The sequence below is a fragment of the Juglans microcarpa x Juglans regia genome, chromosome 4D (genome assembly GCF_004785595.1).
Source record: "Juglans microcarpa x Juglans regia isolate MS1-56 chromosome 4D, Jm3101_v1.0, whole genome shotgun sequence".
Classification (NCBI taxonomy): domain Eukaryota; kingdom Viridiplantae; phylum Streptophyta; class Magnoliopsida; order Fagales; family Juglandaceae; genus Juglans; species Juglans microcarpa x Juglans regia.
Genome location: NC_054600.1, coordinates 24650182 through 24714055, shown reverse-complemented (window position 1 = coordinate 24714055; position 63874 = coordinate 24650182). Strand labels below are relative to the sequence as shown.

At 35.6% G+C, this 63874-nt stretch overlaps 4 protein-coding genes, 1 long non-coding RNA gene and 1 pseudogene across 7 annotated transcripts in view; 3 read left to right on the top strand and 3 right to left on the bottom strand.

Moving 5' to 3' along the window:
* LOC121260518 overlaps positions 1-7795 on the bottom strand; it is a 10004-nt gene extending 2209 nt beyond the window's left edge. Inside the window, exons 1-2 of the long non-coding RNA XR_005939731.1 lie at positions 7786-7795; positions 1016-1019 (exon numbers count right to left, since the gene is read on the bottom strand). This is a non-coding gene — a long non-coding RNA (uncharacterized LOC121260518). The remainder of the gene's footprint in view (positions 1-1015; positions 1020-7785) is intronic.
* Positions 7796-9816: 2021 nt separating this feature from the next.
* Positions 9817-14221, bottom strand: LOC121260235 (protein FAR-RED IMPAIRED RESPONSE 1-like). The gene is made up of 6 exons (XM_041162072.1): positions 14109-14221; positions 13923-14014; positions 11287-11326; positions 10992-11180; positions 10718-10894; positions 9817-10629 (listed from the first exon to the last, which is right to left on the bottom strand). The coding sequence occupies exons 4-6, from the start codon at positions 11037-11039 to the stop codon at positions 9817-9819; spliced, it is 1038 nt and encodes a 345-aa protein (XP_041018006.1). The 5' UTR covers positions 11040-11180; positions 11287-11326; positions 13923-14014; positions 14109-14221.
* Positions 14222-25115: 10894 nt separating this feature from the next.
* LOC121260517 (transcription factor MYB108-like) lies at positions 25116-26705 on the top strand. Its single transcript, XM_041162428.1, has 3 exons — positions 25116-25394; positions 25652-25781; positions 25915-26705. The coding sequence occupies exons 1-3, from the start codon at positions 25226-25228 to the stop codon at positions 26507-26509; spliced, it is 894 nt and encodes a 297-aa protein (XP_041018362.1). The 5' UTR covers positions 25116-25225; the 3' UTR covers positions 26510-26705.
* Positions 26706-37273: 10568 nt separating this feature from the next.
* Positions 37274-42053, top strand: LOC121260516 (probable pectinesterase 53). Of its 3 annotated transcripts, none has more exons than XM_041162426.1 (6): positions 37274-37783; positions 37866-38076; positions 39755-39958; positions 40092-40233; positions 40449-40602; positions 41939-42053. In XM_041162426.1, the coding sequence occupies exons 1-5, from the start codon at positions 37392-37394 to the stop codon at positions 40589-40591; spliced, it is 1092 nt and encodes a 363-aa protein (XP_041018360.1). In that variant the 5' UTR covers positions 37274-37391; the 3' UTR covers positions 40592-40602; positions 41939-42053. The 3 variants fall into 3 exon arrangements, with proteins under 3 accessions (XP_041018360.1, XP_041018358.1, XP_041018359.1); XM_041162424.1 differs by having other exon boundaries at positions 37343-37783; positions 40092-40327; XM_041162425.1 differs by having other exon boundaries at positions 37346-37783; positions 37887-38076; positions 40092-40327.
* Positions 42054-44254: 2201 nt separating this feature from the next.
* Positions 44255-47195, bottom strand: LOC121260515 (gibberellin 2-beta-dioxygenase 2-like). Its single transcript, XM_041162423.1, has 3 exons — positions 46747-47195; positions 44772-45144; positions 44255-44584 (listed from the first exon to the last, which is right to left on the bottom strand). The coding sequence occupies exons 1-3, from the start codon at positions 47124-47126 to the stop codon at positions 44306-44308; spliced, it is 1032 nt and encodes a 343-aa protein (XP_041018357.1). The 5' UTR covers positions 47127-47195; the 3' UTR covers positions 44255-44305.
* Positions 47196-57851: 10656 nt separating this feature from the next.
* The window catches only part of LOC121260514, a 9806-nt pseudogene continuing 3783 nt past the window's right edge, over positions 57852-63874 (top strand).

Genomic DNA, 63874 nt, shown 5'->3' with positions numbered 1-63874 from the left:
GTTGTTACTTCCATGTGTTTTCCAATTTAAGAAAATGAAAAAGAGAAAAACTAAAGGCCGATTGGGTAGAAATATGATTTTTACACCAACCAATAAACATTGGCCATGTAAGAGGTGCAGCTCCAAACAGCTACACCCGCATGCAAGAATCAAAGCCCCCTTCCCTCTTTGTCTCTCTCACGTATAGGCGCACATTCAATCGAAAAGCAATGAAACCTTTACCAATATTGAGTTTCCTATTAGTACTATTGGTACAAGAAGCCTTAGGTTCCAGTATTGAGCAAGCACTGTTTCAGTTTAGAGAAAAAATTGATGAAAATTCAGCCTATTGTCATAGTCCTACCGAACTAAATTTTTCATCCCCAGAGACTTCAACCAAGAAAAGGGTACACTTTTTTGTGCATGTTCATTTATTTACTTTCTTCGTCATGTTTTGCGAGTTTCTTTATTTCTTATCCTTATTAATTATGTAGTGTTTATTAATTAGTTCTTCAACATCTCTATTTTTTACGAAATGTATGTTTAAGCTTTGAATGTACTCATGTGAAAGGATGAGAGAATTTTTGTTCCAATTGTGTATGGAGCAGACCCAAGCGGGGAACAAGACAACAGTGATGCCATATTGCAAGCCTTGGGAGATGCCGTCTAAATGCAAAGTGGGCTAGAGTTGCTTCTTGACATTAGCGACTTTGGAGGTGTGATGATTCATTTGCAAGGTGGAGACTATCAACAAACCGCCCTTCATCTAACGATGACGATTTTTCTGGGGGCGAAAGCAGATGGCCGATTTAATTTTCTGGATGTGTTTGGTGCAGGGACATCGATTCAGTGCAGATGGGGAGAGGGTTAGGGAGAGGGAGAGAGATCGATTGCTTTCATTACCTGTATGAGGGTGCAATGCCCACTTTGTTGAGACGCCTATGTGGCAGCACCTAATTGGAGGGTGTAAAGATTTAATTTCCACCCGACCGACTGGGGGCGCTACAAGAGCCTTTCTTGTCTGTCCTGGCTTTACCGGCCTAGATTATAATTGTTGGCCAATTTTATCTCAGCCTGGGTCCTCCCAGAGATCATAACATGCATGTCTTGGCAAAACCGTGGATTGAAAGCCCAAAACCAACCTTCCATCGAGCTTACAATTAAGCTACATCTAAGCCCAAAACCAAGGTTAAAAAAAAAAAACCCATTATCAAGAAAACAATAGCACTACAAGTGTACGTACAAAAGAGTTCGTTTCTCATTATAACTTGTTTCTAGTTAGTTTGAAAATATAAAAGGACATATTTCCCTCATTTTATATCGTTATTAATGAATTAAAATTTCTTATAGTTTCTAGAGGCTATAGTAGAGAGATATAAACATATAAAGTAGGTCTTACAACATTAATTATTGAGTATTTATTAATGCACGAGAAATTAATCAAGTATATATAAATGATAAATATTGTAAGACTCACATAATATGTCTATTTCTCTCTCACTCTTAACTATCCGAACTCTAAAAATCTGAACCCATTCTTTAGTAAAGGAAAATGCAATTTCATATTTTTCATCGCCAGCTTCCCCATAACTTGTTTAGCTTGTTTTTGTATAAACGAGTTAGAATCTCTAAACTGTAAAAACATCATCCAAAATGTACTAAAAGTTAATCACCATTGCATGATAAAGTACTTTTAATATTGCTGTTCTCAGTACTTTTGGCTGTGCTTGTGGAGCTAGGAAACCAAGTGGAAATTTCTATAGCATAATTATTGAAAAATAAAAATAGAATAAAAAAAGTAGCCGTCTTCCTTTCTTCGAGATGTAATTCGGAGTTCTATTATACGCGAAGTCGGCAAGAAACAGAGTCGTGAATAATATTCCATGTTCCATTCTGAATCCATTTTGAATAGTTTCTAGAATTCCCCAGCTTTTTTTTACTTCATGATAATCCGAACCCAGCTAGCTGCTTTAATCTTTAGTTTAATTCCTTGTTTCCATCACTTTCTGATATATGCAGCTGATCTTTGTCGGTGGGGCATCATATCATATGGCTGGCAGGCATGCCTTTGGGTCGAGTTATCTGCAACAATTGAAATGCCGCATGCACCATGGTATAAAATAAAAATCAAAAGCTAGCTGAGAATCGTACGACTAAATTGTACGTGTTTTCAAACTGATGGACGACCTGTATCTATAATGTCAAAATTCCCAACATTATGAACATTATTACAACATCCATTATTGATTTTGTGACCAACTTAAAAAAGGGTGATTAAAGGGCAGATCATAGAAAATTACGTAGTGGGAGAAGCTTCCATTCTGACTTGGAAATTTTTTCAGAGTTGTCAGCTGGAAGAAGCGTGCGTATGAGAGGATCACGTACGACGTCATGGACGTGCTTCGACAATGTTGTTTTTAAATCCGTGTTTATAACGGAAAAAGAAGGCAACTCGCTAGGAACAGTAGTACGTCCTTAATTCCACTCTAAACAGACTTTAATTGTTTTAACAAATAAAATGAGATAAATTGAGATAAAAATTAAAAATTAAGTAATATATTATTTTAATATTAATTTTATTTTAAAATTTAAAAAAATTAAATTTTTTATTTTATTTTGTATGAGAATTTATAAAAATTGTAATAATTAAATGAGATGAAAATGATTGTAAAAACAAACGAGGTCTAAAGACACAAGATTTTAGGCTTCTTTTATTTTCGCAGATGAGATGAGTTGAGATAAAAGTTAAAAATTAAACAAAATATTATTAGAATTTTTTTTAATATTATTATTATTTTGAGATTTAAAAAAGTTGAATTGTTTATTTTATTTTTTATAGAAATTTGATAAAATTATAATGATTATATAAAATGAGATAAGATATATTGTAAAAACAAACGAGACTTAAGACTGTTTACTACTTGTTATATGTTTTTTTCCCTCTTTCTCCGCAAAGGCATGTTTGAATTTTTGACAACTTTTGAAAATAAATTTTAAAATGTGTTTTATACTGGACTTTGTTACATTGAATTTAAAATGAATTTTCTATCGAGCTTTGTCAACGTGAGTAGGCAATATCGAATAGTTATTTTAATAGAGTTCTTGTAGATTTTTTTTTTTTTTTTATCTATTGTGAAAATATTTTTTTAATTCTTGTGACTATTTTTTTCATGGAAACTGATCATTAAATGTTTTTTTTTAAATATAATTTTTTCTTTTATGTTTAAGGAGTTTTTTTTTTTTTAAAAAATACCCAATTATACTAAAATATGCAGAAACTTAGATAGCTATTTTTTAGAATAATAGTAGTATATAATAATATAATACTAACATTAATAAACAATTATGAAAGCCATGTTGCTACAAGAATCTTGTACCATTGCTTTATTTGTCTAGTAAATCAAAACTAAAGGGAATTTTTCCAAGTCGGTATAGAAAGCAATCGAGATGAAAGATGATCAAAGGAGTATAGACCTATATTAAAATAATAATTGATAAATCTTATAATAGGAAACTCACCTAATCGATGGTAGGAACTAGGAAGTGGACTGTTTTATCTATTTTTTTTTTTTTTTTTTAAAGAGAATATGTTGGACTTGACTTGCACATCCTAGCTAGCAGTACTATGTCAAATATCATATTTTTTATCCATAGCTAAAGCCAGCGCACAATGTTTAGGTATATATTATAAAATCTTAATATAATTTTTTTTTTTAAATCTTGATGTAAGTAAATTATGAGTGTGTTCATACATTAATATTTATTGTGAAATCTATTAAAAGAATAAAATAATTGAAATAATAATATCACGTTACTCATGCTTGAACTTTACGTTCTTTCTGCGAACGATATTTCTAAAATATCGTGAAAGATTAAGGGTGAGTTTGGATGTTGAAGTGAGTTGAGTTGAGTTTAGTTGAGTTGAGATAATAAAATATTGTTAGAATATTATTTTTTAATATTATTATTGTTTTAAAATTTGAAAAAGTTGAATTATTTATTATATTTTATATTAGAATTTGAAAAAGTTATAATGATGAGTTGAGATGAGTTGAGAGTAATTCATATTCCAAACAAAGCCTAAGTTTCAGCAACAGAGAAATAGAGTAGTGAAATATGAAGAGAGAAGGTTAAAAAAGAGGAGCCTTATGCTCATTTGGACAGTGAGATGAGATGAGATGAGATGAAATGAAATAAGATAGTTTTAGATGAGTTGAATAAAATATTATTAGAAATTTAGAATATTATTTTTTAAATATTATTATTATTTTAGAATTTGAAAATTTTAAATTATTTATTATATTTTATATATAAATTTAAAAAAATTATAATAATAAAATAAAATGACTTAAAAAATATTTCTATATCCAAACGAAAATTTTGAAACTAGAAAATATACACATGACATTTGGAAGATGATCATCGGTTAATGCATGTGCATTTTTTTCTTAAGAAAGATAAGACTCAAGCTAGTTAAAATATTCTTTAAAAGAGTTGCCAGAAAGGAAGTTTGGGCCTCATTCTTTTACAAAACTTTTTATTTCGTATCATTTAATTATTATAATTTTTTAAAATTTTTATATAAAATATAATAAATAATTTAATTCTTTAAAAATTTAAAATAAAAATAATATTAAAAAAATATTTTATAAAAATATTTTATTTAATTTTTAATTTTTATCTTAATTTTTTTTTATTTCATTTTATCTTATCTGTAAAAATAAAAAATAAAGTAAAATTTTTTTTAAAAAATAGAACAGTCCGTACATTAAAGAAGTAGCCAGCTGATTGACCCCTAAATTGGATGACATATAGAGAAGAAAAATGCTAAAGCGAGGCATGAACCGGGCCTCCCTGCGGATGACTTCCTACGTGGACTCAAAACGCACCGTTTTGGAATAAATAAAACGGTGCGTTTTGAGTCCACAGATATGCCAGCCTTCGACCCAAAAAATGCACCGTTTTACACTTTTGATCAAATTTGGTTCTCCCTCCCAAGAGCTCTCTGCTCCTTCGTTTCTTCTCGGATTCACTCGATCTGTAGCGGATTCACTCGATCTGCAGCGGATTCACTCGATCTGCAGGTTCGTTTCTCTTCCTTTCTCTTGGTTTCTATTGGTTTCTCGCTTTCTTCTTTGTTTCTCCTTCCAGGAATCTCTCCCTTGCCCGATCTCTCTCCCAAACCTAAACCTAACCCTAAGAGAGCCGAGGAAGAAAATTCCTTAATCCTGGTATGGGTTTTTGATATATTTTCTGTTTTGGTTTGTTTTTTTGTTGATTTTGCTTCTGATAGCACTATCTTTGTGTGGGAGTGCATAATTTGAAATAATACTCATACTCAATGTTGCAAAGATTGATTTACTTTTCCAGAATTAAGGAATTTTCTTCCTCAGCGTCGCACATTGGGGGTGGCTTGTAAGGCATGCCTAAATGTCATCTAAATGGTTGTGGCATTATGCAATAGAGAAAGGCTTTATGCTGTTGGTGGTAATTGGTAATGGAAAAAAGTACAGGGTCTTGCAAGCTGGATGGTATACTAAGTTTGTCAATGGGTCCTTCAGAGTAGGGGTGTGGGAAAACATTCATTGAAGATGATGAGATTTTTCTAGATCCATTAGATATAAGGTGAGAACCATACTTAAGAATTGATGAAATTATTAATGGGTGTGAAAACTGTTGACTATAAAATGGTTTTGAACTTTTCATAGCTGCATATGCTACATTCAAGACATGTTTAACTGTAAAAGGTTTTAGTAAAAAAGAGAGTGAAAACTTCAATGAGGTTTTCACACGTGTTTTGAGTCAATGCTATAAGTGAGTAGTCTTGACTGCTATTTTTGGCTTAGAATGCAAGCAAATTGATGGAAAAACTGTGTTTCAATGCCATAAGCTTGAAGATACCTTCCATATGCATCAACCAGAAAGGTTGACAGGAAAAACATATCATCACCCTTCTAGACTGAAATATGTTAATTTTTTAATTTATACTTCTATATTTGATAGGGCTATAGATATTAATTTGGTTTATGACATCAGCTACAATGTTACTGATCATGTTGATTCAAAGATGTTGGTGATTTGGACAAATTAAAATCCATGACAGGTTATGGTTTTACTCTCTATAATCATGCTATTCCTTGAAGAGCTATATCAAAATCGATAGTTTGCTTTGCTTATCACAGAGGCACACCATATTAACATAGCAAGAGCAAAGGACTTAACATGAGATATCATTTCCTTAGAGAGATTATGAAACAAAGTGCCATCTCAGTGAATAGGGCAGTGCCATCTCAGGGCTTGGACGAATTATGAAAGCCTTCTTGTTGGGTTGAATTGTTAATTATCCTGCTGTTGTGTACAGACTTTCTGGTGTGGTTCTGCTAAATCTTAGTGGCTGGTGTAGCCTCTTGAGTCAATTTGTTTGTCTTGGCCTCTAATCCGATGGCTTATTTTGTTTGAGTCAGAATGTATATATCTATTTGATGATTAGGTAGCAGCTGGTTGGTTGTTATGCTGCTACCTTGATGATGCATTTTGTACAGATCTCTTGGGTTCAATACTAATTGTTGGATGTGCTATGTAACAACCTTATATGTATCTTTCTTAGAAAACAAAGTGGCTTTTATGTATCTTGCTATGTTGGAGAGGATGTCATGGATGTTCTGGAGGTGCTGTTGTACTTAGAATATATTATTGGAGGGGAGGTGTTGTTGTACTTAGAATATATTGTTGGACTTGCTATGTAATAGCCTTATACAAACTCACTGACTATATTGTTGGAGGTGCTATTTATTCCAAGAACAGATTTAAAATGTCGTCATCAGTTGCTTCAACATCATTGCTTAATCCCGAGACTTTGAGCAACGTCCCAATGTGCAGCTGTGAGAAACAAGCTGTACTTAGAATATCAAATACTCAAAGAAATCCGGGGCGAGCATTCTTTGGGTGTCCACTATACAACAAAGATGTAGACGCAATTAATGGTACTTCCGTGTGTCTATTTTCTTCTTAATGTTTTATTCAAAATTTTGAGTTGTAAACATATTATCTACATTTATTTATGTATAATCAGGAGTTACCGCACTGCAAGTTTTTCAAGTGGCCAAATAGTAGTGAATACAAAGAGCAAGCCCTTTTAAAGAGAGAAACAGAAGTATTAAGGAAAAAGGAAGAACTAAAAAAGAGAGAAGCATAATTAAGGAAAGATGAAGAACTTAAAAACAGAGAACCAGAAGTATGGAGAAAAAACCAAGAACTTAAAAAGAGAGAAGCAGAAGTATTAAGAAAAGACGAAGAAGTTAAAAAGAGAGAAGAAGAGATCGGGAAGAGGGAGTTGGCACTCCATAACGATCAAGTCCAGTTTCGCAGTCAAGAAGCCGACATGCGGCATGTACGCAAACTGTTTCGTGTATTTTGGCTAATAACCATAGTTACTTACTTGTATTTGATACTCTCAATGCATTGACAACTTTGTATCTGTATTTTATACAAACTTAGCGTTTGTAAGTCGAGACTTTAAAATTATGTATTTTATCTTCAATCCCAAGACTTTATTTTGTTTTAACGTGCCACTGCTTATTAAAAGAGTATGTATATTGCGTGAAAATAACTTATCAGCCTGATATCATTTTGTCAGAATATTTGACAAGACTAAATTACAGGTTTATTGATTTTTTTTTTCACCTGGACATACGAGGCAATATCAAACACAATGTAATCTCAACTCACTAAATGCCATTCACATTCAATCAAAATCACATAAATTGAGTACTTGGATACAAACTCACTGCCACAGAAATATCGTACTTGGATACAAATTGTGCAAACCATGGGCTCAAATACTAAGATACAATACAAAATGTATGCTTGCACCACTAATACATAACATACTCCAACATACCATACACCAACACGCAAATTCTTACTCAAAATGTCCCTTAACACACAAATGCATACAAACCACATCCAACACTAATTCCAACATAAGTAGGCATAATGAATCTATAAAGTCTTGTTACAAGAAGCTGCTTGGCTGCGTTCGATCTGCCATCTCCGACTGCGTTCCATCTGTCATGGGTGGCTGCGTTCCATCCATTCCTAGTTGTATCTGTGAACATAATAGCAGCCAAAGTAAGACTCACATAAAAAACCATGAACTATACAATAAAATGAATTAAAGTGGTAATTGTACACATTCTGGTGTTCCCATCACATTTTGTTGTCCACTTTCTTGATCCACCATTATGGGAATTTGTACATTTTCTTGCAAAATGAGCATTCTTGATATCCCGAGCTGGTTTCCACTGTTTTCCAATAGTTCGGTATCATCTACATCTCTAACAACATAAAAAATAATTAGAATTCACAAGTAAGTGGAAATAATAGTATATTATCAAATACTCAAGCATTGGATCATCAGGTAACTATGCTCTCACCGGTCTGCTTTTTTCCTTATCTTTTTTCTTATTTGCAGCCTTAGTTTTTATTTTCTTCAATTGTTCCTCCATCGTCGACATCCTCCTCTTACACGAGGGTCTTTTCTTGCCTCTGACAACATGTGGACTTAGCACTTTTTTGGAACTTCCTTCCTTTGCTGCATTCACGGTACTTCCTCCAACATTGGAACCTATGTTGTTAGGCTTCGAGTGCGCCATACCTCATTCATCACATACAATTTCGAAATCATTTCCTCAGTATGCCCATCGCATGAAACTGCATTTGTTATTACCTCATTGAAAGGTTTCAATATACATTTATATCTAACAGTTTCGGGTCTCTGATCAGCAACGTCATAACTTCTTGAAATAATAGTATACTTACGTTTTATGTCTTTTTTCCACCGGTCCAATATGTACTTTTCCGGTAAATCAAGAACTTTCTTAACTGAAAAGATGGCAAGAATATGTCTACATATTATCCCTCGCATCTCAAACAACCCACAAGCACACTTCGCCTCACACTCAGTCTCATTAAAGTAAAGAGTATACGTAACCTCCTTGATGAAATCTTCAGCCTTAACTTGATCATCGACCGAGTAAGTTGCGATTACTCCATCCATTTTCTCGAAACAACAATGACAATATATCATTCCCATTATTTTTTGTTAAACCTCCCTAAATTTTGAATTTGTGTATACATCTTGAAACTTTTTCTCAAGAGCCAAGTGTGATATGCAAGGAATTGTGAAGTTAAATGAATTGAAGTCAGCTTGGTTTTCATTCTCAATTTTTTTCTTCAATGCATTGTCGAACTGATCAACAAACTCTTTAAGGTTTGTCCTGGCATGCACGTAGCCATCGAAGAAAGCATTCATACTCTCACTGCGTTAAGTTGTACTCATTCCAGCCCAAAACGAGTTCTTTAAATATACCGGCATCCAAAACTCTATTTCCACACATAAGCTTTGCAACCATGCATTTTCATGTAAGTTGAAAGTATCTTTGAGGCTGTTCCAAGAATTCTCAAACTCCTCGATTGTAAGAGAGTCATATACACAAGATAGCAACTTAGTTTTTAGGCCACATTTGTATTGAGCATGGGAACCAAGTTTCTCAGGCACCTTTCGCAATATGTACCACAAGCAATATCTATGCCGCGTGTTAGGAAATACAATGGTGATCGCATTTTTCATTGCGCGATCTTGATCTGTAATAATAGCATTCGGCGCTTTTCCATCCATGCAATCAAGCCAAGTTTTAAATAATCAAACAAACGATTCTGTATCCTCACTTGAAATAAGGCCTGCACGCAAAAAGATTGACTGTCCATGATGGTTTACACCTACAAAAGGTGCAAATGACATTCCATACCTATTTGTCAAGTATGTGGTATCGAATGTTACCACATCTCCAAAATAGTTGTAGGCCTCTCTACGACGGCGTCCGCCCAAAACACACTTTTCAACCTATCATCATTGTCCAATTCCATGAGGCTGAAAAAACCATCATTCTTGTATTGCATCATTCTAAAATACTCAAACAACGCTTGAGCACCACCTTTACCAAGACGTAGGTGTCGTGCCTTGTCAATATAGTTACGACAATCTTTTTCTCTAAATGGTACGTTCTCAAACCCACCCGCCTCAATCACAAGAGCATGAAAACTCTTATTCATCCGTATGCCAGCCTCATCATTAGTATCCAACACCCTCCTAACAGACTCATTAACTTCTCTGTTGCATCTGAAAAACCTGAATTTTTTTAGACTGAGCCCATGATTGTGTGTGTTAAATACGGATGTCACACACAGCTTCCCATCCTTTAACATGACATTCATCATTGTCTTGCAATCTGTCTTGCTTGTTGGCTGAGGCTTGGAGACGTTTGACGACCTATTCCATGCCTTGCCACCCCGAGCATATCCCATAGTGACATATTTCACAGTCCCATCTTTCTCTCTTTTACTCCTTTGTGTCATTACTGGAAAACCACATTGCTTTCCGTAATGTTTATAATAATTCATCAACTCAGTCTCTGACTCAAAACACATCCCTGGCTTTGGCTCCTTAGTGATATCACCCCCATCAGTGCCAGTCTCGTTCGTATCAACCATATTACCCACAGAGGCAGTAGACTGCGCTTCAACTTCTATTGAGTCTGATGCGGCCTCACTAATTTCTTCAACAGAGTTACTTTGCTGCACTTTATTTTCCTGTAAATTATTAGAAAAAAGTATGGCATGAAAAAATATGTTCTGAATAATATAAAAGACACTGCATGTGGAGAATCCAAGACATCACCTCACTGGCACATGGATATGGGTTGGTAGAAGTTGGAGGAACGACTGCTGGTAAAGCCGAACAAGAGCTAGCAGCGACACTAGCGCTGGTTTGTACACTAGAACTGGCAGCTACACTAGAGTTGACACTACTTGCGGAACTAGATGTGGGAGCGGAAGTAGAGATCCATGGATGTTGCTGCAGTTTTCCGAAAAGTATGTGGTAAACATAAGTAGTTAGACTAAATATTCAAGTACAACATTAATTACAAAGGCATACTCTACAAAATGATCACCTGGCTGCTCCATGGATATGGGTAGGTAATTGAAGGAGGTCTCATCATTGGTATAACAGAACTATACAAGGCAGCAGTACTTGACGCGGCACCAGAACTACTCAAGGCAGCACTACTTGACGCGACACCCAGGCTACTCAAGGCAGCAATACTTGACGCGGCAGCGGAGGTAGAGTTCTATGGGTGTTGCTGCAGTTTTCTAGAAAAAAATTTAAACATAAATAATTAGACGAAATATTCAAGTTCAGAAAATTAAAGCACACTAACTACAATAAATATTCCAAGAAATGATCACCTGGTTGCTCCATGGATATGGGTAGGCGCTTGGAGGAGGTCTCATCATTGGTACGGGAGAACTATACAAGGTAGCGGTACTACTTAGGGCAGTAGTACTTGAGGTGGCAGCGGCATTAGAGCTCCATGGGTGTTGCTGTAGAATTTCAACAAAAATTAAAAATAAATAATTAGATCAAATATTCATGTGAGATCCCTATTTTTTTATGGGTTTTAAATTATTTATTTAATTATATTATTGTGTTATTTTATTTATGTTATTTTTAAGTGTATTATTTTATTGTTAATTATTTTGGTATGTTGGGTTTTTAATTTCCTTATTATTATTTATTTTTATATATGTGTTAGTATTTTTTTGTGTAATTTTATTGTAGTGATTATTTATTGTGGGCTGTGTGTGAGTGTTTGTTTTTGGGCTTAGTGTTGTGTGAAGCCCGAAGCCCAACTCAGCTTTGTGTGTGTGTGAGTGAGCCGAAACCCAACCCAGCAGGGCCCAGCCCGTGCGGCCCGTGAGAACCCAGCCCTCACTTATCAATACGGCGCCGTTTTGGGTCAAGGAATTAGGGTTTTATTCTTTCCCCTTGCGCCGTGCTCCTTCTTCTTCCTTTCTTCTAGTTTCTTCTGCAGTCTTCTTCCTCTTCCTCCAAGCAGCTGCTGCCGACGCCATTTGGGCCTTCGTTCCACAATTCAGCCGCAAGCCGCCACCTCCACCTTGCCTCTTCCTCTCCGTGTCGTTCGATGGAGGCTCCAAAGCCTTGCTGTCAAGCCGTGGCTTCACACGACCACCACCACCTTCCACCTCCATCTTCCATGGCTTTTCCTGTGTTGATCTGCAGTGCTTTCCGCAACATGCACCATCACACGTCTCCTCCACGGCTTGAACTGCCGTTTTGTTCTTCTTCCGCCCGTGCGACACACGGCTCCTCCCACCGCCATACTTGGCTTATAAACAGGCCACGGGTTCTTCGAATAAAATCCCCCCGAGAATCCTCATCTTCCTCTTGTTTCTCTTGTGTTTATTATTTTGTGTTGTGAATTTTGGTGGTTAGATCCGAGAGATTTAGGAGTTGTGTCGTGCTCTGTTTGTTCTTAAAATTGTGAAAAAAACTCAATCGGTTTGTTTTGGTAATTGTTTGGAATTTCCGTGTGTTGAGTTTCTCAAGTTTTATTTCGTAGATCGATATCTTTTGAGAGAAAACCCACTTGATAAGCCACTGTTTGATTCTTGAAAATTCACTGTTGCCGCCTTTGAGCCGCCACCTTGAGCAACACACTTTCGAGTGATCTTTCAGAATTTCCTAACTTCGTGTGTATGTAATTTCTCAGTTTTAATAATAAAGTTGTTGTAATTATATTTTGTAAACTGTCATTTTGTTGTAACTATTTATTGTAATGATCTGTTGGAATTGGGCCATGGGCCGTTAAAGCGTTTGGTTGTAACTGTTGAAATTGTTAGAATTAGGCCTTGGGCCGGTGTGGAGGACAGGGTATGACGTGTATTGTGGAAATGGTGAAATTGTAAATAAATGATTAATTTTATAAATGAATTATATATTCCTATTAAACGATTGAACTGGATATTTATGGTTTTATTAAAATGTGCTGTGATGTTACGTGGTCTGTTGCATTGGTTATTGAATATGTGGGTGCGTGTGTAACACGACCCCAAGCCGAGATGGGGTATTATCTCGGTGGAGCTCCTCTGGTCACTCAGGAGCGTAACAGACTGATGTGACATCCCCTGAGTTGTTGCAGGGCGACGACGGGAACGGACGAGATGGTAACGCTCTCGTACCGATTCCGTGACCTTTTGGCTGGCGAGGTTAGGGGATGCTTGGCCATGTACGCGCTGGGCGCGGAACTGGGCATCGCTCGTTATGAAGTCTCATGTATGAACGTTACCCGTGATGTGACGAAGAGAGTCAGGGTGTGCGGACGGTTCATAGGGGAGACCGTGGTGCATGCGTAATTTCATAATAAATATGATTGGGACCAAAAATGGGATTTTGGTGTAAGTATAAAAATGGTATTTTTGGAAAAATGAATGTGGGTTGTTATTCTGTCCGTATGGGGACGCGTGTTTATATAAATGTGTTTTAAATCTCTTGGATGTTGTTTTGGTTAATTATTTGCTGAGATGTCATAATCTCATAGTGGTGTTTTACCCTACAGTTCCGTTTTATGGTGCCGTAGAGTTTGACGCAGAGCCCGAGTATGAACTTGAAGGACCAACTCCGCCAGAAGCTTAAGTCGCTGATATGTTGTTCAGCGTTTTGAGACTTGTTTCCCTTATGTTATTTGTTTTCTTTAAATTATCTGTCGGAAGACTGTAAAATTCTTATAAAGTTATTTTACTGTTTTTTGTACAATTCTGGTACTTAATAATGAAAGACCTTTTATTTTCTCCGCTACGAATATTATACTGTACATTTATTGTATGTTGTACACACTTTGAGCACTGGTCGTTGGGGTGCGTGATCCGTGTGGTCATCATCCCGGTGTCACGAACTCCAAAAAATCAACACGTGGGGTTCGAGGGCGCCACAATTCAATTTCATAAAATAAAGCACATGAACTACTTTACCATCCAACGATCACCTGATTGCTCATGGATATGGGCTAGCACTTGGAGGAGACACAAAAGGTGGTAACCACGCATGAGGCACTGGACCGTAGTAACTTGGCATGAAATTTGAAAAAGTTGGATACAGTGGTCTTGATATGTTGTCCTAACATATAGCAACATAATGTTAATCAACTCAAGTCGATAATGACTACACAAAAAATAAACACACCCCAACTGTTGAAAGAGGTTTACAATACCTGGGTTGATGGATTGGTGATAGGAACTGTTATGTGGGATGCATCTTCTTTCTCTTTCTCCATCTATCTCAATAATAAAATCAAGATGCATGCACCTACAATATTATATTGAAATGACTTTCAATATGGCAAAAATATTTTTTTTTCCTATTACACATAGCAACCAGAAGGCAAGATATCCCTTTAGAACTTAGCCTTTAGGACTTAGCTTAGCATCATAATTTATTCTACGCTTTTGAAATTAAAATTTTATTCTATACGAGAAGTCAATCTTTACAAATATTAAAATGAAGAATCTTTACATAAATACTTAATAAGAAAAAATAATTTAGTTCGATACTTTTATATATATACAACTTTTTACTATATTTTTCACTCAGTATTTTTTGACACAAAAAAATTACAATCAATTTGGGTATACTCAAACTGAATGCAAATGTTCATCCCAAATAAAATTCTCTCTTTCAGATGCAAGATGCTGGAAAATGCTAGCCATTTTCTATTAAAACTTATCAACAAGAAAAAATAGACTAAAAAACAAAAAGATCTAAACAAAATAAATTTCTTTTTTCCATTTTTTTCAAATAACAAATCACTTAATAGGTTGCAGTAATTGGATATGTATATTACTAGTTTCAAATGGAAATGGGTTGCAGCAACTGGGCGTTTTCCCCTTCTAGAGACGGTGGAGACTCACGGCAGATGTTCACTCACGGCATTTCCCCTTCCGCTCGAACTGGCGTCGACGGCTTACACGGGTTGTTTCTCCCAACGGCAGATGGAACGCAGATGGTCACTCACAGCGGAGACTCACGGCAGATGGTCACTCACAGCAGATTCACTCACGACGTTTTTCCCTTCCGCTCGAACTGGCGTCGAAGGCTTACACGAAATATTTCTCCCGCTCGTTTACGTTCTCAGCTTCTGTTTCTATCATTTTTTATTTCGATTTTCTTTTTTTTTTAATTAATATGTAATTACTGACGTGTCGTCCGCGGGCAGGCACCTGCCTGTAGCAGTTCTCTACATAGAAAGAGGAAAAAATACAGAAAAAGAAGAGAATAGTTAGGGCGCGGGGGCCTGACTTTGAAGTTTGAGGTGCCACAGCTGAACATAGTCTGTGCTGCAACAAAAATTCTCGTCAAGTCTTTTTCTTTCATTCCATTTTTGGGGGTTCTTACACGTAACAATCCCATCATGCCGTTGTTGCTCATCTCTTTCGCTGCTACTGTTGTGTTTTCCACGTTCGGTCTTCTCACGAGCTTAGCCGCCTCTCGGCTCTTCCACAACATCATCAACAGATATATGGGTGAATCAATAGTAATTATAATACCGAACATGCACAAAAGGGAAGACCCATCAGAGCGCATGAATCACCTACTGAGAATTATTATTATTATTATTTTTTTATTATTATTATTATAATCTGACCGTACCTGTGAGGGAATATGATAGTTCATTTTACCAAAATTAATGTCACTACAATTAAGTCATGATATACCTACAGCCTCTAGAGTTTAATTCTTTTGCTTTTTTTTTTTTTTTTATCCGAGAAAAAAACCTTTCAAATTATTATAATGATCAATACTAATTAATAATCACATGCAACTAAAAGGTAGACGGCTTGCAGTTTGATGGACGCCTCCAATACTTAAGTTAGTCACTAAAAATAGTAATATAATTATCTAGAATCAGATCATTTTTATGTACTTAAGTTCTCCTCTTATATATATAGAGCTTTCTGAACCGTCATTATTCTTTTGGTGATAATGGTTATCCATCATTATTCAAATTTAAATCTGAACATAAAAGTTCATCCCTTAATAAATTTAAATGATAATCGTTTTTATTTTCTATCACTGTTGATTGGTTATTCAATCGGTATTGACAATGAGCTGAGCTCTCTCGGTATTGATTAGACTTTTTCGTAATGGGGGAAAACTTCAAGCATGAGCAAAGATCAGACCTATGTGGCGCTAACCAGTTGGGATGTCCTCTCCATTCATAATAGTAAGCAAGCTGGCAGGAATAATGGCGCTAACCAGTTGGGATGTCCTCTTCATTCATAATAGTAAGCAAGGTGGCAGGAATAATGGAGGGAACGTGTAATTAACAAGAATCACAGAAATGAGCGCAGAGAGAAAATTCAACGAAATAGTACCCCTGCAGGCCAATGGCCAATATTATTATTGCATCAGTTGGACAAGAAATCGTGCATTATTTATATATCTGGCATGCATTATCTCAGCAGCGCAGCTTATAGGTAAGATGTTTTCTGATCTTTCACGTTTTCATAAATGGAAGTCTTCTCATGCCGTGAGTTTCAATGTCAAGTTGAATCAGACATTTCCAAGTGGTGTTTTACAACACGAGAGTTCAGTTAATTTGGTCGAGCTGTTTATACATGAGCAATTGCTATTATATAAATCTCTTTGCAAAGAGATTTTGTTCTTTTACTGTTAAGATTTCCGCTAGCTATTGATTCTATGGTATTTCTGGCTAATAAGATTTGATATTTGTGGCATTATCTCCTTCATAACCCTAAGACCTAAATCCCTATAGTACGTTGCTATTATCGTGATTCAACGATCACCATTAATGCGAATGAGTACTGTTCAAGTCTTTCCCCGATCAAGTATTCTCGAATCTCTATACCTTTTTTTTTTCCCCTGAACAGTCGTTGATATACAGTGCAGATTAGAACAGTAGAAGGTATCGTTTTCATTCATAATCCCGAATCATAATAACATTTTTTGTATTTCTCATTGCAGGTTGAACTGCATGTCAGGAAGATCGATGCTGCATGAAGCCAATTTAATTACCACGTGACCGACACAATATATATATATATATATATATATATATATATATGCTTGATCGATCGAGCTTGCTCTATTATAGTACCCAACAAATTAAAATTGAGAAGTACTGCAAACTGAGTTGACATGATTATATAGTTGTAGTTAGTGTGTGTGACGGCATGCACAAGCATTGAACAGTCAAATCAACAAGGTAGGTACGTATTTGACGAATATTTGTAATATGTAATAATTCTTAGACGCCAAGAAGGAAAAGGAGAGGAGAGAGCCTATGCCATAAGAATGATCACGAAACACGACACATTTGTTTTTGTATTTGGGATTCGGGAACGTCGTGCAATTGATGGTCTTCTACAGTGACGGAGAAAGCTCCAAGCACTCGTCCAGGTCGATCGAAGTTCAAAGGAACGAGGCTAATAGAATAATAAATTATTAAATAGAGTGAAATGACTATAATAAATGAAAATGAATTAAATCATGAGAAATAATGTTTATTTTATTTGGATGTTTTGAAAGAAATGAGTGGAGGGAATACTTTGACAAGATTACGTACGATCGAGAATGAATGAAAATTAATATTTTAATAACAACATTACTCTTATGCCCTTATGTTTAAAATAATTTTCTTTTTCTTTTTGAAGAAGATCAGAAGAGGATCAAATCTAGAAAAAAGTTGGAATATGAAATAACTAAAAAAAAAAAAGACAAAAGGAAACAAATTCAATTCACATGGCTGAGGTTTATGTTTAGATTAAGAGTATTGTTATAACTACAAAGACATTTAAAATAAAAATAATCTTATAAATTGACGTGACTTCATGTGATGATCTGTTAGATCTATTTTACAGTAAAAATAATTTTACAATCTGAAGAACAACATAAAACCACTTTAATTTATAAAATTACTTTTGTATATTCCATTTGTGATTAAAGTGTTTCTCTTAAATTAAAAGATAATCACCAAACAATCCCACAATCAAAATATCTACTACACCAACAAGTGCCTCAAAAGGCATATTCATGCGTCTAACCTCTGATACACGCAATTTCACAAAGTAGTGATGCATATAATAATTGACCACAAAAGTCTCAATCCACGCATGATCCACAGTCCACACCCAATAGATACAATTGCAGAGAAGAAAAATGATCAGAGAAAATGGCAAATAGTGAGACTTGAGAGAGTGATGAACAAGACGAGAGATAGAGATCAGAATATAATTTGGCAGAAAGAGATCAGAGAAAGAGTTTTTAGAATAGATAAGTGTACTATAGCGCTTTTACAAAAGACAACGGGATTTATATAAATTCTGATCAAAGTTTTATTCATATTCATTTCATTCCCTATTTTTTATTCTTCTCAATTTTGAAGGAAATTAAAAAAAAAAAAATGAGGTTTTGAGAGAAATGGAAGGAATATTAGGTAGTATTCCCTAATTTGTATATATCTATTCACTCCCTCCTTTAAACACTTCTGAATAAAGGAATGCTCGCTCTTTTACATTTCCTCATAATTTGACCCTCCAACAAGAGTACTGGATGGAATGTTCTATAAAAATTCTATTTTTTACACACATACGTACACACATGATATAAAGCTAGCGTTTTGACATTGGGGACATATAATTAACATTTGGAGAATAATTAATTAATTAATGCCATCAGTCATGTCTTGTCACCGATCATCTAGCTAGACTCTTGTTAGTAATACTGATTAGTTGGCATGCATGTGTTTAGAATAATGTCTTAGACAAACTCCCTTTTAGTTTTCGATGGAATTCATTTTGAAAAGCTCCCATACGTAGGAACTTAACTTGTAGGGAAAGATATTGTCGATGATTCGAAGATATAAGTCAATTAGAAGTACTGAGAAATAGGGACTGAGCTTTCTCGGTCTCTCCCTCAAGTTAGCTTTCTCTCACCATATATATTCTCTTTTTTATTGGGTTGTTTCGTGTTTATCTGTCGGGTGTTTCAATGCACCATTTCATTATTGTACACGTGGAGGGATGGTACGCAGAAGGTTCCCAACCACGAATGCAAGTAGAGTTTTTGTATCAGTATTAACGTCAGATCAAGAATAATATGGTGGTAGTATTAATACTACTAAACATTTTTCTTCACACGAACATTGGTTATAATAAGTACTGATCCAAAAAAGAAAAACGAGAAATATTCTGTCCAAGAAAATTAAGATAAGATCAATTAAGACGTGACATGATATTCGTTTTAGTCCAAATCTATTAATAATGCAGGTAATTTGAAATAATATAAATTAAAATAAAAGGTCAACTAAATGATATGCCCTTAGGTTTTTTATAATAATAAGAGTACTGTTTCCCACAATTATAAGCTGGCATATATATATATATATATATATATATATATATTGATGTAGTTAATCCTAGAAAAGAAAATTAAAAAATTGACAAGATTGGACTAGCTAGCTAGCTAGGGCGCTTCGGCTTCGGCATGCACTGATTGCAGACTCATGATTTGGCAACTGATCCAGCACTCATCCTTGAATCTGATCAAACCCAATCGGCCAAATTAATTGTGGTACTTTTTGTGGATCATGTATTCCCAAAACGAATTTGTACCTTATTTTTTAAGGGGCAACTTATAATCTTCTAGATCTGATTCTTGATCTTCTTTTTCTTGATCATGTTTTGTTTTGTTTTTTTTTTTTTAATCAGAGTAAATGGACTGCTAGCTCTTTTTTTACTAGCTATCTAGGTAAATAAATTATGCCCCATCTTTATAGTTTCACTTGCATATATATATATATATATATATATATAAATAGCGCCTAAGTAAAGTTCTAATATAAGCTTATATACTCATGAAGCATCGGATCTTGCTGAGCAGAGTGGGTAAGCGAATAAATCATCAGATCTATGAGCAACATTCCAAAAATAAAATGAGTAATTCTAGGTATATATAATTCCCTAGCTCTTCAATGTTCATTAGAAATGTTTTTGTTTTTAAATAGAAAGTGGCCAGTGCTCGGAAACGACAAGTGTGGTCATGAAATGTTGGGTTCGTGTCAAAAGCGGAGAATTTGTGCTATTATTTTGTCGGTCTTTCTTCCTTCTAGTCCCCCTTAAGGGAATAACAAGGAAATATCGAACTTTACATATACATATAATCATTCTGGATGAGACTTCCTTTAATTTACTGTGTATGTTTTTTCTAAAAGTTTCATAAACTTCATTCGCAATTTAATGATGTACGTTTGGGTGTCAAGCACTCATGTCTCACTGGAGGAAGAAAATTAAATTCTAATGTGTCTAATTAAAATGCTTGTACGTGCACGTCCATCGATCCTGATCTCTCACATTTGGAAATTATCTTAATTAGACATGAAGGGGGGTCCGACTTAATTTCCTTTTGGGTAAGCGGATTCCAGCTTCTTAATGTATATATATATATATATATGAGTGATGATGATCAACGTCTTATTAAAAATGAAAAGATCATATTTTGATCTCCTCTCATAATAATTATGGGATTACGTAGTACTATTTTTACTATTTTTCTAAAAAACAACCTATCATTAAGAGAAAATAATAAGCACATATATAGCTAAAAATTATGGTAATATTTAAACTATGAAAAATTATATACGTGCAATTCTTTTTACAACTATATTTTAAATGGGTTGCCTTTATCATGGGGATTCCTTTTGCGATAGTTGCTGAAGTGGCATGACGATTTTGAGTGCTTTGCTAGGGTTTTGTTCTCTGGGGTGAGTGCGAGGTTCCGTGTGTCTCTAGCCCTCCAACGACCTCTGTTGCCGGCAGGATGGGCAAGGGGTCTAAGTCTCCTGTGACGGAGGAGACGAAGAAGGTTGTAGATTCTGTTGTGGGCGATCGACGGACTTTTGCGCAGGCTCTCCAAAGGTCGTTGCCACAATCAAAATTTTGTGTGCCTTTGAGGAAGCCTGAGAGGATAAATGGGGAGTTAGGATTTGTGTTCTCCGATGTTGAGATGGAAAGGGCGGTTGAAGATCTGAAGTTTGCTCTGGTTCTGAAATTCACGACGACAAGGCCTTCCATTGATGTGCTCCAATTGAAGATCATCAAAACGTGGGGGTTTAGCGAGTTACTAATGGTGAGTTTTATGGATGATTAGCATGTTTTATTGTATTTGGCTAATGAGAAAGACTATCTACATGCATGGGCGAGAGAAGGAAGAGTGGTGGCAGGCTGTTAGTTTAGGCTATTTAATTGGACGGTGGACTTTGATGTTACGAAAGAGTCTTCCATTGCCTTGCAATGGATTTTTCTCCCTGGATTGTCGTTGCACTTATATCGGCTGGACTGTCTTCAAAGCTTAGCGACACAATTTGGGTTATTCCTTGGGACGGACAATGCAACTCTGTATCGCACTCGGGCTACATGGGCCAGAATTTGTGTCGAAGTGGATTTAAAGGAAGAGCCGGTGGCAGGATGCTCGATTGTTGTTAGACAAAAATGTCAGATTTGGCAGGAAGTAGTATATGAAAAAAGAGAATTTTATTGTAACAAGTGCTATCGATAGGGACATACAGAGGTGGAGTGTAGGGTGGGTGTTCGGCCTAAAGCCAAAATAGAGACTAAGACTTGGCTAAAGGAGGGAAGGAAAGAAAGTTGACAATCAAGTATGGAAGGAAATAGGTTGTAAGCAGAGTATGAATTGTATGACGATGTCATGGTTTTCTATTATGATGAATGTCACGTTTAAGGCTTTTTCAAGTCAAAACAGGGGCTTAGACAAGGGGATCCGCTCTTCCCTTATTTATTTATAATTTTAGAAGAGATCATGTCTAAGATAATAAAATTAAAGGTGGCGGAAAAAAAGATTAAGTTGTTCTCCCACCCGATAAATGCTCCTGTGGTTTCGCACCTGCTTTATACCGATGATATTGTTTTTTTTGTAAATGCTTCTAAAGGTACAATTACATGCGTGATGGAAGTATTGAAGCAGTATGGAGTTTTGATAGGTCAGAAGGTAAATTTTGATAAGTCAGCTATTTATTTTTCTAAACAGTTGTCAGTTCATCGTTCAAGAGATATTCTGTTGGAGACTGGTTTTTCTCAAGGACAATTTCCATTTTATTATTTGGGTGCCCCGATAGTTGATGCAAGACTTAAAATAAAAAATTTTGATCCGTTAGTGGAGAAAGTGAAAAATAAATTAGCAGGATGGAAAAATAGTCTTTTGTCACAAGGAGGGAGGCTTATTCTTTTGTGGCATGTTCTTTCTAGTATGCCAATACACCTCTTATCAACTCTTTTGATGCCAAAATTGGTGATTAAGAAACTACAGGGTTTGTTTTCAACATCCTTATGAGGAGAAAAAGATGGAAAAGGGACGAGAAAATGGAGAGCGTGGAAAAAAATAGATGTTTTAGTGAAGGAGGGAGGCATTGGGGTTTGGAAATTGGGAGAGGTACAACACTCGTTATTTCTTAAATTCGGGTGGCAACTTTTGACACAGGAGTTCTTATGGGTAAGAATTTTTTGGGCTAAATATGTGAAGAATAAACACTTGAGCTTGTGTTCGGGGGGTTTGGTGGGGTCCTTGATCTGGAAGAAAATTGTTGAGGGGATTTCTTATCTCCTGGAAAATTCTAAATGGAAGGTGAATGAGGGTGATCTTTCTCTTTGGTATGATAAGTTTTTGGAGGGTGGTCCTCTTCATGGCCTAGTTGAGTAGGTTGTTAGTCCGGATGTTCGTATAAGAGACTTATTCATTAGCAATGCTTGGGATGTTTTCTGGTTGAAGGATATGTTAGGTGATCAGTTGGCAACAAATGTAATGGCAATAGTGGGGGCTTTGAAGGATAATCAAGATGTATTGATATGGCTGCTGGATAGAAATGGGGTCTTCTCAACTAAATCAGCTTGGGATCTACTTCGCATCAGAATGCCGAGATATGAGTGGTCTTCATGGGTGTAGAATAAGATGCTCTCAAAGAAGATTTCTTTATGCATGTGAAAGGCAGTTTTTGGATGCTTAAGTGTTGATGATTAGGTTAAAAAACTTGGCATTCCATTAGTTTCTTGCTACAATTGTTGTGATAGGGGCATGGTGGAAGATTTAGAACATGTGTTGAATAGTGGGCAGTTTGCAAGAACTTTGTGGTGTAAAGTTTCAGCTGAAATGTCCATCTCGTTTCTGGCCCAGCAGCCATGGCGAGAAAGAATTCAAGCCTGGTTCAATAGAGCATCGCGACAGTCACAAGTTGGTATTCTTTTTGGTATTATTCCTATTATTGTGGTTTGGAGGTTGTGGAAGAGGCGATGTGTAACCCAAATGGAAGGTAGATATGAGAGTTTGGATGTGGTTTGGAACTCAATTAAATGATGGGTTCGTGTAGCAGCTGAAAATGTTACTAAGGTGAATCGCCTATCTAATTCTGATTTTGCTATATTAAATCGTTTAGACATTCGGGTTGTGGAAGAACGTCGAGTTAATACTCGAATTATTTGTTAGACTAAGCCTAGCCTTGGTATATTTAAATTAAATTTAGATGGTAGTAGTTTGGGAAATCCGAGTAGTGGTGGTGGGGGAGGTGTATTAAGAGATAGCACTGGCAATCTTGTGTTTGCTTTTTCTCATGCTTTTGATTTTTGTTCCAATAATGAAGCTAAATTGAGGGCGGTGTTAGAGGGGTTGAGTTTATGCATGCAGATGAGTTTGGTATCTTTGGGATTATTGGGAGAAGGTGTTGATTCTTTTAGATGAGTTTGTTTTCAATATTTATCATTGTTTTAGAGAAGCGAATAAAGTGGCGAATGCTTTGGCACAAAGAGGTGCACAGGGGAAGAATAATGTGTTCTGAATGGATGGGCAGCTTTCAAGAGATCTAAGAGGTTTGTATAGATTGGATAAATTGGGATTGACTTATCTTCGGGATAAATAAGGGTTTTATTTCAGTTGACAGTTTTGATTATACATGGTTAGTTTTTTGCTGGTATTGTATAGGGAGTGTTTTAGTTGTTGGTGTTGATGCTTGGGATGGTTTGATTGTCTATTGTAAATCTCGTGTGTCTTGGTTGTTACTACGGTTTACTCCGCTATAATTGAAGTTTTTTTAATAAAGTTTGGAGGTAGTCACTATTAGACATGTGACCTCTTCTCTTTGAAAAAAAAATATATATTTTAAATTAAGAACATTTTTATATAATAACTTATGAAAATAATATAATATTTGTAATTTAAAAATAACATCGTTGTATAAATAATTATAAAAAGATAATAATATTTCGGATTGTTACCATGTAGGATATATTGTTCTGCAAGTCACTTGACCCAAATTAAGTTTGAAGTTGATGACAAATAAATTGCGTCAATTTTCATTTATTTATTTATTATTTCTAGCCCTATGATCTACCACTGATATTTCAGTCGTCCATTAATTATCTGACTCACAAGTTTACTTGAAGCTAGTCTGGCACCAGATGCACAGTTGACTTGATCCCTTGTTATATGCCTAAAATTCCTTTAGAAGCTCATCAATTTCTCTCCTCACCTAACAAACATGAATTGAATAAAAAAGAAAAACAAAAGATGATCAGCTTCACTTTTTTTGGAGGAAAAAAGTTCATCAAATGCGCCCGTAAATTCAAAGACAGGAATAGTGAGAAACCTAATATCACGAGGGAACAGTACTGAGAAATCTATAGTCAACGCAGTTCTTCACAAGTGGCAACAAACAGTGGGCTAGAATTTCATATATAAATGGTATAATAACACATTTCTAAATGTATAGATACCACGAGAGGCTAATTAATTTGTAGTAGTGGTCGGCCGTCAAAATATTATATAACCCAGCTCATAGAAACCATGGTCTCAAGCACATCAACTTCACATGGTATAAAACATTCTAAGATTAAAACTTGATATTTAAATTGCTAGCCATCTAATTAAAAACAAAAAAGATTTGAACTACTCGGAGATCTCCAATGGTGGTACACGTCTGCGCGTGTATTTGGGACAAATCTTAAAATTCAAAGGGTCAAAAGACTCAAAACGTCAAAAAATTCAAAACAAAACCGAGTCGTCTATACTGTATAACTTAGTATTATAATATTAATAAACTTGTGGCGTGTTCTGTCAACTTACAAATCTTTTTCTTCTTTATTAGTGATTTGGTCTTCCCAATCCCATCTTTTCCTCTATATATATAATCCCCTGCTTATCCCTAAGTTTAAATCCAAATAAACCCATCTCATACTCCAAGTTCAAAAACTCTCTCTCTCTCTCTCTCTCTCTCTCTCTTTGTGAGAGCTTAGAATTCATTGAGGATTAATGGAAGTTCAAGTGATCAGAGGTTGTGGGTCTGCAAAACATGATATGAGTTCTGAAGAGGGCATGGACATCAGGAGAGGTCCATGGACAGATGAAGAGGACTTCACGCTCAAGGGTTATGTCACCATCCATGGTGAGGGTCGCTGGAACTCCGTTGCACGCTGCACAGGTAAGCCTCTAATTAAACGCATGCATGCTTCTTCCCCATAATATATATTTACCTTGGCGTTGTCTCTGCTATCTGTTCTCTCTGAGTTCAGTTAACTGTAAGGATAGGGGAAAAGGAACAAAAAAACAAGCCTTGATTAATGAAGAACTCAATTATTTTTGCAATAGTATTGTTCAGGAATTAGAATCCACAGCCAAAATTTTCAGATTTGTTCGTTCATGTTTTTGTCACTAACTTCTATCGATAAAACTACACAGGTTTGAAGCGAACCGGTAAAAGCTGCAGATTAAGGTGGTTGAATTACTTACGCCCTGACGTTAAGCGTGGGAATATCAGCCTCCAAGAACAGCTATTGATTCTTGAGCTTCATTCTCGTTGGGGCAATAGGTACTACTTTTCGATTCTCCTACATATATATATATATATATATATATATATATACACAAAACATGTTTGTGTCTCTAACCTTAATTAGAATGAATCGAATCTAATCTTTGTTTGTTGTTTTGAAACATTACAGGTGGTCCAAAATAGCACAGTATCTGCCTGGAAGAACAGACAATGAGATAAAAAACTATTGGAGGACCAGGGTCCAAAAGCAGGCTAAGCAACTCAAATGTGACGTCAACAGCAAACAGTTCAGAGACACCATGCGTTACGTATGGATCCCCCGGTTGATGGAGCGAATCCGGGCTGAATCCGAATCCAACTCGGTTGAGCCCACCACTGGATACAGTACTGAATCTACCACTGATCACTTCCCCAACAATTCGACAGGACCCAACTCCTCATATCAAGTCGATACTTCTCGGTCCGACCCAGCAGTTGAACCCTACTTCATGCATGCAATATCGAGTGGTTCCCCGTCTGCTTCATCGGAGGCCCAAGTTTCCTCCATCTCCGAACTATCTGAATGCTACAATATACCCGGGGGTAATTACACCGATAATTCTCTAAATGGGTCCGGACTATGCCAAAAGGGCTTGGAAATGGATATCCCATCGTTGGAGCATAGCAATGGGTGGTGTGGTGGTGGTGCAGACACATTGGATAGCTTGTGGAATGACGAGAACATGTGGTTTTTGCAACAACAGCTTTATGATTATGAGGTCTAAAACAATGAAAAAAAAAAAAAAGTAGAATTTCCATACGCGACGCATTTAATTAAGCATTCAAAAGAACAGTACTAGCATTGTTTTGATATTAACGTTGCTAATCACATAACTTAATTATGTGTGAAAAACATTTATATATATATATATATATAAGATATGTTACCGTTACAGTGTTTTCATAAAAATAAATTTACGAGCTGATACAATTTCATATGATACTGTAGATCAACTTTATAATAAAAGTAATTTTACAATCTAACGTATCGTATTAAGCCACGTCAATTTATGAGTTTATTTTTGTAAAATCTTCTTTTAGATAAAGTATATATGTAAGTAAAAAAGGGGCAAAGAGGAATGATCATGACATGTTGTTACAGAGTGAAATATATTTGTTTAGATATCAATAACAATCCCTTGCTTATATATAATACTTAACTTACATGTATTTTAAGCGAAAGGGCCATTAATTAATTAATTTGAGATCGAGTTTTACTGGCGCTAGCTAACTGCATGCTGGATCGATCCCAGCTCCCATTATATATGATTAGGGATGGGTGGATGGCATTGCTTGTACGCAAGTACCCGCATCTTTTCCGTGCGTACGTGAACTTTCTGGAAAATGACTGAATGATCATCCTAGCTAGCCATTACTGTTTGATAGAGCGAGGAAGACTAATAAATTATAGAATGTAAACGTGTGGTCTGCATTTGGGTCAATGATAATGGAACATGAAAAAGAGGGGGTAACACGCGATAATAATAATTAGTAATGGATCAGACGGTGAAAAGGAATCGACAACCCATGTGGACTATTAATAAGACTTTTTTGTATTATCTTATTTTTCCGTATATATGTTACGAGTTAAAATAAAATTTGTCTAGCTACAAACGTCACAGCCCCCTCCTCCGGGAGAAAAAACTGGCAAAATAAACGAGTTTAAGAAACAGATCATCATGATCATGATCATCATGTGTTGATTTTATTTACGGACAAATTTGAAACGTAATATTAGGAGGAGGGGATCTTATTTTTCCACACACTCCACGGGCCTTTGATTTGGTGGGTCGGTGGCTTTAATCTCTTTTTTTTTTTTATTTAATTTTTTTTTTTTTAAAAAGAGATAATTTAGTAGCAAAGAAATTTTACAAAAGTAAATTTATAAATTGACGTGACTTAATTTAATACGTTAGAATATTGTAAAGTTAATTTTATAAATAAAATAGATTTAACATATTATGTGAAGTCATGCCAATTTGTTAATTAATTTTTATAGAATCTTTTTATAGTTGAGGACTTCTCCTTTTTGAATATACTAGGACACTGGATTTTATAAGGCACGTGCAACGAACAAGAAAAATATTAACTTAACAAAAAAATGAACAGAGTAATTCTACATACAATCATGAAATATATAAATATCGAGTAATTATTTTGAAAAAGAGTGTAATTTACTATTAAATTTTTTTTATGTGAGTCTTATATTTTATTCTTTTTTTAAAAAACGATTACGCTACAGTTGCACAATTCACGGTTATAAATATATTTTCTTAAAAATAGGAAAAAATAAAATGGGAAAATAGAATGAAAAGATTAAAAAAAATGAATAAAATAATATGGTAAAACTGATTTGCAATGGTATGGAAAATTTCGCTGGATAAAGACTTCTTGATGCAGCTCACGCACTGGTGGTAATTTACAAATCGAGTAATCGGAGTACTTGAAATTGTCGAGTGCCGATCGTATTGAGAGGACGGAGAATCCTTTGTTGGTGGTGATGTATATGGAAGATGGACAAGTTGGCCGGATGATAAATCTGGCCGTCAAATTGGATCAAACAAAGGAGAAAAAAATCAAGGGGATCGAGGAGAAGGAAAAAGAGTTGAGAAATTGAGAAATTTGGAGAAAAAGAAAAAGGGGGCTTGAATATTACACCCTTCCTTCTAGCGAGAAATGGTGGTTTTTCTTCTCAACGGAATCATCATGCCGAGCTTTTTTCGAGTGAGAGGAGAGAAGAATTGAGAAAAACAATTGAGAACACGTTTTCTCAATTCTTTTTCTAAACAAGTATATTATATATCAATAAATATCTCATTTCAAGTAGTACAATATAGAGAAAATAAAATAAAGAGTAATGTTAAATATAGTTATAGATTATGCAAGCTCAACGTATTCTTTTTTTTTTAAAAAAAAAGACTTAGTATTAAAAAAATTAATTTTTTTTTATATAAATTTTATATTTACATATTTTTTTTTTTAAAAGAATACGCAACGCTTACATACTTTTTAAAAAGACTTGGAAAGAAATAAAAGTTTTTAGTGAGAAGCCGGAAAAGAATGCAAATGATTATAATTGGTAAAAGGACTCTCGTACCATCTTGTTTGAAAGTATCTAAGAAAAAATGAAAGATGATTGTCTATTGATATAAACATTAATGTCGTACCAGTTTCTAACAATTTATGGGACATTCAACGCGCGGTACCTTAATTGAAGCACTAGCTGCCGCAATCCTTGAAACAACTCCCTCTAATATTATCTAAGCAGCTTGCTGTCAACAAATTAGGCAGTCAACTCAATGGGAACAAAACAAATGAGGACGATATAATAATATTGGTCATAGTTAATATTACTTTAATCTGGAATTTGATCTCCTTGTTTGATGCATGCTAGCTGCTTAATTATAAGTAGGTAATTGCCACGAAAAGGAAAAAGATCCACATCACTCTCTTTTCTAAAACTGTCAATCATGTCATTCATTTTATTTTAAAATGAGTGTGTGGAACTTGTACATTCTAAAACTGTATCTAAAATTACGTACTCAATTAAAAAAGAAGAACATTTTTTGACTTTTATGTTGGGAAAATTAACACAGCGGAAGAGATAAAAGCGGTAATAAAAGAGTACACTCTACGCACTCAGTGACACCAAGAATTTAACGTGGTTCGGCAACTTCCTACATCTACAGAAAAGAGCTTCACTATTCAATAGTGGTACACAAGAAAATATTACAGAGGAGGAGGATCACACTCCACTCAACTCAACTCTTTTTTTTTCTTTTTTTTTTTTTCAGAGCTCTCAAGGCTCTCTCTCTCTTTTCTGTTCTTGGGTGTATTTGAGACTCTCGCCAGAAGCCTCAATTTATAGATGCATTACTTCACGTATGAATGCATTTATTGTTGCATTCAATGGACAGTTGAGAGCTGGGCGTTGGAGGTTGAGCAAGCAGTCAACAATGACTGCTTGCTTGTCTCTGCAGTCAACAATGGGCAGGGATTTCAACAATTCTCCCCCTCCATGCCCATTTACTTAGATGCTCTCCATCCCAGCTATGTTTTTGCATAGCTCAAGTTTCTCACTTGTAACCACCTTCGTCAGCATGTCCGCTGGATTCTCTTTCGTATGGATCTTCACAAGCTTCAATAGTTGTTGTTCCATCGCTTCGCGTATCCAATGATAGCGGATATCAATATGCTTGGTGCGGGAGTGGTACATTGAATTCTTGCTCAAATCTAGAGCACTTCGACTATCACAATGTACCGTGTAGTCTTCTTGACTAACCCCTAGTTCTTGGAGGAAACGCTTCATCCACAACATCTCTTTTCCAGCTTCCGCTGCGGCAATGTACTCTGCCTCAGTTGTAGATAAAGCAACACACTTCTGCAATTTAGACTGCCAAGAGACAGCTCCTCCTGCAAAAGTGAAGAGAAATCCTGAAGTAGATTTCCTGCTATCCAGATCTCCTGCCATATCTGAATCTGTATAGCCTTCCAAAACTGGTTTAGCTCCCCCAAAACACAAGCACATTTTTGATGTACCTTTTAGGTACCTGAGAATCCACTTGACTGCTTCCCAATGATCCTTTCCTGGATTTGAAAGGAATCTGCTCACCATGCCTACAGCATGAGCAATATCTGGTCTGGTACAAACCATTGCATACATCAGGCTTCCTACTGCTGAAGAGTAGGGAATTACTTTCATTTCTTCAATCTCTTTCTTTGAAGAAGGACACGAGCTCTTGCTCAACTTGAAGTGGTTAGCAAGTGGAGTATTGACTGGCTTAGCATCTCCCATGTTGAAACGTCTGATGACCCGTTCAACATATTTTTGTTGTGATAGCCACACCCTTTTGACATTCCTATCACGAACAATCTTCATGCCCAAAAGTTGCTGTGCTGGGCCTAAGTCCTTCATGTCAAAGGACTTAGATAGTTCCTTCTTTAGTTTGTTAATCTTGGACCTATCCTCACCAACGATTAACATATCATCAACATAAAGAAGGAGTATGACAAACTTGGCATCTTGGAACCTTCGAACATAGACACACTGATCTGCAACAAGTCTCTTGTAACCATGACTCATCATGAATGAGTCGAACTTCTTGTACCATTGCCTCGGCGCTTGCTTGAGGCCATAGAGACTCTTCTTTAGCTTGCAGACTAAGTGATCTTTCCTTGGAGCTTCAAACCCTTCTGGTTGCTCCATATAGATTTCCTCCTCCAAATCTCCATGGAGAAAGGCTGTCTTCACATCCATCTGTTCGAGTTCCAAATTCAAGCTGGCTACCAATCCGAGTATCACTCGGATTGACATCATTTTCACCACTGGGGAAAATATCTCGTCAAAGTCGATTCCCTTCTTTTGTTGGAAATCCTTTGACAACCAATCTGGCCTTGTGCTTTATCAGCTTTCCTTGGCCATCTTTCTTCAGCTTGAACACCCATTTGCTCTTTAGGGCTTTCTTTCCTTCAGGAAGTTTCACCAACTCATAGGTCTGATTTTTCTGCAAAGAATTCATCTCTTCTTGCATTGCCTGCACCCATAGGCTTCTATCAGCATGAGTTTGAACTTCCTGGAAGCTCTCCGGCTCCCCCTCATCAGTAAGCAGAATATAGTCTGATTCCGGATATCTCATCGACGGAATCAATAGGCGGCCTCTTGCCGATCTTCTTGGTTGAGCTTCATCAACCAAAGGAGGTTCATCACCATCTAACCCTTGTGGTGGTACACCAGCTGCTGGTGGAGAGGGTTCTTGCTCCCCCTGCTCGACACCCTGAGCTTCTTCTTCTGCTTCTGGATCTCGATCCTGCATATCCTCATTATCTGTGGCGAACTGTAATGGTGCAGGATGTGTATAGGAACTAAGCTCTACTGACATCGAGGAAGCTTCAGTTCCTATATGCTGGTTTTCATGGAACACAACGTCCCTACTTCTGACAATTCTCTTTGTCATTGGATCCCATAATTTGTATCCGAATTCTTCATCTCCATATCCAACAAAGATACATGGAGTTGACTTGACATCGAGCTTCTGTCTCAGCTCCTTGGATACGTGTGCAAAGGCTTTGCACCCAAACACTCTCAGGTGAGAGTAAGAGACATCTTTTCCAGACCAAACCTTCTCAGGAACTTCAAATTTCAGTGGTGCGGAAGGTGATCTGTTGATCAGGTAACAGGCAGCACGAACAGCTTCACCCCAGAATGGCTTTGGTAACTTAGCCATACTGAGCATGCATCTTGTTCTTTCAATGATGGTCCGATTCATTCTTTCGGCTACACCATTGTGCTGAGGGGTATATGGGACCGTCTTCTCATGTCGAATACCGCGATCAGCGCAGTATGCAGCGAACCTTTTGGAAACATATTCTCCTCCATTGTCCGTTCGCAGGCACTTCAACTTCTTTCCTGTCTCTCTTTCCACTAGGGTGTGGAAATTCTTGAAGTGCTCGAAGACCTGATCTTTTGACTTCAAAATATATACCCAGACCTTTCGTGAAGCATCATCAATGAATGTCACGAAATATCTGTTACCTCCCAATGACTCTTCTTCCATGGGACCACGTACATCAGAGTGTACCAGACTTAACAACTCTGATCTTCTCTTCGTAGAGGAATTGAACGAGACTCTGCGTTGTTTGCCAAACAAACAGTACTCACAAGGGTTTAACGCTATTCCTTTGGCAACCTTGATGAGTGCCTTCTTCGCAAGCGTATCCAACCCTTTCTCACCCATGTGTCCGAGTCTCTTGTGCCACAGATTCGGTGATGCCTCGTCTTCTGCTGCATTGAGGCTATCAGTATCAATCTTCACATGAGTCTTGTACAACGTACCGCAAATATGTCCTCAGGCGACAACCATGGCACCTTGTGACAGCTTCCAAGTGCCATTGCTGAAGTAGCTGTCATAGCCCTGTCGATCAAGGGCTGTTCCCGAAATCAGGTTGAGCCGAAGGTCAGGAATGTGTCGAACATCTTTCGACACCATGGTACAACCAACGTTGGTTTTTATCTGCACTTCGCCAACTCCCACAATCTTCGAGGAACTGGCGTTTCCCATCCTTACAGTACCAAAGTCTCCTGCTTTGTACGTAGTGAAAAATTCACTATGGGAAGTGGCATGGTATGATGCTGCTGTGTCTACCACCCACTCAACATCATGGCTTGCAACGTGCAGACACATCTCGTCACTGGTGGAGAGTATTGCCACATCTCCCGAAAGAGTGACAAGGGTTTCACCATCTTCTTTCTTCAGCTTACTGCTTTGACCTTGCTCCCTTAAAAACTTGCGGCAGTTTTTCCTTATGTGGCCTTCTTTGCCACAATGGTAACATTTCATGTTACCCGTCTGCTGGTTCCTGCTGCTGTTGGACCTTCCACGTGGTTGAGACTTCCCTCTGTTTCTGTCTCCACTTCTCCCTCTATCATCACCTCGAGGCCTTTCTCTACTCTCGGTGACAAGGACATGAGTTTGATTCATGCTTGTCTCTTTTCGTCTGGCCTCCTCATTAAACAAGGCATCCTTAACCATCGTCATGGTAAGTTTGCCATCTGGAGTAGAGTTACTGAGGGAGACCACCAGCGTCTCCCAACTATCTGGTAACGAACTGAGAAGTAGCAGGGCTTGTTCTTCATCGCCAAGATTCAGGTTGACGGATCCGAGCTGGTTAACTAGGTTTTGAAACTCGCTAGTGTGCTCGGCAACAGAGGTGTCGCTCTTCAACTTCAAGTTAACAAGCCGTCTCATCAAGAGGGCCTTGTTTCGAGCAGTCTTAGCTTGATACATATCCTCTAACTTTTTCCAGAGGCTATATGCACCTGTCTCCTGGGCCACGTGGTGAAAAACACTATGGTCAATCCATTGTCTGATCTGACCGATAGTCTTCTTGTGCATCTTTCTCCACACTTGATCTGTAACTTCATCTGGCTTCTTTCCTTCATCTTCCAAAGGGTCAGACATATCTTTACAGTTCAATAGATCCTCCATCCAAGGCCTCCAAAGACTGTAGTTTGAGGCAGTCAGCTTTATCATGGCGCCTGATGCTGAATCCTCCATGGATTTAGACTGATTCTAAATACAAAATGCAAGTACAGGATCTTTGAAGTGGAATATCGCAAAACGGACAGCACCGTTGTGTCCGAAATTTGTTGGAAACGAGTCTTATTTCGTCAAAATCGGACTCAGATAGCACAAGGAATGAGCAAAAGAACCAAAACAGGAACACTGTCGCGCGTGCAGCACGTGGCGCGACTAACAGCGCGTAGGAGCGTGTTCTTCACGCGCCATAACCTCACTGGAGCGCGTGGAGTGCGTAGGAGCGTGTAACTCACGCGCTTTCTGGAGCCAATAAGAACGTCAGGCGCGTGAACTTCACGCGCAAGTGCGTCTCTGCAGCGCGTGAGGCGCGTGGAGAGAGTGGGTATCACGCGCTCGTGCCTCTCCTTGGCGCGTGCTGCTCGTGTCGAGAGTGGACTCACTCTCCGATCTTCGGACGGCGCGTGGGGGAGCGTGCGGCGTCCGTCCGGCCTCTGGTTTTCACCGCTTTTCTTGTCTCGATGAGACAAACACAGTGGGATGCTCAAATTTGAAAACTGAGCTACACACTAAAAACGAGTTTTCTATAAAAAAAAAAAACTCTTCCCAACAATCGCTCTGATACCACTTGTTGGGGAAATCAACACAGCGGAAGGGATAAAAGCGGTAATAAAAGAGTAAACTCTACGCACTCAGTGACACCAAGAATTTAACGTGGTTCGGCAACTGCCTACATCCACAGAAAAGAGCTTCACTATTCAATAGTGGTACACAAGAAAATATTACAGAGGAGGAGGATCACACTCCACTCAACTCAACTCTTTTTTTTTTTTTTTTTTTTCTGAGCTCTCAAGGCTCTCTCTCTTTTCTGTTCTTGGGTGTATTTGAGACTCTCGCCAGAAGCCTCAATTTATAGATGCATTACTTCACGTATGAATGTATTTATTGTTGCATTCAATGGACAGTTGAGAGCTGGGAGTTGGAGGTTGAGCAAGCAGTCAACAATGACTGCTTGCTTGTCTCTGCAGTCAACAATGGGCAGGGATTTCAACACTTTAGAGGTGAATACTCGGTCTGCATAAATAGTATAAGTAGTTCATCAATATTGCTTGTGTTTATAAAATAATGAGCACTAGTACTAATGAAATCGAAAGAGATATATAAAATCAAGTGTGAATAGGGTACCTGCACAGACGGCCATGAAAAAGAGTTGCAGAAGAGAGGGGATGGATGTATTGAATTTGGCACTCAATAAGAAATGGTCAACGTGAATGAAAGTGTAGAAAAAGGTTAGCAGCCAAGACGACCTGGGCTCTGACTCTTACAAGAATGAACCTTTATCACTATAAATTGTCAATATGCAACAGCTAGCTGAGACTAATTAAGCTAAATTAATTGATTATATGGAGGGACTTTGGTACATGTAATGAGCTAAATTTCAAAATTTCTGTTCCAAAAGACCACCTTATTACTACTGATCATCTACGAGTTAAACAAATTAATTAAGTCGAGTAAATGTCGAGGACATGAATCATTTGACAAAAGGTACTGAAGTATAATGATCTTTTATGTCCACTGTTGTAAGTTGGAAATCAATTTTCCATATGTTCCCAATATTTTCTGCATTTATTCAATATTATTCAGCTCGCAATAGTCGTACCAGCCATGCATATTGTACGTCTTGTTATGATAAGTGGACGCTGACTTCTCATGAATGAAATGTATGTCACGGAACAAGAATGAAAAGATGTAGATTTAATTATTTCTTTTATATTTTATCCTCCGGTCATGTCATACTCATTTTTAATGAGTGAGTCAAACTCGTAGAATATTCTGTTCTAAATTTTAATATTATGTAAAATTACTATTTATCCAAAAGTTAAATTTATGAAAAAAGATAGATTTAATTATTTATATTATATTTAAACTTGAGCTTTGAAAAATGCTATGCAAATTTCACCTTCATTTGTAGAGAGAGAGAGAGATTTCTTGATACCGGGACAAGCCCATTTTGAATAGTAGCCGTTTGGCATACCCACAAAAAGAAAACGGGCCATTATGGGGTTAAAAAGAGATATCAACTATTGTATTTTTGTTTATTCAATATGGGCCAGAGAAAGGTTTCAAGACTTGTGTAATTTGATAACCTGTTTATTAATATTTTTTAAAAGTTTTGGAGTTTTCTTAAATGGAAACACACATTCATTCAATAAAACTAAAAAAAAAAAAAAAATTAAAAATAAAATATATATATTTTTTTTTGGCATGTATCATGATTATACAAGGCACCAACTTTGTATCGCCCCCACACGGAATGTGGTGCTCGAATTACACATGCGTTACATGATAAAATGGACCATTGGCCTTTTGTTTAAACCACCAATATCCATTGGAAAATGGGATACAGCTATATGCGTTATTTCCACCATCTTGGGACAGGATTAGCTTGACTCCAATACAGAAAACAAACTCAGAGTTTGGGGTCCTCCACTATTCACTCATCCCTTGAGCATAATGTGCTGTACTACTACTCTCTATGGCGAACGATCGCCAAAAGGAAAGAAATCTGAAAACTGCAGATAGAATGTGCATGGGATGAGAAGTAGTTTGCGAGCTCCCCATTAAATGCAGCATGCGCAATTGAGTGCAGGGAGATGAATATAGTACTACTTTGTTTTGCTGTCTTTTTGCATTTTTTAGACAGTACTCTCTACTTCGTACTCATAACATCCGCAATGTCACGACACATTATCTTGTTGCCTTGTCATATTTTCCACTACAAAATTTGCTTTCGGGACAACATTTTTAAGTACTATAAAGGCCATCTATCGCGCCTGCCTTTTTTTTTTTCAAGAAGACAGCGCTCCAATTTTATTGATTGCTCTTACTTATAGTGGAAGAAAATCGTAATTTCAATAAGACACCTGAAATATACAAATAAGCGAAAAACCAAAACTCACTCATCAAAATTGCTAAGACATCCAGTTACAAAACAAAATATCAATGAAGTGCAGGGTAAAACCAAAACTAGACATTAGAGAACCAACCATAGATCCCAAAAACAAATAAAACCTGCAAGAAAAGACATGCAAATGAGAATAAGAAAAACAAATAAACCAAAAAACAACTTACCAGGAACAGCACTACAAGATCGTGCCTGCCTCGTTGAATAAACTAAAATTAATTATTTTTTTTTAGCTAGATAACATTGAAAGACCAAAGTTTAATTTTTATTTGGTTGTCATTTTGATTTTTTTTTTTTTTCCTTTTAATTTCAGAAACCCATGCTGTATTCTGAGATTATGTAAGTAGTAATGCAGTGTGAAAGATACGGACATTTTTTTAAAATGATTGTCTTTTGAACCTTATCTTTTACATGTGGTAATTTCAAATATGTGATGTCCTGATCCTCCTCCTGACATGCATTGTGGAGAGCAACTGAACGTCATTATAGTAATTCAAATCTTAGAGAATTCCAATATCATTCCACCACCAATATATATATATATATATATATATATATATATATATAAATAACATATTAGCATGCCATATTCTCACACTAGCAAATCTCATGGCTTGCATATCCCATCTCCAACTCAGTCTCTTGCTTCTGCTTCCTTCTCTGACGTTCACTATCACTTTGGCATCCTCTTCTTGGAGTTCTGCGAAAGAGATCAACTACAACAAGTGGATATCATGGAACATCAGAAATTATCAACAGAAGGCCACTTTGAAAGGCACCGAATCCATTGTGCTTGAAGCACGAGGCCGAGGACGAGGCGCAGCCAGGAAAGTAGTCCTCCTGGATGCGAAGCTTAGAAAAGCAGAGATGAACAAAGTGAGTTTAAGTGTTAGTCAAAATGGGAGCGGGGGGGACTTCAAGACAATTGGAGATGCTCTAAACAGCATCCCATTACCTAACACTAGGAGAGTGATCTTGCTTATCAAACCAGGTGTTTACAGGTATATTTGTTTACTGCTCCCTGAACCTTAGCTTATTCTTAGTTTTAAAAACCTAAACATGATCTAGATTTATAATGGGAAGGTATGATCGTGGACACTCTAGGGAAAAGATTAGCATCCCTAGAGCTTTGCCATTTGTTACATTTGCAGGGGATGCGAATGACCCACCAACCATTACTGGGAATGATACGGCCTCGGTGGCTGGAAGAGATGGGATGCCACTTGGGACGTTTCACAGTGCAACAGTTGCCGTCGATGCAAATTACTTTGTTGCCATCAACGTGAAGTTTGAGGTAAAACGACAAGTAGTCGTACTGTGTGAAATTCCTTTTATCTTAAGGGCATGCTTGTTTGGGTAAATCAAAATTTCTAAAATTTTTAAAATTTCTCTTAACTTTAGTTTTAACCATCATTCAAATACAAAATATTTTTTTATTCTAAATTTTAAATTTTTTCATCTAATCATACGCTAAAATAGTAATGTATTTAGAACTTTTGAGGCTACTTAATTTAATGGTGCTTGTTTATTGACATTTTAAATCATTTGAAAAAAATGAAGGGAGTAGGTTTATATATATATATATATAGGAGTAATGTTATCATAATTTTCATCTCACTATGTAAGATATGGCACATTTATTACTATTAGATGATAAAAAATCAACTAACAAATGATGATCTAAATAGGACTGTTCATTCGGGTTCCAGCCTGGAACCCGGGCTAGAACTCTTTTTTTTTTCATTTCAATTTTTCTTTAAAATCTGTATTAATAATTTGAGTAGAGAGAATACATCAATCTTGTACTTGGACCAATATACAAGCCACTAGGGAGAATACAACAATCTGTCGTAAAAATTCGCAGCCAAATTGTCTCTGATCTCTTCTAGAATCTTAGCTTCCACTGCTGGGTGTGTTGCAATAAGCCACAAAAACCAAGTTAGCCTTACGGTCTCTCCCTACTATAATGAGATTGAATATGGCGTCCCTTAAAAACTCGTTGGATTTTGGGAAACCGTTTGACTCTAGTTTCAATGTTTCTTCTTCTTCATGAGCTATATAAGCTGTCAACAAGTCAGATAATTAGGCTTCTTCTATCTTCTGGGTTTTGCTTCGCCTCAGTTCTTCTCGCCTGGATGAGATAGCATGGTATAGGAATTGATTAAAAAAAAAAAGATTGGGTATGGTGGGTTTTGCAACCCAGGTTTCGGTGTTCCGGGCTGGAAAAAAATCCAGCCATCCTAGATCTAAGGTAATAAATGTGTCACATTTTATATAATAAGATAAAAGTTAGATAGTAATATGGTGTATTGAATTTTCTTTTATATATATATATATATATCAATCTCATACTAATTAAGGGTATGTTTAACTCTTTAACGAAAATTAGAGCTCAAGCTTCTAATTTTGATGACTGTTTTTGCTGTTTCTTATCTTATAATATTTAAAGAAAATCGCCTCACACAAATGACATCATGGTAGACAAAGATTCCACTTGTGCTTGAAACATTGAGAAAGTCCAAACAAAAATGTCACACATGTTCATGGCTTCCTAGAACGGATGGAGATTGCTACATTTTATAAATTTAAGATTCCAAAACAAAAATATCCTTACAACTACAAACACAACGCCCACACCACTCATCAGTGTCTAAATCCAATCCAAATTTTTTATTTTTAAAATTTTTTTAATCATATTTGTGATTGAGCAAAGTAAATATCTCGTTTATTTTCACAACTCTTCTCAACTAATCTTATTTAATAATTATAATTTTTTCAAATTTCTACACAATAAAATAAATAATTCAATTTTTTCAAATCTAAAAGATAAAAATAATATTAAAAAAATATTCTAATAATATTTTATTCAATTTTTATCTCAACTCATCTTATCTGTTAAAACAAACCAAAAACATGCGCAGCAGATTTTTTTATATATATCTTGTTATTCTGTTAAATTTCTGGAAAACTAGAACACAGCTCCACATGAAATTGGATCCATCGGAGGACAAGGCGTGGCGCTTCGCATTTCTGGGACCAAGGCTGCATTCTATAACTGCAGTTTCTATGGTACCCAAGACACACTCTACGATCACAAGGGCCTTCACTATTTCAATAATTGCTTCTTCCAGGGCTCGGTGGATTTCATCTTCGGCTATGGCAGATCTCTTTATGAGGTCAGTCAATCATCAACAACAACATAACCAAATAGGCCCATGCTTAGTCTCATTATTAGTGCCCAGAACATCACGAATGCTCTATTTGGGCTAAATAAAAAATTTTATTTTGTGTATATACATGGGCATGCAGAACTGCTATTTAAACTCCATTGCAAAGAAGGTGGCCTCCCTCACAGCCCAAAAGCGAAGCAATGCCTCATTGGGAAGTGGGTTTTCGTTCAAAGACAGTGTAGTAACAGGGAGTGGCCAGGTTTACCTTGGCAGAGCATGGGGTGAGTATTCCAGGGTGGTTTTCTCATACACATTCCTGGACAAGATTGTTCTTCCCCAAGGGTGGAGTGATTGGGGCGATCAAAAGCGGGATTCGTAAGTATATATATATATATAGCACTACTACTCTTGGAAAATCAAATATGATCAAATGATTCATTAAAAGTTACTGATCAGTTCTTGCGCGTGATCTATATATTCTTTGGGGTTGTTGCAGAGGAGTGTATTATGGAGAATACAAATGTAGTGGACCAGGAGCCAACTCAACAGGAAGAGTGTCTTGGGCGAGAATGCTCACCGATGAAGAGGCTAAGCCTTTTATTGGGACTCACTATGTTGAAGGCAATACTTGGCTCATAAAACCTTTTTAGGTTATTATTATTATTTTCTTTTTTTCCAACCATCCTTATAAAATATAATGCTTCCTAGCTAGGTGCGTGCTAGCTACTTGCTGAAAATTAATATTAATATTCATTGTCATTTATTTAGTAATATTGAAGTACTGCAATTAAAAAAAAAACTACAATTATATATATATATATATATATATATGTAAGCTATAACGTACAAGTGAAATAAAATTATTGTAAGGATTTTCAGAATTATGATGGATCGATCTCAAGCTAGCAATTATTCCTGAGCCATATATATATATATATATATATATATATATATAGCTAGTGCACTTTGTGGAGGACCCTGCTGGCCTGACCCCAGAAAATGTGTCCACCATTGAAAATGGAGGCAGCAGTATAATATTGTCGATCGATAGTGGAATCATGAATACCGGAGTATTAATTGATATCACTTCATGAATTCTTAACCGAAGCTTTAATTCTGACAACAATACCACTATAATGCTAGCTCCTATATACAAACACACACACACACACACACATAAAAGAAACGTGCGGTACTGTTAACTCGGTAATAATCAAACAATGAACAATTAACGCTTTATTAATGTACTAGCATACAACTAAACCACATGTACTGATCGTCGAAGTCATCGATATATACATGTTTATATATATTATTACCAGAGCAGAGGGATACTGCATGCATGCATGCATGGATAATTGAGAAACATTTAACTCTAGATTATCAGCTAATTATATATTTCTAAGGCCAAACGCAGGACTTAGCTATTTTCCAATTCTGAGCATCCTCGACGGTGTCAACGCTTTTCACAATATTAATACATGATCCAATGTCGAAGTAGCCAAGGTACTGATCTTGGTTGGAGGGAACTTCTGCATTCCCATGGTTTCCCGGATTGTGATTTTTGCCGGAGTTCGCCTCGGCCTTGATCGTGCTCCCCTCCATAGCCAAAGTACTAATGTGATCACTTTGGCGGAATCTCATTAGAGCTCCCAATAACAACACTAGCGAGGCCATAAATATATATATATATATATATATATATATATATATATATATATCTGAATTTAAGCCTTTTCGAGAGACGATATTGGACAGGCTAGGAAGACAATCATTTATATATAAACTTCATGAAGTTGAGCAGTTCCTTGCATTTACAAACCTAGCTAACATCGCCTTAACTACCACTTCTAAATCATTAAATAAGATCCAAGCAATATATGTGCCACTTGTCTTCCTCATAACATTTCTAATTTTCTTTTCTTTTTTCTCAAGCAAGGCTATTACGAATATATCCTAGCTAGTCTTACATTTTCTAATTGACAGATAGGAACCAGGAGAATTTTCGGTAGTGATTGTGTGGCCAAATTAAAGGTAGCTTCTTCGTGTAGCTTAAATATTGCTGTCCTTGGAAATATATATATTTTGAACGTGAGTTTCTTAATGTCATGCAATTCCTGCCATGGAAGTAGTGTGAGAGCTAGGTTGGCCATCCAGCTAGCTTCTTTTACGAAATAATTACATGATCGAGTCAATGAGCGTTGGACAACCCCATGACTCACGAGAAAGCAGATATATATATATATATATATATATATATATATATATATAATCTTTCTGTTCAAACTGTGATGGAATCAAACGATCTCTATAATCTGATTTACGACCTACCTATCAACCCTATCGACTTGTAAATACATGATATATATCAACATCATTTATATACAATCTCTCTCTCTGCTCAAATCATTTTCCTGAAATTATTTTATCATGTGAAACTAATTTCAAAACCTAATTAAGGACCTCATCACCATCATCTTGCATCCTGTAGACATTATTGTGAATTAATATCCTGAGTGAGAAGACATGATCGATCCCTATGTCACTTATATATTGACTCTCTTTAGGATCAGCTTATGCAGATAAGATTGGCCTGCATGATAATAACATGATTTATAAACAGATATTCAGATTTCCCAAACAGTGAAAATTTGAAAAATCTTTTCGAAGAAGAAATTGTACATATCTCAAAACAGCCTAAAGCCTGTCCAATATCTCGAGTCTTTACAATTTTCATACCTAATGTCATTAATATTTATCAATATTCAAATTATGGCTGTCTGAGTCATCTTGAGAAGAAACCCCCGGCCGATAGATGTTGTCAGAGTTGGTGAGACTGAATGCAGGCAATTTTTTCTCCCCTTGTTTTTTAGTAATTAGCAGATCGAACTTTTCATCCACTAAGAGATCGTTCACTAATTAATAGTATATTATATATATGCAGTATGCTGCTTTTACGTTATTGCAAGTCATGAGTAGCAACTTACACGTTTAGATATAGGAAAAGTTTTATTGCAAGTGAGATCGTCCACCAAATCGTGTACCAATACTGACATATAAGGTATCAATTTAATAAAAGTATGAATTAAAGATAAATGATTTTCGAGATGGAGGACCTTCTCCTTCTTTTAAATTTTTTATGTTATTTTTAACAAAAAAATTGTTGGTATGTAATTTGGTACACCAAACCATTTGTACCTATCAAGGCTCTTAGATATATGATCATACCCCATATATATATCTTTATATATATATAACTACAAGAAAACTGTTTATTTGTAACCAGTTATTTCTTGTGAAAATGATTACTTCTTGCTAAAATGAGTATATTTTCATCGCAAATAGTCATTATCATCACAAACAATCCGTCATAAATATATGCTCGTTTTTTTTATAGTGTGTATATATATATGTAGCTAATTAAGAATGTCTGCATCAATTAAGTGGACCTGAATTTGTGAACATAATTGTTAAAACGATTGGGACACAAGACCAATTTCTAGATCACCAACATGGGAACTAAGACATTGGTATCGTGTAATTTTCCTAGGTATACCTAATTAATTCAATGATCGAGGTAACAACGCGTGTGCGCGACAAGAACAAGTCGGACAGAGACACAAAGATAGCATTGGTCCACTAAAATACCACATAGTACTACACCTTACAGATTACATCTCGATCGGTGTGATGAATGATCAATATCCTTGAGATGATTTTTTACTGCTGAGGTTGGCAATTAATAATCTAGAAGTGCATATATCGTACTAGCTACTGAGGAAAATAATTCTTCCTAGAGCATAAAAATAACGATATGTATATGTGTGTGTACGTACGTACGTAGAGATCAGATTTTATGCGAAATGCAGATAATTACCCATAAATTATATATTCTAGTGGTATATATATATATAGTTGATCTAGCTAGGTTTTCTTTTATGAAGATCAAGACTTTATGGAGGGTCAACGGCGGATCTGTCAATTTGGGAGAGAAAATTATATGACATTTGATTTTATTATAAGTTCAAACCACAAAGAGCTAGAGTTTAATGACGTTTTCTAAAGGACAGTAGTCAATTTGTAATGATCATTGACCAGATCAATTAGGAGATCATCGAAAATAGTTTTTATCATTTATCAGCTTGAAATAATAAATAGTAATATAAAACTAAAGATCGAGTAGTGTTTGAAACTAAATATTCTTCAACTTCAAACACATGCAACTTAAGGCATATGATTATAAGTAAAATATATACAACTAACTAACTAGTAATTAAATATAATTAAATCATTTTTTCCTCTTCCTATTAATGATCTGTGTCCTATAAATGGTACATGATCAAGTACGTTTGATCAATTCATGACTAAGTTTTTATCACCATGATGAGAACTATGAATCTTGAAGAGATCGATACGTGAATCTCCCAATCGGAGAGAGTAGGCAGCCTTCTTGTACTCGTCCCAAGTGAATGGCTTATAGAGACTTGGTTTCTGTGGAGAGACCAACTCCGGTAGAGGAGAGATCCATGCATTTAGGGGTGGAGCCCCGAAATATGCCATTGACATTCTTGGCTTCATTGCATTTGATAAAGCTCTGTGTCTCACGCTCAAAAATCTCCCATTTGTCAAAGCCTAATTCATCATTGCCAATATAAATAACTCATCAATTAATATATCCCAATATATAATAATAATAATAATCTCCTTTAAATTTAATGCATATCTTAGCAATAATAAAATATTAATTAAAAATAAATACTTCTGACTTTTATTCCGACAAATTTAATTTAGAAATTAATACAATTTGAATATTACCAACCTGTAAGGCATCACCGACGAACACAAAGAATTCACTGGGGTCAGGATGTACAGGGACCCACAAGCCATCGTGCAAAGCTATTTGGAGGCCCCCCACGTCGTTGGATCGCAAGATGGTCAAGATCTGAGGGTCAGAATGTTCCCCAAATCCTATCCGATTGTTTTTGCACTGATAAAGTTTTGGAGATGGGTCCCAATCATTGATATCTTTCACTGGAGGATAGTGATTGAACCTGAGAAGTGAGTCACTATGGACGTCTCTGATAAGCCTACTTAAGACGCACTTGTCCTGGACCCACAGGCCTTCAGCCACTAGATCAAGAATCTCACATGCTAATTCTTTCATTGCTTGTACGTAATTATTCACTGAACAACTGCATAAATACAAAAAGAATAACATGATAACAAGGAAAAAAAAAAAAAAAAGAGTATATGATCAACAGATTGGAACACGTGGAGGGTTTAGTTGAACTCTGTTCCTTGATTTGATTGTAAAGTTATTTTCCTTTTGACTTTGTTTTTGGGAAAGTGGGAGTCACAGTACTACTTCTAAATGGGGGCTGGCCGGGGTCCAATTCAAGCGCTAGCTCATGTTTTTTGGACAAGAATTTGCATATTGTCTTTCCGGCCTTGTCAATGTGCATGAGTACTCGTACTTAATGCAGACTTGGGAAGGCAAGATTCAAGGAATTCGTACGTCTCAACCCTCACATGGCATGCTCCCTTCATCTTAGAATAAGATCATCGACGAGACAGTATACTTAATTTACGATTCCTTTTCAAGACATGTGTTGAAAAGAACAAAAAAATAATAATCTTCGAAAACTCATCGAGCACAGGTTTGATTATTCTTCCTGGCTGCTCATGTAGTATACTACTTTGTACTCCAAGGTCAGGTCATGAGACCCTAGAAAGGTTAGCCCGGCCCTATACTTAAATCAGTGAAAGAGGCATATATATATATATATATATATATATATATATATGAGATGACATGCATGCGAGCATGCGTTTTACAAGTTTTGGTGGCTGACAGTCATAAAGCAAAAGTCTTCCCCTTTATTTAGTTTCAAGTTGACAGCAAGAGATTAGAAGGTCATCTGGGGATGATTGTTTTCCTATCTGTTGGGTATGCAAGTTTGCCATTTGTCCAAGTTTAGATTTTTTTGAGAGTTTGAGATAGAAGATAGAGTAGTAGTACTTGCCACTTGGGGGGTCCTAACAGCTAACTTTAGACCAATTAATGGTAGATATATATAAATGATCTCGCACGCTTGCCTCTATTATAAAGAACCGTAGCCATAGGCCCCGCGCGACTAAGATAAAAAGTCTACTATAATTCTATATGCCCAAAGATTTTTAAAGTCCATTGATGAGGGATTGATGCCATGAAAGAAAACCAAGTCCAACTACCTTCAAGCTAGGGTCTACCCGATATATATATATATATATATATATTACATAATTGTAGAGTTTTAATTAATTAATTGAACCCAGCTTTGTTTTCTCATAAAGGAAATATGTCCTTTTCTAGGATATATACCAAGCACTACTAAACAAATCTTCCTCGCCATTTCATCTGAGAATTAAATTAATTAAAAATGCAAAAAACCCCTTCTTTACAGGCGATCGAAGGGACATTGGTCTGCGTTTCTTTATATTTTTACATGTTCCGGCCGTCATTATATATCTATATGTTGAGCATTAAATAAATTAACAGAAATTGAATCAAACACGTACGCCACAATCGCGCACGAAACGCGCGAACCTGTTGGACACAGAAGAAACAGAGAGAAGAAGCTGCCTTCTTCTCTATATATCCTCTTCCTTATTAAATTTTATTGTCTCTTTATCACCATTGTTGGCTCATGCAGTGAAAACGTAACGTAAATGTTTGACTTAAATATATAGTATGCAAAAATTTAAATTCCAAAAAGAAGAAGACGGAGAAGAAGAATGGATGAGGTGTAAATTACCAGAATTTTGTTGGGTCATTGGAGATATGTGTGGATCTTTCGGAAATGGAGAGAGGGTCGGTGTGAAGGAGAAGGTATTCGAGCTCACCCATATCGCCATTACGGCCAATGTTTTTGCACCCATAACCAAAAGGACTGGCTGGACCAGCTCGTTGCTTCTCTGCGGCGGCTTTCTCAAAAAACTCAGCACTTTCCTCTTCCATTCTAGCAATTATCTCCTTTGAAATACCATGGTTAACCACCTTGAAGAAGCCGAATTGTTCGCTGGCTTTCACGATTAGTTCCGATAACATTGACCTATTGAGATGAAGATCAATGGTCGGTATCCCTACTGCCTTTGTTTTCTTGCTTCTTATTGGGGTGGGAGAGGGCACCACCATGTTTATTGTTTCTGGCTGATATGGGTTGGGATTCTAAGAAAGAGGTAAAAAGTAAGAATTTGAGTTTGAACTTTGAAACTTTGGAGGTATGGTCATGTTTGAGGTGGTGCTAGCTATATATACACAATGGGAAGAGAGAGAGAGAGAGAGAGAGAGAGAGAGTACTATGTCTATATATTATAATTCACGAGTCTTAAATAACCAATAATATATAATATACATTTAATTAAAGAAAGTATCGTATTTGAGGAGACGTGGATGAGTCACTTTGTATAATAGGCATATGATGGTCTAAGAAGAATATGCTGTTTTATTTTAGACCAAAAAAAAAAAGTCATACGTCACACACTTCAAGCTGTGATTTATCTTTTTTATCTTTTTATTTTAATTTTTAATATATATATATATGTTAAAATAGAATGATAAAACATCTTAATTATACAGAAATATGTGGTATAAGATTTTTTTATAGAATTTGTTTTTATAATTTTAAATATCTCAAAAATGTCGTAATTATATACATATATACATAAAGAAGAAATGAATAATTAGCTAGCTAGCCAGGGTGAGATGGATGGAAGACGTGGGGGACGGGTTATAGGTTTGGGGGGTGGGATGGAGGTCCTGGTAGCTAGCGGCTCTTTGTCCCCTTTGATTGGATTTTGTCACCTACGCTTAAATTTCAAAACCCTACTGTGGCCTTCAAACAGGACAGGCCAGGCCAGTGCGTTCGGCCGAAGTTCACATCACGCGTGGCGCATGTCAACCCTTTCCAAATTAATTTGACTCCCTTCTCAATGTCTCCTTGTCAAAAAATTCTATTTCTTCATTAATTAACACGCCAAACCTTCCCTAGCTCGCTCAAATATTATTTATTTAATTCTCTGACTTAAATTAATTATTTATTAATTAACTCAATTTCATAACAAGCAATATATATATATATATATTTCACATCGTACGTAGCAAATTACAGTACTACATGATGCACTCTGATCAACTTTCTGCATACAATATTTATAATACACAAGTACTCTAATTAATTAAGTACTAATATTATTACACTAATTAATATCTCAAGGCCAGAAAGTGAACATAATTAGTGTATGCATGTAACGCGTACGTACTGATCATGGTTCTATACCAATTATTTGTCATTAAAATCTTGAAAGGAAGTCGACCTCATCATGTACTTATACCAAGAAATTAAAACTTTGGTATTAATGCAGTTAGCTAGTTGATATATATGTATATTGGATGGAGGAGATTGTCGGGTCGTCGATCGTGACGCATGTATGGGTACTTAACTAGGCAGGAAGGACGTAATAATAAGTACTACTGGTGATGGTTTATATATATATATATATATATAATTAACCAATTTGTTTGAAATATTTCATTTTATCTTACAAAATTAGTACGTACGTTTAACAAAGATTATTGTTTTTGTTTTATACGGAGTCTAGCATGTGCATATACATACTAATTAAGCATGGATTTGAATTTTGGGGATTCAGTAGTACTATTGGCTATATATAATTATATATATATATATATATATATATATTGTTGATTATAAATGATAGGTAGTCAGTGCACGTAGGCCGGTTTATTATATTATATTATATTATATTATGTATATATATATATATATCATGCATGGAAAATAGAAACCGTCATGAGTTAATATCAAAGCTGAAAGAATTCACATGTATCGACAGATTATAGTTATACCGTAAACAAATAGAGAAATGCTTTGGCTCCCGATTTGGATTCCGAATTTGTGACCCGAATGGTTTTTTTTTTTACTTTGTTATTAAAAATATATTTTTTAATGATATTGTGAATTTTTTATTTTTTTAAATGTTTATGATAATTAAAAAAATATAAAAAAAAATAAAAGAGTGAAATATACTCTTCAGAACACTTTTCGGGTCACCTTTTTGGTAGCTGTAGTGCCACTCAAATTATAAATAAATCAAAGCATGCATGCATGCTGCTACATCTTTTAAAAATTAATTATGTTATATATATATATATATATATCCCATTATTTATTTATATAAGCCTAGGCCTACTCGATCAGCTGGTATATATATAGCTATATATAATATAGCAATATTAATTGCTAATCAAATTAGCTCATGAGGCTATATATATATAATAATGCTTTTTATCAAAATGAACTGTTCTTTTATTTTTGTCCTAATTAATTACTTCTCAAACGTACTCTTCGATCGTTTATCTCTGTGATCAATATATATCAGCCCAAATTGCTTTTTTTTTTTTTCTCGGTCTTATAATTTGGAAAGTTATAACAAATAAAAGAGATAATATTAAAATCAACTATATGTCGTCTTCATTTATTAAGTAAGACCTTCGATCTCATCAGCTTTTTTTCTTTATTTTTTCTCGTCACTTCTTCAAAAAGAAACTAATAATTAGACTGACTAGGATATATATGCACATTCTTAAATTAGTTACTTCCCTTTTTATAGGTTTATCAGCGAGTTAATGCTCTAATATTTCATATATATAATATAATATATATATATATGTGCTAGCTGCTAGATTAATAAATTAATTAGCAACATTGCAATTGGAAACTCCCCATTTTAATTTTCTATCATTTGATTGTACGAATTAACAAGCTATATGGCTAGAACTTGTGTACTTAAGTTCCGGCGTTTTGAGTCATTCTAATATTCATGAATATGTTGAATTTTAAGTTTTCATCATTTCCCGATAGTAATTATGCTTGCAAAGAGTGTTGGTATTCTCACGATAATTGGATCGTAATTATTTCTCCCCCAGAAATTTCTCTCATGATCATGATCATGCATATGTAAAAGAGACTTATATATATATATATATACACACTCTCCTTAGAGAGAGTGAGAGAGGGAGAGAGATCGAAGGGGATGATAAGCTGATCATTCCTTATAAAAGTCCAAAAGCTCTATGCTTTTTTTGCATATACAAGCATGCAATAGCTAGCTTAGCGACAAGAAAATAAAATATTGTATTTTGGCTAGCTAGCTCACTAGCTAATTGATAAAAGAATTAAAAAGTCTGAAGTTGTTGGTCTTTTTTTCTCATTGATTTGATAAATTATACATAATTAACCCGACCACCTATTACTAAAAAAAAACGAATATTTGTAATAAGTTATTTGCGATGAAAATTATTATTTGTAACGACAATTGACTTATTTTAATATAAAATTGTTATTTTCATAATAAATAACTGGTAACATGAAATAAGCAATATTTTTCTTATAGTGTTTCCTAATTCCTAGCTACTATCGCCGTGGCCAAGGGAATAATTATACGTAGGAGGACCCTTGTCAAAGAGATCATTTGAGATCGATATAATGAACCAAGCTGAATTATAGCTAGCAGCTAGGTACCTCGGTTTTTTCTTTTCTTTTTATTTACACTAGTCTTATATACCAATGCATTGGGAAAAAGGTCTGAGCAGGGCATCGATCCATTCACTATATTTTTCTTAGTTTGGGACCATGCAGTTTATCAGATAGTTCGATGGACAATTTTGCAAGTTATTGGCCGGAATTAGTTAATTATGATCACCATTTTATTATTAAATATTGCACTTTTTTTAATCCTCGTTTTGCTCGAAATTATTAATTGAAGTTGGTCGCCCAATTTAAAGACAACACGTATATATATATAGTTATTGGGTGCTTAATTAGATGAGTGTTTTTTAATCCAAGCCCATCCCATGACACAGTGATTGCCTTTAATTAGATTCCCCAACTAGTAGTACTGTTTTCGCATAATTCATAGACGCCAAAAAGAGAAAGAAAATTTAATTTTAAAAAAAAAATTGCCAAACCTACTTTATAATAAAAATAGTTTTACAATTTAACGTACTGTATCAAATCACATCAGTTTGTAGATATATTTTTATGGAATATTTTTTGTAGCTAAAGCATTTCTCATTGAAAATTAAGAAAAAAAACTTTAGATGTTAGAATATCGTGATTATAAATATGAGTGGTTCAAAATTAAACTTAAAAATTCAGAGAATGATCATTGATCTTCAATTATTAGAGAACTCATGTATCCAATGGCCAGAAACACAATAAAATTATTAGGCTAGCTGCATGATTAGAAGAAGATATCTTCACCAATTAGAATTAATGCATGTCACACGCACATGCATTATATAAGAGTATTATTATATATAGGTAATGCTTGTTGAAGCAGCCTAGCTAGCTATAAATTAAGGGTTTTGATCATTCCCTTGAAATTAATTAATTAACATGACTCGTACTAATCTTAAATTGATGAAGATGTTGAAGGAGGTCGGCTAGCCCCAAAACATGGAGACCGGACAAATTAAGGAGTTATAAGGAAATTAAATTGAGAAGAGCCATGCATTTGCTTTCATATATTGTATGACAAAAGGAGCTGTAGATTCTCAATATCATTTCTTCCTCTCTGCCTCCATGTGGCACCCTTTCGAGCCCTAATCGTCAGTACTATATATGCATGGGCGCTGACGTGATATCATTAATAATATTTAATTTTATATTGAAAGATTCAAATTTAATATTACCCCACTTGTGTCACTCATTGGCACAACTCCCATTTATTTATTTAAATATATAAATAAACATTAATGTATGCATTATTGATACTCATTAATATATAATTTAAAAAATTGAAAGCTGATACGTACGTACGTACCCAGCTAGTAGCTGCCTAATTAATTAATTAGGATATAAATTAATTATGTAAGTTTGCCTATGTAAAGGGGGGAGAGAAGAGAATTAATTAACTCATTAATGTATGCTTATAAATTCTAAATTAAGAAGGGAACAGAGACAGAGAACGAACAGCACGCAGCCAAAGTAAAACAAATTAACTTTTCTTTTTTTGTAAGCAAGAAAACATGCAAGCTAGCTTTTCACACGTACGTCTTCTAATTTACATGACCTTAAAGTCTTACATGAGTTACAGCAGACATATATTAATTAAGATATATACCCGGCGCACGTGCCTGCATGCACGCACACTGCTAGTATATATTAATTAACCTTTTGATCTCTGTTTAATTTTTCCTTTTTTATTTTTATAATGGACATGCAGCACGAAAATACCATTAAGTATATTTGCGCATTAATCAAGTAAAGGGCTACACGCGGTACGTACGTACGGCCACGACCTACTAATTTATAAGGATGGAATTAATGCAGTTTTTTTTTTCTTTTTAATAAGAAAAATGGGACTGGTTTGTCAAACCAGCGGCGAAATGAAGGAAATATTTTGATGAAGTTTTCATGTTAACCACTCCATTAATTAATTAATTACTTGCTATATATAATGGCAGGCCTACGTACTACGTACTCTCTATATATCTATTAATATCTGTAAATTTGTCAAGCTTTCTTTCGTAGGTTGTGGCTATATATATATATATATATATACACGACGACGTACAATGATTAATTATATATAATGTAGTACTAAGTAAACATGCATGCATACATAGGTTATTATAAGAAAAATGAATATTTGTGATGAATTATTTGTGATGATAATAACTATTTGCGACAAAAACTGACTTATTTAATTTAATATGAAATAATCATTTTTTAAAGAAATAACTGACTACAAATAAGTAATTTTTTTGTAATGGGTGGATCATATATATAATTATAATAATTTGTACCAAAGTTGGAATTAATTAAGGGTACTGTGCCATAATAATATATATTAACGCTAATATCAGCAAATAATATATATTTAGTGCCCTTGATCAGGGATTTATACCGATTAGACAAATTAAACAGTTTTTTAACATGATTTAGTAGTAGTACTGCATCATGATATATCATGAGCATGAATTAATTAAGCTGCGTGCTCTAATAATTGATTTTGATCGCAGACTGGTCACTGATTATATATATATATAGATGTTGAGTGTGAAGTCTTGTTTGTCGAAACTTTAACTGGTGAAGTTTCTATATATATATATATATATATATATATATATATATATATATATATATATATTATGTCCCCTGGCCAGTTAGAAAAGTTGAAGCAGAATAGGCTTATATTCTTAAAAAAGTAACAGAGAGGAAAACAGCCCTATCTGGGGCATGCACGCGCCGGATGATCGATGACAAGAAAAATATATATTCTGGGGACATGCAGCGTGGATGATAATTAATCATTTGTATATATATATATATGCATGATATATTGGCACGATAATGATAATGATCGATGAGGATGTGATAATAACTAATTGAAGATATTTACAATAATAATGAAAATATTGCTAGTACTGCTTGCTGGTTGTTAGTGATATATATGGCCCAATTAATTATGCCTATGGGCATGCAATCATTTTAAATTAACATTAATTTAAAATAAGTAAGCTATTATATTATTATCCGATGGACAAATTAATACATTCAAAATAATACAATTATATGTAGCCAAAATGTCATACTCGATCCACGTAATTACTTATATGAACATTTCTCATGAGTAGACATTAATTGATCTATTTACATTATACACACACACACACACATATATATATATACACACTCTAAATATTACATAAGTAATATTGTGAAAGCTCGCATAAGAATATGAAAAATATGTATTTTGGATTTTTTTAAATTGGTTTGATCTTACAATTTAAATGATGTATTTACTCACAAATAATTAAAGCTTATATATAATTCATGTATATATGTAGCGTGCATGCATGCTTCGTTGATCTACAATAAGATTAATAGCCTAGTTAATTTATGCCAATATCACAGATTAACTTAAGATAGAGTGCATGATCTCAAGATCGATCGTACATTTGAAAGGAAGATCGTTAAATATGTTTAGTTTTATTTTTTTCAGATTTTATGCGCACAACATATTTTTATCATTTTGGGGAAACCCCCAAAGTTCTTAATTATATAGACTTGTCTGGAATATAATGTATTGTGAAACACAACAAATCACAAAAGAAAAAGGATTGTAAGCATGAGTTGTTCTTTTAATATTAAAAAAATCAGTCACGAAATATTATAATAATTCTCAAGACGGAATAATTACAAAGAAGGATAACAATGCAAGATGGTTAAAGAAATAAGATAAGCAGGTTCAGACAGTCACAACAGGACAAAAACCACAAAATTAAAATATTTTTAATTAATACTATTGGTATGAGTTTTCGAGCATATGCTTGTGATGATTAATTATCAAGTTAATTAGGAAAATATTTGAGAGGGGAGAAAAGATAAACTGCCAGGATCGAGATGATCTCTTAAAAGAGAAATAAATTCTACAGTATTTATAATTTTTTTAGACAACATTAAATACTCAATTACTTTTTTAAAGATATATATATATATATATATATATATATATATATATATATATATATGCCTAGTGTTCATATCATTTTAGACCTTAAAATTGAGAAAGAAATTATAAAGAATTAACCTTAATTAAGTACCCGCGTTGTGTAGCCAACTAGCTAGATAGCTAGCTAGCCATGTGTCGACTGAACCGATATCATACATGCATATATAAGACCTAATTAATTAACTTCATACATGCAAAACACCATGCATGCATATTGCATATGATCTTACGTACGTCCGGTCAGCTTGTTACTGAATCGATCGATCATCACTAATCCACGATCGAAAACACATGATGACGAGAGGTGACAGAGAAGATCACCAAATTCAGAAACAAAAGTGCACATGATCAATGGATTAATGTGAAATATTAATCTATGATAAATTATACATGACTTTACCTATAACTAATATATCAAAAGTACGTACGCTAGCTTTTGCAGTGGTGCGACCTTGGGGCCTTGCTGTTGTGGCTTATTACAACGAGTATAACAACTCCCATGGTCGGCAACAAGACATTTAGACTTGGAGTGATAAAATATATATTCATCCCCTCGATCCTTCTCATCATCTTTGACGACAGTCAACATGATCAGCTTGGAAGGAATAATATTTAAGCAGCTGCCATCCATCCATCCATCTATCTTTCGTTTTCAGGTTATATATAATCCACTTTGAGTCAGTAGAATGTCATTATTAATATTCCTGCGCTAAGTACTAATCATTTTGACTTGTTCAATCAATTACGACCACCAAAGCCCGCTCTCCCATCCAACATTGTGCTGGAGATCAAGATCAAAGATAACCTGATCATGATTTTAAATAATACAAACAACTCGATTACCACTAATCAGGTCATGACAATCCGCAAGTGGACAGTTGAGTAGAGATCAACAATGCAGACATCAATAGTACATACGCTAGCTAGCTGCATCAAATTAACTTACACTGTCATCATGGTGTCGTAATTAGAACGTCGGATCCTGTTTTCAAGACAAAATTATATTAAGTTATTCAAAACCTAAAACGGCTAGCAGCTTCCATATTTGACTGAATATATATTAATATTATTATTATTGTGGGAGATAAGTTATATATTTTGTGTCATGTTCTCGTGTTTTACCCCATATATATATATATATATATATATATGTATGTGTGTGTGTATAAGATACTAGATATCTATTTAAGTTGAAATGAAAAGAATATTATATAAGTATGCAACCTCGATCCGAATCACTGCCAAAGTCTTCTTCTTCTTGTCTTTGACGTAAATGTGCAGTGAGATGATCATATGAACCGCGCGTTGTTTCCGAAAATGTTTCTTTCAAGTTTCACATAGGCATATATATAGTTGTCACATTTTAGCCCTAGATCGAGTGTCGATGATCACGAAATGCTCATATAGTACCCTAGAACAAGCTGTCATTAAAAAACTGGCATTGTATGAAAGAATAGTGCTATCTGATCATCTAGACGTTAAATGCGATCGAATAGGTTCTGCACATTCGGGCCTTCATGCGTAGAGCCCAAAAAATTATCAGAGTTGGGATCGGTTCGCTGCCAAGTCTCAATCTATAATAACCCCTATATACACTAATAAACTAAAAGGCAGGGAAAAAAAAAAAAAACGAAGGCCAGCATCAATAGTACTCTCAGAGCCGATCGAGCTTGTATAAACAAAATAGACAAGGTCTCTGTCTCTCTGACCACACAGACCGGCCACTTAAGAAACCCAAAAAGAAAGAAGAAAAAAAAAAAAAAAAAAAGGACTATAATATCGCATTCTTGGATCTAGTCATTATATAAATCAACTCCTAATGAATAAGTGTTTTGATGATTATGATCAGTATCACAGTACTAGCTAGTAGTACTGTTGGACATGACATTTAGGGTCCAGGTGTAAGTAAAAGCGAAGAACATTGAAAAATCTTGGTCATTTGGACTTGACAAGGATCTGCCATTTTAGTTCATAACGTGCCGACACACATGGAGAGAAAAGAAATAAAGTTGTGATTAGGGTAATCAAATCAAACACTAATTAATAATTTTATAAACGAAAACGTCGGCAGTTGAGTTAATCCCGGCGCAACCCCACCAGAGGGACCAAGATTTGTTGTGACAACAATATCGAAAAGACTCGTCAACTTAATTTAAGCAGATAAATAGTATGTGGGGTAAGGTTGTAAAAAGATGGTACCGATTGTTTGGTGATTGACTGGGCTCGAAAAACATGTTGAGGATATTGGTGAGATGATTGGGAAGTTATGATAAGAGTGTCATTTCCTGTATGCCCTTTTTTCAAGAGAGAGCATTATCTTTAAAAACATTTCGACCCTCTTTGCAGGGAATTTGCTCCCCGGCTCAGTGTTCATTAAGTGTGTAAATGTTATAAAAAAAAAAGATGGAAATTATGACTTGTGGAAAAGATGGGGACAATTCATGTCATGTGCTATATATATATACTATTATATATATCTTGATGCTTAACAAATTCATGTACTTAACCCGTTGCTGATCAATAACATTATTAATGATGGGAGGACTAGGGCCACATGACTTTGAGGCACCTGATCATTTCAACTCCTACCAAAACGCATCCCCATCTTGTGAACTTACGTGAGAGAGAGAGAGAGTTGGGTTAATGCATGCATATATTGTGGTTAATGCATGAATGATCATCATTAATATTTTCCGGTCTATGCGAGCCGGATCTTAAGTTTGAAAATCTCTTTCATTACAAATGACATAATATTGTTGATGTTTATTATCTGTTCTGTAGCTTCAAACTGGCAATAAAGGAATAAACTAATTCATGTTAATCATGAATCGGCATTGATTCACTACATATGTGTGTGTGTGTGTATATATATATATATATATATATATTATATATAGTTGTATTATTTTGATACTTGAATATTCGAGTTAGAGATGGTTAAAAAAAAAAGCTAAGATCTGTCATATTTAGCATAATAATTTTATATCTACAACTAAATAACAGTACATATATAAGAAATTAATTCTGGGGAACGATATTAGTTTGGACTAGCTAAGTACGAGAGGCTTTTTGAAGGGAAGGTGAAAAGGTTATAAGACAACCATGAAAGGGGGCAAAAAAGGTTGGGCTGCAATCTGTGTGAACCCGACACAAATAGGGCCCAAGCCCAGAACATGTCTGCGAATCAACGACGGCATCTTCTAACGACGCCGTTTCAGTTCAGAGAAAGGCCCCCGCACGTGATCTAAGCAAGCCCCTGTTCCAGTTCATCTCCCTGCTCCAAGCTTTCGCGCTCGTTTTACACAAGCCCTAGTTGATTCGAGCCAAAACCATAATCTCCCAATCCAAGCCTTTGGGATCAGAAATAAAAGACTCCCGTGCTAAAATGAAAACGTAGTTCTTGTTCTTGATTTGCTTTGAGATCGAATTATCTGCGAATTCAAAACTTTTCCTGAATGTCAAACGTAACCCTTTGGGGATTTTCTTGGCAAATGGATGCCAAGGACATTCTGGGCATACCAAAGAACTCAGTACCCCAAGAGAGAAAACCCAGACCCCAGAAGGACTCTCAGCGAAAACCCGATGGCATTTCACGCGAGGTATATATATATATATATATATATATATGAGTAATGATATACATGTTCGTTTAAATGAATAACCCTATATATATGTGCAAATGTATGTGTGAATTTTGTTTCTGTTCGTGTAATGTTTGTGAATTTAGCTAACTTTCTTTCGGGGTTGCAGGTGTATGCGCTAACGGGTGGTTTGGCGCCCCTTATGCCGGCTACAGATGCGTCTCAACTGAAGAAACGGCCTCCGCCGGACGAGAAGGTCTTTAATTTGCTCGCATGTTTTCAATTTCTTAAATATTTGTATAGAGGTGTTAAGTATGTAAGAGAGATTGTGTTGGGAATGAGTTTGAATCGGTTTTTTCGTGAAGTTGATTTCTTTATTAATAGGAGTTGGGTTTTTATGAGTTCTTTATTAAGTATCGTGGGTCATGCCTTTTAGATTGGTGGATTTTCTAGCTAGCTGGAGAGGTCTCCAAGGGAATTTACAAGTCGCAGCAATCTGGAAAATGGTCCCTATTTGCATGTGTTGGTGTATATGGTGGGAACGAAATGATAGAAGCTTCGAAAACTGCGAGAAGACAGCGGAGGAGCTGAAAGTCTTTTTCTTTAAAACATTGTTCTCATGGGTGAGGGCCATTGTTTGTAACGGACTAAGTGTCCATGACTTTTTACTATCAGTTGTAAACTCTAGTTAGGTATTTCCCACGTATACTCCCTGTATACTTGTGTTTTGCCTACTTTTATGAATAAAATACTCTGATTACAAATTAAAATTAAAAAATTAAAAAAAAAAAAAAAAGAGTTGGGTTTTTATGTGCCACATTGTTGAATGGCTAATTTTTGATACTGGATTTTAGATATTCTACTTTTTTTGTTGTTACTGTCAAACTTCGACCAAGAGTTGAGGTTTGCTAGAGCAACTCATGGAGGTGATATGAAAACTGGAGTTATCACAGTTTTGATTTCCAGTTGTTAGTTGTCACTCGGATTGAATGAATTTTTTCATATCATGTTTGTTCAGTTTGTATGCATAACTAGGTCAGTGCTGTATAATATTTTAAATTGAGAAATATGGGGAAGAAGAGAAGTTCAAGAATTGCCTATAGGTTCTATACTAAGTGAAGATAGATATACAGGAATGTTCTTATAAAAAATATACAAGAACACTTATAAAAAAAATATACAAGAATATTTCTCAATTGTTATGGCTTTGCTATCTTTCCCACTCAATTACCTGTAGGTTCTATACCTACCCAAAAATAATTGCATGTAGGTTCTGTGCTATTATTTTATATTTTGTTATAACATGCACGTGTCTATGACTTTATGTTTGTCAGTTAATTTTATGGGATGCGGGCTCTAAGTAATTTGAGATTCTGGCTCCAGATCACTTGGCAGTGGCTTCCTTTTACAAATTCTGCTCGAAAGGATAATTTGCAGCTTTATCACTGGGTAGGTTATTGTATGTCAGGATCATTGTCTCTCTACTGAACATTACTGCATTGTTATTCAGGGAGCATTAAGGTTGTTTTAACTTCTGTTTTACATTGCAGGTCTGAGTTGTAAATGGTATTCCGCCAACGGGTGACTATTCCTTTGCCAAGTGCAACAAGGTATATTCACATCTGCTTTCATCTTTGTGCAACTATTTTAAAGGACATTTACTCTAATTCATCTTTCTTCTTTCTTTTTTTTTTTTGGTTCGTTGGTTTTTCTTCTAAACATGCTCCATTAAACCTATTCTTTTCATATAACTGAATTTTTTAGATTATGTGATGTTGTGTAGTCTATTGATATTGTCAAATACACGGATGAGGAGTATGAGAAGTACTTGACTGATCCTGTAGGTATCAATTTAAGATTTCATCTGTTAATTTTATTTTCTCTACTCAATTGCAAGATTCTCTTCATTAAGAAGAAAAACAGGTATATAAATCAAAACATTATAATTTAAGCCTTCATTGTGAATGTCATGCTGTTGCTCACAGTATTGTGCTGAAATTGCAGTGTTTAACTTCAGTATCTGTCAGATATAGTCCATGTAACACCCGGGCCTTGCGCCAAGTCTATTTTGTTTTACATATTTTGGGTTAAGTATGTGAAAAGCCCAGTTGAAAATTTTCAAGTAATATTTTATGGGCTGAGAAAATTTAAGGAAGAGCCCATTTATTTTTTATTCACTACCAGTCATGAGCCCACTTTTTTGAAATGGACCAAAAAGCCCAAAACCATGAGATTTTTCTCTCTGACCCCACTTCATGCACGTCTCCCCTTCCCTTCTCTAGGGTTTCATACCGCCCTTTTATATATATATATATATATATATATATATATATATGCACTTATCATCTCATGCATGAGGAAACTGCCGAAACACCGTTGCTGCCCTCTTCAACCTTCTCCTCATCGCTGCCTCCCAACACCTGCTAGCACAACCACACACGGTCGCTTCACGTAGTCATCTCTGCACCCTCGCATGACCGTCCACCACCCCTTGCACCACAGAAGGATAGCACTGCCCAGGCCACGCAAACGTAAACCCCTGCACAAGAACAGTCGTAGCCTCCATCCGTACGTTCTCAACAAGCTCCTTTGCATCACCACTGCAAATCTCCACTGGAAGCAATGCTGCTGTAGGAACCACCCACAGCCACGACAAACGTGAAAACCACCGTGATAGCCCGCTGCTCTACCTTGCACCTCTGTACCTAGCCACCGATAAGCTTTGGACATGGAGGGCTCTATTTTTGCACGTCGAAACAGGGGAAGCATCACCACCGCGAGCCACGTCGTCAGCCCCCTCCACTTCGACGCCACTGCCATCAAAAGATGCGGGAGGACAAGCCTCCACCTTCGGAAGCTACCTGGTCGACGCCCAACCACCAGACCGTCGCATGCCTCGCTGCCTCATGGTGAGTTTCCGTTCTCTCTCACGTCGAGCTCTCTCTTCGCCCCTCTCTCTTTCTACATGAGGTTTCTCTCACTCTCTCTCGTGCCCAGCCATCCAACTCGACAGCATCTTCGCTGCACCACCCAGTTTGCTGTCACAAGCAGCTCCCTCCTGTGGATTGCAATGCCTCTGTCGCACGGTTTCCCTTATGGTAAGATTCAAAATTTCTTTAGAAGGCACTTTTGCATATTACGTATAGCTTGGATAGGGAAGGTTAGGTCATGAAATTACAATTGTGCCCTCATATTTTTAAACCAAAGCATGAGGATTTTTTAAAGCTATATTTTAGTGGGTACGTTGAGCCTAATCTTTTTGTAGAAAAATATTGGATTTTTTTTAGTGGGCTTTTGACCTACTTTAAAATAGTCCAAAATGTTTGTTTGACATAAAATAGTAAGGTTTTTAAATTGCAGTGGTATTAAAGTCTTAAGAATTTAGAGTTTATGTCTTGGTCGGAAAAATTGAGTGAAAATTGATGTATTTCAGATTTGATGATATTTTAGGGTTACGAGAAATTTAGATTTTTCGGAAATAGGTTACTTAGCTTTTAAGGTTTGAGTATTGAAAAAGGTGTTAATTTCGGATGTTTATGGAAATTACGTAATTATTTTATAGGTCACGGTTAATATTCGTTCAGCACTGTTGTGGGAAAATTCTGAAAAAGCTAAAAAGTTCAGGTAAGCGGAGTTCTTATGCTAGACTTTGCATAAAAATAAAATGAGCTGAAATTGATTTTTGAAAAATATGCACGTTTGGTTATGAAAAGAAATATGAACTACCTCAGTTATTTGTTCTGCATTACTCATGAGATTCTGTTTAAAAATAAAGTATTTTCTGGCATAACTGGTGTAGAAATGAGCTATTTTAGCATTTTGTTTCTAAACTGTGCAAAAAAGAGCGAATATGAAATTGTGTATAAATTATGATTTTGTGATATGATTATGTTCTATTCTGAAGATGTTTTGTACTCTGATATGATATGATGTGATTTTTGAAAGCATCTGGCATAACATTCTGTTTCTGTTTCTGTTCCGTTCTGACCTTACCACGAGTGTAAAATTGTGGCCTCTGTTCGGGTTGGTATCAATTTTTCTGTTTCCGGTTCATCCATTTTGGAAGTAAAGTGATTTTCTGCGTGGTCTTTCCTGTGTGCACACTCGGGGCTCCTAAAATAATAAGGGGAAGATTCACATTTTGTTTCTACTCGGTTGGCCGCCGGGGTTTGCACAACCCTACCACGGGGGTTAAACAGAGTATATGTTCTGATATGATAAGATAAAATGTGATGTTTCAGTTTATGCTATGCCAAAAGGATTTTGATTATGAATTTTTTTGAACTTTCGCTCTGATATTTTTCATAATATTCTAATTCTGCATTTTGAAAGAAAAATGTTTTGTTTTGCATTCTGAAAGAAAGTATTTTGGTCTGCATTCTGAACTCTGTAAATGCTCATGTTTACACACTAGTATATGTTATCTGCTTACTGAGTTGTTGATAACTCACTCTTTATCTCCAAACATTTTTCATATGATTTTGATGGTTTAGCTGGAGAACAAGAGTACGAAGTTTTAGCAAGATGTGATGATCGTAGGGGAATAAGTGTTCGAGGGTACAAGTACTTATTTGAAAGTCATAGTTAGTAAATTGATTATTTTCAGATATTTTGATGTGTTGGGCTAAGGATATTTTCGAGTTTTTGGGGAGTTTCTAATTTATTTTATTGAAATTTTCTTTGTTATTTCGGTGAAGGATCATGGATATTTGGATTGAGTAAATGAATTAATATTTTATTGAGCTTTCTGGATTCTATAGTTGTGGTATTGGAATTGATATTAGGTATTAAGAGCTAACTCTCCGGACCTCCGGGATCGGGGCGTTACAGTCTATTTTGATTTAATGATTCCAACCTAACTTTTTGAATATTTTTGTTTGAATTCTCATCTTGGTTGTGCCTCTTATTGAGTTGTGGCTAGGTATCAATACATATTTTCTGCATCATAGGATTTATAGCAGCATCATGTTTTGGATCTAGTACCTAAATTCGCATGTCATATTTAATCTTTGTCAGGTGTGGACCAAGGAGGAGACAGATCAGTTGTTTGAGTTGTGCCAACGGTTTGACCTCCCCTTTATTGTGATAGTTGACAGGTTCCCATCATCTTGGACTGTGGAGGAATTGAAAGATCGTTATTACAGTAGTACTGATCGCGCTCTGTTTGTTTAAATTTGGTGCTGCTGATTTAATGTTTCTAATTTATGCTTGAGTAATCTATTTATACATCTGGGAGACATTATACTATTTTACTTTCAGCACATTCTTGACTGTTTTTCTTGATGATTATGGTATTCTCTGTGTGCAGTGGCTCGAGCTATATTGAGTGCTAGAGCTCCATCTCCTGGTGACATTTCTGGCCACCCTCTTGTTAAGGTGTGATAGCTTTATTACTGCAATATATGCACAAAAATCTAACGAGGGTTTATATGTCAATCTAAAGTTTTTATTCCCTTTTCTGGACTGTATATTGTTACTTAAAAGGTCCGTTATATCAGAGCATTGTTCTGTTTCAGAATCTGATTCCTCCTTGATATAGGAACCTTACAATGTTTCGCAAGAGACAGAACGCAAGCGAGCATTATCTATGGTCCTCTCTCAAACTAAACAGCAAGAGCGAAAAGATACTGAGGTCTAAACCTTTATATGCATTTCTAAATCTCCTATTTGCAGTTCTGAGATCGAATTGTTTAATAACTTGTTTGTTGGTTGTTCACTGCGCCTTTCCACAGGTTCTTGCAGAAGCAAAAAGAATAACAGA

Coding starts and splice junctions, on each gene's coding strand:
- LOC121260235 (XM_041162072.1), bottom strand. CDS start 11,039: ATGATGAGACCTCCTTCAATTACCTACCCATATCCATGGAGCAGCCAG. Junction 10,895..10,991: donor CATATCCATGGAGCAGCCAG/GTGATCATTTTG, acceptor GGAAAACTGCAG/CAACATCCATGGATCTCTAC. Junction 10,630..10,717: donor CATATCCATGTGCCAGTGAG/GTGATGTCTTGG, acceptor AATAATTTACAG/GAAAATAAAGTGCAGCAAAG.
- LOC121260517 (XM_041162428.1), top strand. CDS start 25,226: ATGGAAGTTCAAGTGATCAGAGGTTGTGGGTCTGCAAAACATGATATG. Junction 25,395..25,651: donor CTCCGTTGCACGCTGCACAG/GTAAGCCTCTAA, acceptor AAAACTACACAG/GTTTGAAGCGAACCGGTAAA. Junction 25,782..25,914: donor CATTCTCGTTGGGGCAATAG/GTACTACTTTTC, acceptor GAAACATTACAG/GTGGTCCAAAATAGCACAGT.
- LOC121260516 (XM_041162424.1), top strand. CDS start 37,392: ATGGCTTGCATATCCCATCTCCAACTCAGTCTCTTGCTTCTGCTTCCT. Junction 38,077..39,754: donor CCATCAACGTGAAGTTTGAG/GTAAAACGACAA, acceptor CTGGAAAACTAG/AACACAGCTCCACATGAAAT. Junction 39,959..40,091: donor ATGGCAGATCTCTTTATGAG/GTCAGTCAATCA, acceptor ATGGGCATGCAG/AACTGCTATTTAAACTCCAT.
- LOC121260515 (XM_041162423.1), bottom strand. CDS start 47,126: ATGGTGGTGCCCTCTCCCACCCCAATAAGAAGCAAGAAAACAAAGGCA. Junction 45,145..46,746: donor AATGACCCAACAAAATTCTG/GTAATTTACACC, acceptor GTATTTATGCAG/TTGTTCAGTGAATAATTACG. Junction 44,585..44,771: donor TCGTCGGTGATGCCTTACAG/GTTGGTAATATT, acceptor ATGATGAATTAG/GCTTTGACAAATGGGAGATT.